The sequence below is a fragment of the Oryzias latipes genome, chromosome 3 (genome assembly GCF_053564925.1).
Source record: "Oryzias latipes strain Hd-rR chromosome 3, Olatipes_Hd-rR_3.1".
In the NCBI taxonomy this organism is placed as follows: Eukaryota; Metazoa; Chordata; class Actinopteri; order Beloniformes; family Adrianichthyidae; genus Oryzias; species Oryzias latipes.
In genome coordinates, this window is record NC_136239.1 from 41,837,446 (window position 1) to 41,909,534 (window position 72,089).

The following is a 72,089-nucleotide window of genomic DNA, read 5'->3' on the forward strand; positions in this document are numbered from 1 at the left end:
CGCCAGGGGTCACTGCTGGGGTCATCTAAATCCTGCACAGAGAAAGATCTGCAGGGAGGTGACCTTTTCCATCCAAAGGCCTTCCCTGTAGGCGGAGCTCCATGGCAACCGTCCTGCAGGTCCTGCTTGGATCCTACAACAGAGTGTTCTGCATCCGTCCAGAACCACAACGACGCTCACCAGGGGTTCTGGTCCTCCCTGAGTTCCATCTAACCTCAGATCCAAACTTTGATGTTTCTATTTGGTTCTGGAAGGAGACGAGTTTTTGACGAACTCCAGAACTTCTGACCAAACCGGGAAAAACGGCGTTAAAGCGAGGAGCGTCTGGTCTGTGAGGCGTTTACGTTCCGTTCTGGTCTGGGTCTGGTTCTGTGTCAGGTTCTGGGTCTGGGTCAGGTTCTGGTCAGGTTCTGGTCTGGCTCTGCAGGTTCTCAGAGCTGCAGGCGCTGATGCAGCATTTTCCAACGCTCACTCGTTCAAACCGTCTCCTAGACGTAGAAAGTCGTCTTTAAAGCAGGAAATAACCGTCTCTGATGGCGTTTCATACGTTTGTAAGCTTTTGTCTCAAAGCATGGAGGACATCTTCTCCTGGATTAGTGGTCAAGACGATGAAGACGACGCTTCTCTGGACGTGAACTCTGACAGACGAATGCTGCAACGCCAAAAACCAAACTTCCTGTCTTTGGGGAAACGCCGCCACAGCGGCTCGGACCAAAGAACGTCTGACCGGTTATTGTTGCCGTTTCTCCAATAGTTGCTCGTTTGCTGAAAATATTTGAAGATAGTTTTGATGGGAGGCATTGAGAGAAACCCTCAGGTCTGCATCAACCATTTGGACCAGAACCTTTTCAGCTGGATCACACTGATGGACACGTTGATGATTTACATGGATTTGTTCTTCATCACTGTCATTTTCTCCTCTTCAGGACTGCTGGAGAAGCAGCTGGTGTTGCACAAAGTGGACTTCCTCCCAACTTCCTGTGTGTGTGTGTGTGGGGGGGCTCCAGATACCTGCACTGTGGGAACCCAGACATCATTCAGGGGCGGGTCTGTGATGTCACAGATCATTGTGGCGGTGGGACGGTACTCATTACTTTAGTGAAACCTAAATTATGAGAGAAAAGCTTTTATTCTGAAAAGATTAGATTAAACCAAACAGGAGAAGTGTAAATTTGTGAATATATCAGAATAACTGATTAAATACTTCAACGCCTTTCCTTGGATGGGGCAGGTAAATGCATCTACACACCTGTGATCATCCGCCCAGAGGTCAGACGCTCTACCCCTGCTCCACGGCCCCCCATCACCGCCACAAACCAGTTCCTACCTAAGGACTGAGATCCTGCCAGAGGCTCCATGACGGACGTCTGCTGCGGCTGGATCAGACTTCACAGGCCGACCGTCCCTCCGTCCGCCAGCCGAGGAGGGAATGAAGAGCAGAGAACAAACGCCGGAGGTCAGATCCAGAAGGCCGTCTTCCTCCCGGCTGTGAAGGACGTCCAAACGCCACGCCGTACACGCTCAGTCCCAACGCCACGACCTTAACGAGACACCAGGAAGGCCTTCAGGACGGGGGGGGGGGGACTGTTTGATCTCTGGGTTGCAGGATCCAGGATCCTGATCTGCTCACAAAAAACGATTCAACGTATTTGACTAATGAACCACAAGCAGTGGGACCAGCAAGCTCTCTCACCTTTCTGGAGAAGCCATCGATTGGCCCAAAATGACAACATTGTACCTAAAGAGACGAAAAAGTACCGGTACGTCGTCCTGGACTTCAATTTCAGACAGAGCGCTCACCTGATGAACCTCTGCAGACCGTCTGTCCTAAACTCCAGACCCTTTGACCTGCCGGTCTTCAGAAACCAGCAGGTCTTTGGTCGCCCATTCCTCCCTCACCTCTGGCTTGTCTTCAGAAAAAACGTCATCAATGTTTCTCTGAAGGTCTGCCGGATTCTCTGCTGCGTCACCCCAAAGAGAGAAATCCAATTTATATTTCAAAACAAGAAAGAGCGTTTAGTCAACCAAACTTGATTTTAGATTGAAGGTTCAGTCATTTAGCAAAGAGAAAACTATCTGAACTCCAGGTAAATAACCAGAACAGTTGGACCATCATCCATCAAAGTTTCAGAGTTTTCCATCAAAGTCCACTTTCTGTTGGTTTGCTAACTCGATGATGTTTTTATCGTTTACGACAAAGAAAACTTCTTCTGATGTTTTTACGTTTAACAAACTAACATTCGTCAAAATAGAAACTCATCAAAACAATACGGTCAGCAACAGAGAAACAACAAGAATCCGCTGTGCTCCCCGGATTCAAACCCACAGCAGATGCCTGAATGTTGCTGCGCTGTGATTGGCTGATTAGAAAAGAGCAGCAGGGGAGGGGTGTGGTTAAGGAAGACGGCGAGCGCTTCAGCAAAAGCACAGAGAGAGAGAAAGTCATTTCTGTTGGAAGAGAAGAGCCAAACTGACGGAGAAAACCGTCAAAGACGAATCTGAAACTGTTTATTTTTTTGGCAAAGCTTTATTGACAACATCAGATACATTCAAGGTTTCCTGTTTCACTAAATTGTTCGTGTTGCTCTACGAGTCAAAGCAGATTCTCCAGAAACGGAGTCGGCATGAAGCAGTGCAGCACACAAGCACACACACACACACACACACACACACCAACACACACATGCACAGACACGCACACACACATGCACACAGACACACACACCAACACACACATGCACAGACACACATGCACAGACACGCACACTAACACACACGCACACACACCCCCACACACACATGCACAGACACGCACACACACATGCACACAAACACACAGACACCAACACACATGCACAGACACACACACACGCACACACACACACATGCACAGACACGCACACACACACACACACACACACGTGCACACACACATGCACAGACACACACACCAACACACATGCACAGACACACACACCAATACACATGCACAGACACACGCACACACATGCACAGACACACACACACGCACACACACGTGCACAAACACATGCACGCATGGACACACACACACATGCAAGCACACACACGCACAGACACATGCAAGCACACACACGCACAGACACACACACCAACACACATGCACAGACACACACACACACACACATGCACACAGACACACACACATGCACAGACACACACATGCACAGGCACACACACACACATGCACAGACACACACACCAACACACATGCACAGACACGCACACCAACACACATGCACAGACACACACGCACACACACACACACACATGCACAGACACACGCACACACGTGCACACACACAAGCATGCACAAACACATGCACAGACATACACACAGTAAAAGTGCCGACTCATGTCCGTTTGCTGAACTGTAACGGTTTCCTGTCAAACCAATCGTATTTTCTGTAGAAATGTCCATTTTGTGCGTGAAAACGAAGCGTGAGCGAGGAACGTCCATCCTTTGGTGCCTCTGTGCTCCACGGCGCCCCCTGTGGTCGTTACAGGATTTATGCAACACTATTTGTTGTGACTAAAGTTCTGTGAAGACTTTCATCTTTAAACACAAAGTGAAACCAAAACCTAGATGAAAAAACACGATTTTCTTTTCTTCTGTCCGGCTTTTCCAGAAAAAGGAAAGATGGAGGCCGGTGACCTTTGTGAAGGTCAAGTCAGAGGAACCTACGGATCCCATGACGAAGCTCTGAGCCGGTTAACATGTGAAGAGGCGTGAAAGGCGGCGGGAGCCTGGAGCGTGACGTAACCAAACCTCGGAGCTTTAAAAACCGCTCCAAACACAGAAACAATCAAAGCTCCTCTAAAAAAGTCCTTCTGACCCTCAGAGTTCCCGTCCAGCTGTGGGCAGAACCCGTGTGTGTGCCTGTGTAGCGGTTCTGTCTCAGTCCTGGTTCAGGTCCAGGTCAGACGGTTTCTCCAGGCTTGCTGCTGAGCTCCTGGATCTGGGCGGCGTCCACGCCGAGGCCGCTCCACAGAGTCCTCCTTACTGCAAAACACACAGGAGTTGGATCAGCCACACAAACGTTCTGCCGGTCCAGACCCTCCAGGACCCGGTTCTAAGGCAGGAGGGGGCAACAACCAGAACAGACTCAGAAACCTTCAACCTTCAATCATGAATCTGCAGCTTCTTGTCGTTGATGGTTTACATTCAGGTTGAACGTCTTCTTTCCTCTCAGTCCACCTCTGGACCCGGTTCTGACCCGAAGCTTGGAGTTCTGTCAGAGGTGAGGTTTGGGGTGGGGGCCTTCAGTGTGACCCCCACACAGCAGCAGATTCCCTCTGAGGTGAACACAGAGATGTGCGCCGCGCTGATAAGACATGTTTTGGACACCGTCCTGCTGTTGTGTCTCCACACAGACGCCGACGCGGCGCCGACTCGACCTTCAGCACCAAACTCCTCCCACAAATCCAGGAGGAGCAGGAGGCAGACGCTGAGCTGCTGCCTCCTCCGTCACCGAGAGGAGCAGTCACTCAGCTCCTCGCCTTTGACCTGCAGGCTGCCCGGTTGCCATGGAAACATCATCTGCATCACAGGCCGTGGCCGCCATGAGGCGGTCGATACCCGAGACACTGAGGTCTAACGGGACACTTTGAAACGCTCGGCCCAGAACCTCCAGAACACCACACCCCGTCTGCACTCACTGGACTTTCTGTTGAGGTTGGACCGCTTGCGGGTTCTGGGGTTGGACGTTCGCTGCGAAGGATTCTGGCTCACAGACTTGACCAGGCGGTTCATGATGTCATCAGTGGCGTCATCCTGAAAGTTGCTCCCATCGTCCCTGGCAGCAGACATCACAGACGGGCTACTCCTGCCGTAACCTGAGGACCAGAACCAGAACCTCCGTGAGAGGAAGAACATGGGCGGAGGCGGAGTGTAGGCCCCGCCCCCCCATGAGCGTCTGACAGTTTGAGTTTTGACTCAGAAAAAGCTGTGCGGGAGTAAATGTGTTCCACCAGGGGGCGCCGTTTGTGTTTCATTTGAATTTTGACAGAAATGACTCAAGGAATGAAAAATGTAATGATTGGAAAATGAGTTTGGAGCAAAGCATGAATGGAAACCACAGTTTTAGTATTAAATGTGAATAAAAACTGTTTTCATCTGAATGACGGCACCAAAAACCACGACTGTTGTGGATGTTGTAGATCTTGCTTTTAATTAGTTGAATGCTAAAAAATAAGTTGATGTTAATCTCAATAAATCCTTCAATCATTCTTTTTCCTGTTTCTCTTTCTTTATTCTAGTATCTTCCTCCATGTTTTGTCCCTTAACTCTTCCTACATTCTTTCATTTATTTCAATCATTCAACTATTCAAATGTTCAGCTCTTTCAGCTTTTTTCAGCTCTGACTTTCTGTCCTTCAAATCCTTGAACTTTTCCAGATATTCCAGGATTTTATCCTCCATTGAAATAAATGGGAATCCTTGGTGCAGAAGTTTGCTGGTTCGATACCCGACTCTGGCGTTTTTGGCAAACATATTTTTTTATTGTGCTGTTTTCACTGTATTTATGCTCAACTTTCATCTTTTCCATCTTTTTTTTGCGCCAGTTTTGACCCTTTCAGTTTCATTTTCATTCAGCAACATAACATTGACTCAGTATTTTCCTCTGGAAATGCAGCTCCTTCTAGTTAAAATGTTATTTTCTCATTTGTAAGATTGAATTGGAATTTTTCCCACTGAATCATTTAGTCATTTATTGCAGACTGAACCGTCAATAGAGTCCTGCAGACTCCTTTACTAATGTTGGTTTTAACGTGCTAGCATGACCGTTAGCATGGCACATCGGGATTCTTCTATCCCGTATTTGCGGCGTGTTTCTGAAATGGTCGGCAGGGCTGGACTCCCTCAGACGGCGGTCAGAACGGAGCGCCGTCGCCTGCCTCTTACTTTTGACGGCTCTGGAGCGCCTCAGGCCTCGGTGATCCGCCGACAGGCCGGGGGGGCTGCTGATCAGCAGGTTCTTCATGTTCTCGTGCTCCTCCTCCTGCTCGGCTTCTGCCTCTGCTGCCATGGAAACGGGGGAGGGGGTGTCCGCATCAGGCACAGCCGCCGAAAACTTCTCCATCTGAAAGACAGGAAATGTCCCTCAGAGAGGAGCGTCCCCAGCAGTTTCCCTCCGTCTGCGGTGGGAGTTCCCGCAGGAGGACGCGGTACCTCCGTGATCATCTTCCCTCGGGTCTTGCGCCGCTCCCGGACCGTGGTTCGTTTCCGTTTGAGGGTGAGCACTCGCTCCCGGCTGGTGCGGTACTCCAGAGCGAACTCGCTGATGATGCGGCAGAAAGCGGTCACCTTGATGTCCCTCACGGAGGAGGACGGCTGACCCAGGAACAGCAGGAAGGAGTGGAACCTGCGGCGGGACGGGGAATGAGTCCGGGTTCTGCTCAGAGGCAGGGGCGCGCGGCGTACCTGTTGATGACCCTCCTGTGGACCACCTTCAGGATGATGATCCTCTGAGTGCAGTCCTTCAGGAACTCTGTCATCTTGGTCTTCAGAGCCACTTTGGTTTCATGCTTGGCCACCACCTTCAGGTTGTCCCATGATGCTTTGCAGCGTCTTTCCAGCTGAACCAGGTTCTCCGACAGCAGCTCGAAGTCCACCTGGAAGGACGGATCAGAGGGTCAGGAGCAGCTTCCCGAGCCGGCGAGGCCTGAGGTGAGACGGATGAGGCGTACTTTGGCAGAGCGGCTGATGGCGGCGATCTCCGAGTAAACGTCAGAGGATTCTGGGTATTTATCCACCACCAGTTTGCAGGTGTGGTAGAGCAAAGACTGACGGTGGACGGTGTCTTTCACCTCTGCTACCTTCTCCAGGTAACTGAGTTCAAATCCTTTCACCTGCCAGCAGAGAACACAAACGTTAAACGAAGAAAAACGGATTCGTTTCAATCGACGGATCAATAAATGCATGAAGATGGAATCTAAACACATTTTAGTCGGATTTTTTAAATCTACCAAACACCTGAAAGAAACGGAAAACTGACGGATTCCAAAGTTTACGTTGATTCTTAGATAACCTGAAGGTCACGGCTGTAAGCGTGTTCCTGCCATCCGTCCACACGGATGTGTCTGAGACGAGTCATCCAGTCTAATCGATGCTCTGCAGCCAAAATCTGCTCTGAGGCATTTAATAACTTCACATTATTTGTGTGGCACCACTTTCAAATAAAGAAAATCACAAAGTTCTTCACAATAAAACACAGAATATATAAAAAATAAATATGGAAAAGCATCTAGAAAAGAAAACACTGATTCTGCAGATCTGAGGCTGAGAGGAAGGGAGATCCAGATGGATGGAGCCACTGCTGCACCGTTAGTCTGTAACAACCAGCAGACCTGGTCACATGACCTCAGGGACCTGCTGGGAGTGGACGGCTGCACTCCCAGCAAGTAGTGCAGCCTCCAGGTCCGGTTCTCCTGCTGTCAAACAGAAATGGTTTCCGTGGCCGGACTCACGCTGGTGCTGTTGAGGAAGTTTCCGATGGCGAGCAGCGTTGCCAGGATCCTCCTGAAGGTCCGATTGGACGCCAGCTGCTCCATGCCCAGCTTCAGGTCAAACAGCGGCTCTGCGATCTCCTGGGGGGGGGGGGGGGGGGGGGGGGGACACAGTCATAGTTTCATCAGTCTTCTGCTGCTGTTCTCTGGGCTCCAAACGCCGTCAGCGTTTCATTAGTGCCGCCCCCTGCAGTCCGTCTGCTGCATAAAACACGCTGAAGGCCAGAGCTGGACGGCGTTTAGCGCCAGGGGTCACTGCTGGGGTCATCTAAATCCTGCACAGAGAAAGATCTGCAGGGAGGTGACCTTTTCCATCCAAAGGCCTTCCCTGTAGGCGGAGCTCCATGGCAACCGTCCTGCAGGTCCTGCTTGGATCCTACAACAGAGTGTTCTGCATCCGTCCAGAAAAACGGCGTTAAAGCGAGGAGCGTCTGGTCTGTGATGCGTTTCTGTTCCGTTCTGGTCTGGGTCAGGTTCTGGGTCAGGTTCTGGGTCAGGTTCTGGGTCTGGGTCAGGTTCTGGGTCAGGTTCTGGGTCAGGTTCTGGTCAGGTCAGGTTCTGGGTCAGGTTCTGGGTCTGGTTCTGGGTCGTGGTCAGGTTCTGGGTCAGGTTCTGGGTCAGGTTCTGGGTCAGGTTCTGGGTGGCGTTCCTTCCCCCCACCATCTTTACCTTTTCCAGAGCTTCGTAGTTGAGTTTGAAGGACCAGAGCTGCAGGCGGGCTGTCAGGGCGCTGATGGAGGCCAGGCTCAGGAGGAACTGCTCCGCCGAGCCCAGAGGGACGTCTGGGTCGGCCAGCTGAGCTTCCTGGATCTTCTGCTTCTCCTCCTCTGTGGGGACCATGGTCAGGATCTTCTGCTCAGAGCACAGAGGATTTAGGAACAAGGACCAGAAACCCGTTCAGCAGAATCCTGTCGGACGGCGCCAAACCTCGATCCCCTCCTTGCTGATGGCGAACTCGTCAAAGCTCAGGATGGCGCTCTTGATGACATGGATGGCGGGCAGGACTGTCATCCCGATGTTGATGGCGTTGCTCCTCTTTGGGTCCAGAACCAGAATCACTGCCTTTTTGGTCTCCGGTCCTTTCTGCAGAGAAACGTCCCGTTAAAACCAGAACTCAGTGACCCCCCCCCCCCCCCCCCCCCTTCTGTTTCTGAACTTTAACCCAGAGAACGAAACGTCGCAGTTCTTCAAAAGACCACTGGAGGCCGGTTTTAAAAGAGCAATTTCCCATCAACCCCTATGTTATAAAGACAGGGTTGTGGGGGGGGGGGGGGGTTAAATCCGCTGATCTTGCCCATTAAGCTGTGGGGGGTCCACATATCTGAAGACCTCTCCTAGGAGCAGAATTCCCAGGAGAAGTTTAAAGGTCAGACGGCAACGGCCCCCCCACAGAGGATCATGGACTTCCTGTGTGGCGGCATCACCGGGACACCAAAACGACAGTCACTGGGCCTCCCTGGAGGAGGCGCCTTCATCAGGAAGGAGCAGGACTGACCTCTGCTGGACAAACCAACCGTTTCCGTGGAAACGAGAGCTGACTGACACCACCTACAAACACTGAGCGCATACAGCTGTACCTTCACTAAACCTGACCAAACCGGTCATTATTTGGAGGGGGAGGGGCCTAGTACCCTATATCAAGTCCCACAACCTTTGGGAGAAAATGTGGCCGCAGACGGAACCCCCAGACCTCCAGAGAACTTCAGAGACCTTCAGAGACCTCCAGACCTCCAGAGACCTTCATGGACCGGTTTCCATGACTGAGCTTCCAGACAAGCTCATGGAGGACGTCAGTCCAGAGACAGAGCGCGGCCTCTGGACCGCTGAGCACAGGTTCTCCATTTTTCAACCTTTAGCTAGAACGTCAGAACCTTTGGTGTGAAGCACCAACGTCTGGGTCAAACACAACCCCCCTGTAACTGTCAGTGGAGGCGGAGCCTAAATGAATCGTGATGTTAATCACTTTCAACAGAACCGGAAACCCGGACTGCAGGAGCGACGGCGGCTCATCGACCTCAGACTCACCGCTTCCTCACCCACCCCCATGGTTACCTTGGTAACACACAGTTCCTTGGCTTTGGACTCAAACAGCTGTTCAAGACGGGCGGTGTCCACCTCCACCTTATCCAGCGAGGCCCACACCGTCCCCCGGCCGAAGTGGCACTTCTGCGGCCGGTCCGCCTGCTTCAGCTCCCGCCAGAACAGCTTCACCGTCTTCTTCTTCTGCTGGGGGGCGGAGGACAGAGGGCGGGCTGCACCCAGAAGGGGTGGAGGAGGTGGGACTCTACCTCCAGGTGGGGGTGGAGGTGGTGGGGGAGGAGCGATTCCACCTCCAAGTGGGGGTGGAGGAGGTGGGGGAGGAGCCATGCTTCCTAGAAGAGGGGGTGGAGGAGGTGGGGGAGGAGCCATGCTTCCTAGAAGAGGGGGTGGAGGGGGCGGGCCGCCGGAGTGGGAGGAGTCAAAGGTGTCCATGTCCAGGACGTCGATGTCCTCCTCGTCCAGCAGGTCGGAGAAGTCCAGGTCTTTGATGCGCAGGTCGCTGGGCTGCAGCTGGTCCCAGGCGTCAACGGACGCTTTGGCCCCCAGCGGCGTCATCCGGGTCTTCTCCAGTCGTTTGGCGTGCGCGTCCATGTCGATGCTGCTCTGCTGCCGCAGGATTCGCTTCTGATGAGGCAGACGGGCAGAACGTTAGCACGCCGTCGGCCTCGTCTGCGGAGGACTCAAACCTGCGTCACCTGCTGTTCCTCCAGCCGCGCCGGGGCCACCTGGGCGGAGCCTCCTGAGCTTTCCAGCCTCTTTTTGATGGAGCTGCTGCCCTCATTTGGGGAAGCGGCCTCCACTGATTGCGCTCTCAAGTCCGACAGACGTGAAGACACGGTACCGCCTAGATTTTCCTCTGAAGACGGGAAAAAACACAGATATCTCACTCTGTCCCAAAATCAAGAAACCGAAACAGGAGTCTGACACTTTTCTCCTTAAATGTAAAAAGTATGAATTTGGACTCCAGGATTGTTCTGCTGCTGTGCAGAGATGCATCATGGGACGGAAAAATGTCAGCATCATCAGCAACCAAAAGGATATCTACAGCTTTTTGTGACAATGACAAAAGGAGCAGACCACAAGCCAGACATATTTGGAGCATCCAGAACTGACTTTGGATTCTTCTACACTCCTACTTACCCCCATACGCCTGTTTGATGATCAAACTAAAAGGTAAACAAACATCTCTAGGTGCATCTGTTTTTTTCATTTTATGGTGTTGATACAGATGATCCATTTCCTATTTTTTTCCCTTTAGTGGGCTTCATGTCTGTCAAAGTAGCTTCTCCATTGACAGAATCTAAAATAAAACCTGTTTTCAGGTCGTTTGTTGCTTCCAGCTGTCCCCCCCCCCCCCCCCGAAACCTGCGATACCTTCATGTAACCACAGTTTAAAGCCTTTGTCTGTGTCTGCTGGTGTTATAGGCGGACTGTCTCAGGATTCTAGCACCTCTCTCTATATTTTTATCTTTCTAAAGGCGCAGACATCCACGTACGTAACAGTTGTGTGTTTTTGTGTTTTTCTTCAGGAGGGGGGGGGGGGGTCATCTCCGAACAGAGGCGTGTATAAAAAGCATCAGTATTTGGATCGCACCAGCCTATCGGCCATCGTAGCTGTGCTGCTTTATAAACTTGCTGTGAGGCAAGAGAATCAACCATTTTCCTTATATCAAGATTGTAGAAGTTTGTTGGTAATAAAGACCATGTTTTGCTTTGTGTAGGGTTTCATTTGTAAAGTATTTTTAGGTCTGTGGACATTTGTGTACCTAAATATTTTATAATGTTGTGTACCCAGGTAAATTTGAATTTTCTAATGCCTTTTGGTGGATGGTTATTAAAAGAAATATTTAATTTATATCCTGAAAATGTGCCGAATTTTTTAAGTAAGATGAAAAGATTGGGGAGACAGACATGTTGGACAATGTAATGAGGTCATCGTCAGCATACAGTCCTACTCTTAATGTTGAGTCCTCCAAAGTGATGTGTGTAATGTCTTCCTGTTCTCTATTGTCCAGTGCTAAAGGTTTGATGAGACGACATCCCTGCTGACAACCTCGTCCTAGTTCTATTTAGAATGAATCCTGTTTGTTTATTCTGGGATAAGAAGTTCTAGTCATCTTGCTAAGATTGTCCCAATCAAGCTGTAGTCAATGTTTAAAATGGATACTGGTCTATAAGGTCCACATGTTGGGATCATTGAGATTACCGTTTCCTTGATGGAGATGTTTCTCCTCCTCCAAGGACACGATTATAGCACTTCCTGTGTTGTGGGTTTATTAGTTATCTTAGGTGTTTAGACAACACCCAAACTGGGTTTGAACTCACCAGACGTGGTGCTCTTCTCCTCTGTGCTACTGGGCTCCGACGCTGCCTGGCTCAGAGGCACTTCTGCAGGGTTTTTGGAGAAAAGCATGTCCAGGACAAACTTGTCTTGGTCAGACAGCATGCTGCACTGTCGCTGCACACCTGCCTCTGCAAACAGGTTAGCAAGAACAGACATTTGCAGGTTTGTTCTGATCAAAGACAGTTTGTCCTAAAAGATTTAAACTCTGTCTTAAAGAATTAAGAAAACACTCTACTTTTATTGTGCTGAAATCATTTTGGGAAAGGTTTTGTGCTAAAAAAGAATTCCTCTTTTTGTCCAGTCAGATGCTGCATTTGAGGTACGTTCATTGAACAGAACCACCACAGAGTTCAACTTTATGCAGATGACACTTTCCTGTTTGAGATGCCATAGAATCACATGATCACATAGAATCACATGATCACATAGAATCACATGATCACTGCTCTGTTTTTAAACACTGTGTGAGTTGCTCCTGACCTTCTGTTCTCGTACCTGAGGTTCGGTCCATCTCGCCTGGGTCGTCGTGGGACTCGGTTTCTCCATGTCTGTCTTTAATGGTGGATGCTTGATCTACAAACCAGCATAGAAACGAGATTGGTAATCAAACCTCCAAAGTCATCCCAACATGTCCAACCTGAATATTTACCGTGTGGCTCCTCAGACACCTGGACGTCACTTGACTCCGCCTCCGGCTCAACGATGGAAGGTGTGGCTTCGTTAGACAACAGCTGTTGGAATGTGCTTGGAGGCATAGGTTTTCCCCTTTTCAGTTTGTTTGTGTTTTTCAAGTTCGAGTCCAAGCCCATCAGGAAACCGCTTCTGTGGGGGAGGGGCAGTAGACCCAGAGGTCGACATATATTAGCTTTTAGGGTTTGATCAATAATAATCGGAGGGAACTTTTTTTGACAGCTGCAAAATATAAAAACACTTTAACAAAAGAGCATTTCCAAACCCTTTTGACTGTTTGATTTTTCCGTCACATCAAACAAAAGCATAAAAAGCATCAACTCCAAAAGACAAACGGCAGAAAACCCAAATTCAAACCAATTCAAATCACCTGAATCAATAAAGAAAGAGCAGATTGTGGATCTATTGTTATTCTTCACTCCAGATCTATTCCAGGCAGATTAAACACCAGCAGTTAGACAGCACCCAAAAGTCACTAACAAGACAAACAATTCAGGAGGGGGGAAACCCCACCAACCCCCACCACCAAAGAACCAGACATAAACCATTTCACACGTAGATCCGACACCAGCAGAACCCGATTTATGGCTTTAATACGAAAGATTCTGAGAACAAGAACTCCTGGATGTTCTGTTACCGTTTGAGCTTCATCAGGAATTGTATCAGTTTGACAGCGTCGGGGTCACGGGGTCGCAATATGGCGGCGTGAATGTGTTAAACAGAGGTCTCTGAGACCAGAAACACGACTTGAGGTTCCAGAAGCTTCTAAAAAGTGTGCTTGCTTTGGAGTCTCACCTTCATAAAGTCATCCACCAAAGCAAAGATGGAGGTTTTGCTGTTCTTGGCTGATAACTTTATTTATTTAAGAGGGAAACAAGTAAACAAACCGTTTACTTTGATTTCTGGAGCATTAACAAAATTTTAGGAAAGTTTCTGACAGGTAAGCTCAGGTGCTGATGAAGCGGCTTCCGTCTGAGCAGCCAGACCCGGTCTGCAGGACCCGGTCTGGACCACAGAAAACCAAAAGTCTGATTCCTCTTGAAGGTTACTTTCTCCAAAACTCCTTAGCAGCTTTTCTCTGCAGTTTTTCCTGAAACTACTCTGTTATCTCAGACAAATGAATGATTTCAGAGCTTTTTCATTCAGTTTTTACCAACGTTTGATTTCAGCCATCAGACCAGCTTTTCTGAGATCAAAGACCAACAGCAGAGGATGCTCAGTCTGTTTTTTCATTTACAGAACTGTAAGAATAATGCTCCTTTAAGAAACATTTATTCGTTTAAAAAAAAAGTAATGTATGAATTAAAAAAGTATCATTATTAACCCAGTAAGAAAAAATCCTGAGACAGTTTGAATCTTAAACCAGCAGTTTGGATTTCTCTTAAATCTTAAAGCAGCAGATGTGGTTAAAATACTCAAATAACCTTTATGAAGATACTTTTTACCGTTTTAAGTTCGTTTTTTTAAATGTTTCTTATATTTTATTGTTTATTTTAATTATTCAGTTACTTTATATTTTATTGGTTAATGTTATAAATTGTCTTTTTTTGTCTACGCATGTGAGTGTAAGAAACTAAATTACGATTAATTGTATGTCGAACACGTGAAGAATAGACAATAAAGTTGACTTTGACTTTAGACTAACCAGTCGACCCTGGACTGTGGCGACAGAAAGCAGATGAGGTCATTGACTAAATTCAAACGACTTTGTTTTCTGACGTAAACACGGCTCTGGACAGTTTCCTTTGTTTTACACATTTAAAACAGCCTTTTGGCCTTTTGGGGGGTGGGGCTTATCGTTCTTATGGTTAGTTCTGGTGGGTCCAAACAGGCCGGTCCCCACAAGAACCTAAAGAAACGTAGACAGACACACACACCAACTGTGAGGGCCCCCCCCCCCCCGGGGCCCAAAGTCCTTCCTGCAGCTTCCAGCATGCAGTGAGGCTGCTGCAGTACTTACGGGTAGTTCTTCAGAACCGGCTTGTCCGAAATGACATTACTGTTGTCCAGGCTGCAAACACACAACACACGTCTGACTGGGTGGGACATGCACACACAGCATGACATCACACCAGCAGGACCCCACCTGCATGACCCCCACCTTACAGGACCCCCACCTGCAGGCATCTTATCAGACGCCCTAAGACACAGGCAGCCGCCAAAAATCTTACCTGCAGCTCAGAGGCAGAGCCAAGTCAGGTGACATGGCAGAGCACCACCATTTACACAAAGACACACAACAAACTACACACCAGAGAGAGCAGTTGTGTTTGAAAAGAGTGTCCCAGCTGCTCCAGAACCCCCCCACGAACACACCGGGAAAAAGAGGCGCGTACTCACCAAAAGATGTCATCAGCCTCCAGGCTGAAGGAGGAAGAAGAAGTGGAAGTTTGGAAGGAGAGAGAAGAGGAAGAAGGGTTAGATTTACGGAGTGATGGGAAAGAGACCCTAAGGTTTACTGCAGAGAGCGAGCCAGCAGCGACTTTAAGACGAAAATTTGTTTCTATGAAGTCTGAACATCCGCCAAAGATCCAAAGAATATTCAGGCATGAATCATGGAATGATCCAGAAATAAAGACCAGGAGATCAATCAGTGAAACAAAATAAAACTGAAACCGTTTGATTGAAATTGATATATCGATTTCAGGGAAATGTTTTTAAAAATAAATAAATTAACGTCTCAAGGCGATAAAGATCAAAGTTTATTTCACAAGAAATGAAAATGATGATGGAAAAACATTTGAGAGAAGAGGAAAAGAATCCGGAAATTAGTTGATATTTAAGAAGTTTAATGTTTGGTTGTCGTGGCAACAAGATAAATCTGTTAAAGAAAACAGAACCGGTTCATAAAAGAATCTTGAGAAACTCTGAAGATTAAAGGAGATAAATCCTGAAAATGACTGAGAAATAAACCTGAGAGTAAAGGCTTAAAAAATATTTAACGTTAAGATTTTTCTACTCGTACAGATTTTAAGCAAATTTCCAAAAATGAAACAAAAGATTTCAATAGAAAGAAGAGAAATCCAAACGCAAATAATTAAGAAATCTAACTTGTGTTATTTTAAGATGAAGCAAAGATTTAGAAAGTTTTTGGACTAAAAACAAAATCAAACAAGTCTAGAAACAGATAGGATGAAGAGTTAAGATGATGTAAATAAAATAAAACGTTTAAAGTTCAGATGGAAACTAATCTGGTTTAAGGTTTTATCGTGGTGATCATCACTGAGATTTTCCAAATAACATCAAAGTAGTCCTGAAGCTGCAACGAACAAACAGATGATTTAAAGTAAACTTTACCGGAGAACTGATGAAAAGAAAGAAAGAAAGAAGCAAAACGATGTTTGAATCGATGAAAGTGAAGTTCTACTGATGATGTCAAAAGAAAGAGTCCAGAGGAGGAACGATCAGGAGTCAATCTGAGTTTCCTATTCAAAAGAATTAAGATTAAAGTACATAAATAATGAAAAATTCTGGAACACATTTCTAGATTACAGGGGAAAGAGAATTTGAAAGGGTAATTTTTCTACATGGTTTATCAATCCTTAAATGTTCACAAACAACATCGTAACGCTTCCCTCCTGTTGTGCTTTTGGTCAGCTCAGTCTTTGGTTGTAAACATTTCTACTCAAGTCGGTCTACAAAGTAAAAAAACGTCACACACTTGTGGACAAAAACTCAGTTTCTGCAGTGTTTCTCTCAAAAATTCGGGAATTTGGGTCAAAAGTAAAAGTCATGAGTGACGACTGAACGCCATCATGAACACAGACAGCAGGGTGGCGCTTCAGATCCCAACAGTCATCAAACTGGAATCGGACATTAATGTCAAATCGTCATAAGAAATACTCATCACAAACCTTTAAGAACAGCTGTAAATTAAAAAGCCTTCACAAATGATCCTAAAAGATGTTTGATTTAAACATCCTTTTAATGCAAAATTAAGTTTATGAGCTTTTAAGTGTTTTATAATGTTTATTCCCCTCTATAAACTACCCCAAAGGGGTTTTTGATCCGGTCGCGCATATCTGAGTATTCCTCTAAAAACCTGCTCTCTGAGTACCAGCCCCTACCAATCCATGGAAACGAGCGGGTTCTCACATTGTGATGTCACAAAGTGAGGAACAGCCCCCTTCAGGAAGAGTCTGTCCTGCCAGCTCCGCCCCCAGGCTAACACACACACACTTTCTCCACAGAGCTAGCACTGATTAGCTAAACTCTTTCCTTTTCTATGCACAATATGCACATCCATCTTTGCAAAAGTTCAAATGTTCGTTTTTGTGGGAGAAACGGTGACACGCTGCTGAGGCCGACTCCAGGATGACATCATGAAATGGGTGGCACCCACAAGAAATGAAAGGTGGAGCCTCAGAGATCGAGTTGTCTTACTTCAGATTATGAAATTGAGCTGTAAAAATAATAACTTATTTTACAAAAACATTGTTCTTTAGTGTGCCAAAGTTAATATATTGTCATACATATCAGTGTAGTTTACTCTGAAAGGCCTAGAATAGCATCATATAGGCCATTTAAACAGAAGTAATAAGAAAAAAAATCCAAAAGTGACTAAATTAAAAAGCAGGGGAGCCTTAAATTTTTTTTATAATAATTTATAAAATTTGTAGACTTTTGACAGGACACCAGTTTAATGACTCCAAGATGTCTCTGAGACCTGAGGAACTGTCACTGCGATCATCACGCTACCAAACAACTTCACTTACTTTGAAGGGCTTTTGGCCTCCGTCCTGGTTTGATCGCTGTTCGGCTGAGACGGAGTCTTTTCCAGGAGTGTGAGGTCAGGGGAGGTCGAGCTAAAGTACACACATATACACACAAGACAGAGGAATGACTGAACAGTCAAGAATGAAGTCACACACAGGCTGTGGAGTCCAGTCTGGCCGTTCTGCTGCTTCATGACCAGAAGCTGCACCAAGTGTTCTCGTTTAAATGACATTATGGGGACCAAAGCCTAGCAGGACACCATGGTGTGGGAACCTTGTGGAAAAATGCAGACAAAAGAATCGTTTGTGATCACAATCTAATGTCAGGGGGAGTTCACGAATAGGCTGAAAATTAGTTTGCATGTTAGACATAAAGTTGAAATAGTAAACAACTTAAGAAGCCAAGAGGTCAAGGAAAGTTCCTGTTAATACTTTTAGATAAGTGTATGTACATTTGTGTAACAGTTTTATGTATTTTTTATTATAACACAACAACCTTTAAAGTTTAGATGCACATTTCAATAAGCCTCTAAATATGAAGTTATGTAGTTAAATTAAATATTTATCCTTTTAAAGGATAACCTGGCTGTCTTAACATCCAGATAGGAGGTGACTGTAGCTGTGCGGAGCTGGGCAGCCAGTAGAGGGCAGTAACATGCCTGTCAGCGGGTCACTTCCAATGCTACAGACCTGAGGTTTGTGGAAGGCTCCTCAGAGACGGAGCTGGATTTGGAGAACAGTCTTGACTTCCTCTTCAACCCCAGAATAGACATGTGATGACGAAGAAAAGAGTGACTCCTGGTGGTGAACATGCACCACAGCAGGGGCAGAAACATAGAAAAGGAGGGGAACACCGCTGGTTAAATTCAGGGACAGTTAGCCGCCACCAAGATACAGAGACAGAATAATCAGAGACTGATCTGGGACCAGAAGATTTGTTTTTTCTTGCCATGTATTTATACATCAAAGCCAATTCTCAGAGGTTGCTCTAGTTGTCACCATTTTGGTCTCATTATTTTTGTTTGGCAGTCTTTGTAAAAAAAGAACTTACGAGGACTTCTTCCCCTGCTCTGAAGTGACACTGCCGTTGGTCTGGGGGGGCAGGGGTGAGCTGGTCCTGGATCCACATGGACTAGAGGGGTAGTTGCCAGGGTCAGAGGTCAGCGGTGATAAGGCCCGGTTTTCAGGCCCCAACGTTAAGCTGGGTGAGGAGACTGTGACGGATGAAGGGGTGGGTGGGGACAGGGGAGTGAAGGGGCTAACTGGGGACAGCAGGTCTGGCGTGTTCTGACTGCAGCGGCGGCTCCTGCGGCCCTCCTGATCACCGGTGGCGGCCTTCCTCTTCTTTTTTTGTAGAAGGGACGAGGTGTCTTCGACATCGCCGTCTTCATGTCGCAGAGCAGTCTGCACCCACACAAACAGACAATAATGCCAGGCACTAAAACTTGACAGGTTACCATGGTAACTGCCCCTGATTAAACATTGTGATGCATTTTAAGGGTCTGTCAGTGTAAAAAGCTGCTTTTAATTCACTCTAGTGGCACTTTGATGTGCTGATCAGTTTTAGTTTTAATGTGAACCATTTTCTTTGTTATGAACAAGTTATTGATTAACAAAACACCTTAAGTTGGTCAGAAGCGAAAAACATTCTGAAGTACCAAAATAAAATCACAAGTCTAAAAAAAAGTGTAAATATTAAACACTGTACATTAGCACCATCAACAGATCTTTATAGGTCCCTTTGGTAATGTTGTGTTTGTGATAGAAATTATTATAATTGCTTATATACCAACATATTGGTAACTTTAAGTTATGATAATATAATATTTTGATAGAAATCTTTTTAAAAAGTTTGGTGAAAAACTCAAACCTTACCGACAGAAAACTCCTTTACCTTCTGACTCACAAACATTTATTTCTATACATTCCCACAACACCTTTAGACTGTAACACTTGATTAACATGGACAAGGCTTTGGATGCGTCGGTTGCCATGGTTACCTCATATGTGGTGAACTGTGCGCGCAGGTCCGGCTCTGTTCCCAGTCTGTTCAGGTGTTTCTGGATGACTGTCTCCATCCCCAGCTGCTCCAGGCAGTCCGTCACGTCATAGAAGGAGTCCTGGTCTGGGAGCACGGCCAGGGCCTGAAACAAACAACTCATTTGTTGATATTGTTTATGACAATATCATAACAGTATCATTGTGTTTGATTGTCTAGACTGGATTACTGCAGGGCTCCAGACTGCGAGCAATTGGTTGCATTTTGCGACCAAAATTTGAGAGTTTGCGACTGAATTTTACATTCAGTCGCACATGCGCGACCAGTAAATTTGCTTCCCCCACCCTTCGTATTTTTTATACATTAAACGTGGAAGGGGCACGTCAATGATCAATGAAATAATTAATGAGACGCAAGCGCACACGGACGCAGGCAGACACACACACTCGCGCACATACTCATGAAACGCGAGCACGTACACTCTCGCGTGATGCCTGTGTGCGAGGCGGCCACTGCGTGTGAGAAGAATAGGGACAGCCACTGTGAGTGGCTAAAATGCGTGTAGGGGGAGGGGCCTAGAGATAATCGAGTGCGCGTAAACATCTGTGGGAAGGAAACGGAGAGACAAATATCAAAACCTGATATGTGCGTCTGAGCTATGAGCTAGCGAACTATTGATTCGTTCTTCCCACCTGCGGCTAGTGTACCAGTGCCAGAGTGTACAGCAGGGGTCTCAAACTCGCGGCCCGCAGGCTATTTGCGGCCCCCAAGATGATATTTTGCGGTCCCCGCCTTAATATGAAGGTTTAATGTTACTGCAGCCCGCCAGTTTTAATGAATGACACTTTTTCATTGTCGTGCGCGAAGCTGACCAACCAATCACAGTGGGGTAAATGACTCTTGGGGGCGGGACAATGACAGGGTTTGAAAGCAGGAAACCTGACAGCTCCCTCCCCGGACCACATTAAGGAGTTCCTTACTTTCCTTTAGAACGTATCTATTCGCTCGTAATTTTCTAAATACATGCAGTCCGTGCTGAACTTTTCTCTGGGCCGCACAGAACCGGAGTAAGGTTTAGGTTTTGGTTACGGTTACGGCGGCGCATCAAACGGTTATGCACGGCTGTTACGGCAGCACACCGCTCCCGCGGGAGTCGGGTCAGCTGAGGAGAATAAATGTCCCACACCTACATGCGTGACAGCTAACGGGGCTTGAACTTTAAACACGTGCAAGCAAAAACAACATTAGTTTTAGACACACTGAAAATACGTGGGGAAAATGCAACGATCGACATGTTTGAGATGAACCAGCGGCTCGCCTAGATCGTTGGGGAGACCGGGGGGGGGGGCTGTGAGATGAAAGCGAATCTGCAGCAAGACTGAAAGAGAACAGGAAATTGGAATTGTCCTTAACATTCAATTTAGTTTTAATATTCTTCTCCCCCTTAGTATGATCTGTGTTATTATATATTTTATGATTATTTTAATGTTTTGTGATGTATGTAGCCTTTTTTAATGAATTGGTATTTTAAATTATTTTAATTAATCACTCCACTACAAAAACCATCAGGACACATGTCCCATAATGCATTGTTTTGTAGTCTCTAGTTTCCAGCTGTGTCCGGGTAGGTTTGCCCCTTGCTCCCACCCCTTTCTCGATTGACAGTTGATGTTGGAGCAAAAACAAAAATATATGTCACACACCAGGTGATCTGCGCAGCGTTGAGTTCACCTGGGTGATCTCACGCTTATTGTGCATCTTGGCTGCACCTATTTGGTGTCACAAAGATAAATTTGTACTGTCATGACAGCGATGCTTTTGTTTTGTTGCATCTTCAAAAGTGCAGAATAAAATGTGACACTGAATTTGAAACAGCACATTGTAATTTCTGCATCTATTATTAAAGCACTTATTAGTAATACAGTGGAAATTAGTAGATTTGGTTAGAATGTTGATTTACGGTATGCGCCCCTAAATTTTCTGGTTGCGCCCCTAAAATTTTCAGTTAGGGGCCACTGTGCTCCTAGTGAAAAAAGTTAGTCTGGAGCCCTGTACTGTAACTCCTTGTTAGCAGCGTGTCCTAAGAGTTCCTTAAGAAGTCTCCAGCTTGTTCAGAACGCAGCAGCTAGATTGTTAGCAGGAACTAGCAGAAGAGATCACATCACTCCTGTGTTGGTTTCACTTCACTGGATCCCAGTTGATTCTAGAATCAAGTTCAAGATCCTCCTGTTAACCTATAAGGCCTTACATGGAATGGCCCCGTCCTATATTTAGGACCTCATAGTCCCTTACCATCCAATCAGAACACTTCACTCACTAAATGCAGGACTGCTTGTGGTTCCTAGAATCAGTAAAAGTACGGTTGGAGGTAGAGCGTTTAGCCACCAAGCCCCTGTCTTATGGAATAAACTCCCAGCTCATGTAAGAGAGGCCGACTCAGTTTCTACATTCAAAGTTAGACTGAAAACATTCCTCTTTGGACAGGCTTATTGTCAGACTAGTTAGTATTCAGAGATTATTTAACTTAATGTTAATGTGTTGAAATATAAATTAATAACATTTTCTTTTAAAAGGCTGCTAGAAGTTGAAGCTGGGGTAACTATGGTGCTCTGGGGTTCTGTCCTCTTTTCTCATCTACTTCTACCCTTCCTCTCCTCTATTCTTGATCATTATTCTTCATTTAGTTCTCTATGCCTCTGTTTGGTGCAGTGCGATTCATGTTTTGTCCCTCTTTCCCTCTCCCCTCCTGGGAGTGCTTCTAGATTCCAGTTGGCTCATCCGTGCTCTTGTTCCTGACCGAGTACCTCGTCTCTGCTCCTGCTCCTACACCTGGCTGTGGTTCCTGTCTCCGGCTCGACTCACGCCTTTGACTGTCCCCCCAACCACAGCTGGATGAAGCTCGTCTGCTGGACTTTTATATATGTAGTTGTAGATTTAGATAAGTTAATTCTTCTCTAAGAATTCTGGTAAATCGCCTGTCCGTCCTGGGGGAGGATCCCTCCTTCATGTGGGCACCCCTGAGGTTTGCTCTCTATGTATTCATGATCCTTTTGAGTTCATGTTTAACTTTTTCAATTACCGATATGAAGCCCATTGAGACGACTGTTATGAATTTGGGCTATACAAATAAAATTGAATTGAATTGAATTTGTTGATATTGTTGTTATTGTTTATGCCTTTGTACATCTTAAAGATTAAATTTGTGGCTTAGCATGTGAGCTATATCTCTTCCTGTCTGACACCCACCATTCTGGAAGTATAAGTATAAACATTTAGAGCACAAACTATTAATAAACATCATCATATTTTCACAATTTATTCTGTATCACATCTGGACCTAATATCAGGTAAACATACTTAGTTTTTGCTAACATATCTGTTGGATATCATCCACACAGAATTCATTACCATAAGATATTTTATACACTGTATCATTGTGTTTGCATAATGTTGGCTTAGGAGGGGACTGCTGTGGTTTTGGTCAGTGGTCCACATACATACAACAAAAACAAGCCCTTAATGATTCTGACCCAGAGAGAAGCCGCTTAGCACCACCTGTTGGAGTTACGTTAATCGAGCAAACGATCAATAAGAGTTACGACAGTTTAAGGAGTGCGAGTGATTTTGCAGTTTAAAAGAAGAACTTCTTCATTAAAGCTTACCTTGTTAATGAGGGTCATGGTCAACATAAGCAGCTCTGCGTCGGCTCCAGTTTTGTCGTGGAGGATATCCATGAGAAAACTCCAAGGCTTTGCTTCTATAACACAGACACACACAGATGCGTGGGCAGTCCAGGCTGATGCACTGTGATGCTAAAAGTTGTTCTTTACAGATCGTACCTCTCTGTCTGTCGACTTTATTGATGGCCTGGATGAGCAGAGAGCTGTTGGACTCTGAATACTCCACAAACACGATGAGAAGTTTCAAAGCCGTCTTCACCACCAGGCGTGACTGAGGAGACACACACCGTCATGCTGCTTCTGCAGTGTTTATCTAACCTGCAAAGCTGTTTAGATCCAGTTGAATGAGTGGATCAGACAGGAATGCTTTCACCGCCTCCATATTTGGTTTCTTCTTGAGGTGCTCCCTAGAGTCAGAGGTGTTTGTTTTACACTCCTGCTCCACCTACTGCTAATTACCTGGATCAGGTGAGTTCCACCAACAATCAACTGCAAGAGCAAAGGTGGTCACTGAGCAGCCCTGCCTAAGACTTCAGTCAAATCTACTCTGCACACTTTTCCTTCAGAAAACTATAAACCAGTTAAATAACAAGGTACTTTGTAAAATGATACATTTATGTAATAATACTACTTTGTACAAGAACAAATGTAAAGTTGTTCATACAATTTTTGTGATAAATTCCTGCCTTTGGTCATACATCCCATCATAACTGACATTTGGATCTACAGATCTTTTTACATAAATAAAGTTGTCCTCATACAAACTTTGCACCTCAACTCCTTTTTTCCTGCAGTTTTAACGGCTCACATGTAGTTTCCGTGCCATGACATATGGATGTAACATTTCCATATTTAGACTTTAACATTCGATTAAGTTCATATTTTCAGTTTAAACATATGGAGTATCTTGCAGTTAACCCTTTAATGCCTCAGCTGATGCCGACACCACAGAATAACACAAGTTCTTCAAACTAGCGTCGCTCTTCCACTTCTTCAAAGAACGTCAACACCGCAGCTTTAGCTCCAGCATGGAGGGAGTTTTAGGATGCTAAAGCTCCAGAGTTAAAGGGTTCATTTGGATAAAACTTTATGTTCGGGGGAGACATAATGAAAAATATCGCAGAGTTGTAGACAGAGGAGGTCTATGATTGGCTGGTATTGTTGGCCTGGAGGCCCAGTGATTGGTTACAAACATGATTGCTTTGTTTGCTCTGCAGCATTTGACGGACTCTCATGCATATACAAATACTTTTTCAGACTGTGAGGAGGGACAGAATGGACTTTAGAATGGAAGTTTGACAAATAAGCTGGTATTGAATCCGTACCATTAGGATAAATGTATGAACTGAAATCTCATGGGTTCAGCGTTTTACTGCAGTGATACGCAGTCAAGAGTACTTCAGTTCATCCAGCTAAAGTACTCACCAGACTTCCTGTCAGCGTGTAGAGCCACTGCACCGTCTCGTTGTGGCTGATCACTCCATGCATGCCGTCCACAAACAGCATGATCTGGCTGAGGGCTGAAAGAAACCGTTTTCTCTGTTTCAGTGACATAAATGGTGGAACGTCACAAAAACCTCCTAAGTTCCAAACTAAAGCATCCATTCATCAGGGATTCGAACTCACAATGACTTAAATTCAAGCTGCTGTTAAATTCAGTTTTCTGATGTTTTTCATGATGGCCAATGTGGTGCAAGTTACTTCTAAACTGTAATAGAGTACAGAATACTGTTATGTTACATGGCTGTTCCCATAGTTATTATAGATAGAAGTAATTTCTTACTTCTCTATACTACTGTCACACTTTGTGCTACTTGACCCCTACATTACATTGAAGCTATTTTCACTGTAACGTCTGCAGAAGTCGACCCAAACAGTCTAAAGTAACAAAGTACTGCTGAGTATTTCACTGAAAATAAGAGACATGATTACTAACAGAGAGGTTTGTGAAGCAAAGGAAAACGACTGGAGGACCAGCCTGAAGTGATGGAAGACCTACTCTAAAGAAGCAGAGACTAACTGGAGGCCTGTGTTTAAACGGAACCCGGTTTGCACGCCGCTGGCGTCCACTTTCAATGTTAGGTCAACGTACAGATGCCAACGGAGGTCTGCGGCGCCATTCTCTAGCAGCAGTAGCATTCTGATGTGGTGCGGCGAAAATTCTAAGTCTGACTTCAAATAGCTGAACTTTGTTGAATTCCCATCACATCAACCAATCAGGAACTCAGATCTGACGGGATGTGTTGATGACACGTCCTGATCCTGATCTTTGTGATGTTATTCTCATTTGCATGTAGACAATGATAAAAAAAATCCCTCCACTGGCATTTTTATTTTTCCCTCCTCAGACTAATGCGGGACAGCAAGTCATCAGACTGGGTCACAGAGAGGCGGAGGAACCGCTGAAGGCGCCGTCATCCAGACGCCGCTCCTGCAGTAGATGATGAGGCTCTCCGTACCGGGAGAGTCTCTGAATGATGTCATAGCCAGGACACGGAGACGTGATCACCAACGCTTTTGTAGAGCTCTTCAGAATGAACAAACCGGATCTCTAAACGTCGTCCAGGGCTTCAATGCAGCGATGAGGCTAAAAGCTTTTGACGGTAGCTCCTCCCACACGCAGCGAGAGTGGCAGGTTATGTTCACGTTTGGAAAAAGAGTCTAGCAGCGAATTTGACGTGCGATTCATGTTCGGTGTGAACGTAGCCAAAGAATGAGTAAAAGTGCATAATTAAAGCATTAAAACGTTCAACTTTCGTGTTTTTGTACTTTTCAGCTCTTCGTGGTTTCGCCGTTTGGAACACTTACCTTCCTTTCATAATTACTGAACGTGGAAAGAGTAAATTATTAGCAATACCATCTTTTGCTATTGCAGTAGATATTTTTGTTCTCTCCTCGTTATTAAGGAGTCTACTCTGTTTCCTAAATATTTCCTTCACATTTGCCACCGCTTTACAAGCTTCTGATGTTCCGTCTTTAAGTTCAAGCATTTCTCAGGCTGGAGTTCACCTTCCCTTCAACCATGACGTCACAGCAGGTACAGATGACCTTTGACCTTTGCTGGTTGTTTGTTTAGTAACACAGGTCTGATTCAGCTTTCAGACCCTGAAATTGTTTTCTTGGATGTTCACCTCTCAGGATGTAGTTCTGGTAGTTGTGGTCGGCTTCTGCTCCGACTTTGATGAAGCAAGTCAGGCCTTCAGAGGCGACGAACTCAGGAACCAGGTCTTTGTCATCCTGCAGAGACCAGAGGAACACGGATGAAACTGTGTCTCCCCGTTTAAACTGAAGCTGAAGAGAAAACGAAATTTCAATTTCTATGTATGTGTAAACATTGTAGATTTTGACAATAAAGTTACTTTGACTGACTACTTTGACAGAGGAACATCCTGAAACTGGACCCTCATCGTCTTAGACGACAACACAAAACAATAAAACACCACAACAACAATGCCACCAACAAACAACAACACAGATCAACATGACAAGAATGAAGAACACAGAGCAAAGACAAAGCAAACTCTGACAGGACTGGTTCTGACTGGACTTTAGGTTCATGAGAGTTCTGGATCAGCTGATGAGGTGAGACACAGATCCTCTTTTCTGCAGTGATCTGTATTGACTTGACCTCCGTTTGGTTTGTCCAGCAGAAGGTCATGACAGTCAGAGTTAATGATTTTTTTCTGTGGGCTTTTCTTCCACAGTTTACGTTTTTTTTAACTTCATTGTACAACAACAAATAAAGATTATTCTATTCAAAGTCTGGATTTTCAACGTTCACAGAAAGTACAAAGAAATCCACCTTAGCAGATGATGAGTAACCATGGCAACCATCCAAACAAGCAGACCTAATCTCGCTCTATGTGCTTCTGTTCTTCATCGTCTGTCCACTAAAGGTGTGAAAGACACCCCCCACCCCCCACCCGAGCAGAGTTACCTGGAAGAGCTGTTTGAGGGAGAACAGAGCCCTTCGCAGGTCCGGACCGTGGGAGTTGTAGAGTTTCTCTGAAACAGAAGAAGAACAGGAAGCTTGAGCTGCAACTCAGACTCCGCATGCCTCAGACCAGGTGATGACATCACACATTCTCCAGGAAGAGCCGCTTTGCTTCTGACGCAGTCAGACGCCTTCAGAGCGAAAGGAGAGCCTCGATCACGAAAACCCAGACGGACTCTTTGATGTTCCAAGCTCTGCATGAGCGCCCGCTCTCAGGTATCCCACCTGGGGGGCGAGGAGGAGGAGTCAAAGGACAGTATTCTCTGAAAGGCAGCAGCTTCTGTGGATCGGATGCTCTTCCCTGAACTTCCAATGAGTCTGGAGGGAATACATCTGATGCTGGTTTACTTTTTTTTCTATTAACATTTAATATCAATTGAATACCGTAATTTCTGGATTATAAACCGTAGCTTTCAACCCTGGGCTTATTCAATGATGCGGATAATTTATGCATTTTTTTCTAACAGCCGCTAGGTGCGCTAGAGCAGAAAAGGTAAGCGTGAGACAGGGGGAATGCAAGATTAACGTAAATCCCCCCTTTAAAAATGAATAGCACGGACAGATACTCAGGAAATTCAAAATGAAATACAAATGGTTCTGGCTGTCAGTCACCTGTGCTGTCACTCATATAACTGACTGCAATGGAAAACTATCACTGAACCATACACCTTTTGACAGTCTCAGAGAGGAGGAGGCAAATTGAGAAGCTGAATGTGTAATCACATTTCCAGCAACAAGCCCCTTTATTTTGCCACACCCACAAGCAGCCAAACAGCATGGACGTCACTTCTGCTCTTAGACCCCTCAGTCATGGTGCAACAAAAAGAAACACCCATACTCAGCCCTACTTTGGCCGTATCCCACAATCCCTTGCTGCCATTAGACCCAACGTGCACGTGACCGCCACTACAATATGACGCAGCTTTCAAGTTCAAAGCAATCGTTAAAAGCAGAGTGAAAAAATCCACCATCACCAACGGGTTTGGAAAAGCCAGTCTGCTGCTGACGGAGACGACAGCACAAGTTCAGGAGAGAATTTACCTCAGAGGGACACTGAAGACAACGAATGAGAGACTGAGAGAGAGTGGAGAAGAATATCTGACACTATTCCAATCCCACACTGAGGAGGAAGACTTCCATGTTTCAGTGCACAGGAGGAAGATGAAGAAAACTCTCAGTGACTTTTACGTTCATGTTTTCTAAACCAGCCCTGTTAGTGCTGAGTTACGGTGTTTCACTGTAGTGGAAGAAAACTTCCAGCACAGCGCAGAGGCAGGCGCTCCATAAGTTACTGCTGGACACCACTGTACCATCTTTCTTTGTAAATATATCATGTGTTGAACTTTTCCTGCATTACTTTTTTCTTTCTTTCCTCTCCGCTGAAGGCAGATCTTCCTTTGTTGTTCAATTTCCCGTTCAGACCCCCAGAGCGGGTTAATAAAGAATCATTCATCTTCTTCTTGGGGAAACCTTCTTTTATTACAGTTCTCTTTCACTCTGTATAACAAACAGAAACACACACCCAAACACACTTTTGCTGCTCTCACTCGCTGCACGCTCTCCCTCCTCCTCCTTAAGGCCCGTTCACACTGGGACGAATTTCGCCGGCGATTTTCGCCGACGTTTAACACCTCGTGACTAAACAAAGGGCACCAATGTGAGTGTGCACACCGACGCGGAAAAACGCCACGCGTCAAAGCGTCAAAAAAAAAAACGCCTCGGGTTCGTTTTTTTTTTTCCACGCGTTGCGTCCAAATCTATTCGACCAATGAGAATGGCGCTTTTGCACACGTGTCTGGAGCTTCTGAAGTTACAGTAAAACACAACTTGGGGGCGCTCAAACACAAAACTGCCTTGCTGAGCACACATACCAGCGAAGAAGATAGACGCCAAGTAACGTCTACACTGCCGCGAAGAAATAATGACGGACATTCTAAAATATCCCCGAACCAAGCACCAGTTGGAGCTACTGATGCTTGAAATATTCATGTTTTCTTTGATGGATTCTGACAATCGCGTAAATACTTGCTCTCTTCTTCTGAGTGAAAAGCGACTTTAAGAAGCGTAAAGTTGCGCAGCGCCACCTTGTGTACAGGAGTATTTCTGTTTACATTAAGCGCCATCTAATGTCAGGGAATGAAATTGCATGTTCGCTCGGCTCATCGTCAGCGAAAATCGCCTGGGTGTGAACACAAAAAACGTGGCGAAAAATGCTGGCGAATAACGCCTGGCGAATATTCGTCCCGGTGTGTACGGGCCTTTACACGCGCGCACGGTTTTGGCACATACACATCCTCAATCTACAACACAGTGTGGCGACCCAGGGGTTAGCCCCGCCTTCAGCCCCAAGACTCATGGGAAGTGGGGAATCGTGGGTGTAAAGTTTCTCACCATGACTGAGGGGGATGTTAGCAGAAGTGACATCCATGCTGTTTGGCTGTTTGTGAGTGTGTTCAAATAATTAGATATAATACTGGAAAGTAGAAAATGCTGCGTTTGCTTCTCCCTCTCCATCTCTGAGACTGATGGAGACATGCAGAACATTACAACATGTTCAAACGTGGGCACATCTGGCTAATATACAGGTGCGGCTTGTGTGAGTATAACATAGTTTACCCTTTAAAGATGTAAAGGGTGCGGCTTGTAATCAGGTGTGCTCTATAGCCTGAATTTATGGTAAATAATTACATATTTACTCCCTGACTTTTACTCTTTTAATGCTGTCATTTAAAAAAGGCTGCAGTGAAAAACTTCAGCACGCGACTGCAGCGTGACAGAATACGTCTGTAAAGACGGCGGTCTCATGGGAAGCTGGTGGGGTTGAATGTTTGACGTTCTGGTGAGTTTTCATCATCAGAACGCCTCACTGCTGCAGCGACTGTAAAACAAAACCTTTATGATGCCGTCTGTGAGAAGGCCAAAGGCTTCGTGTTGCTCTGCCAGCATTCCTACAGACTAAAACAACCAAAATAGAAACCCGTTGAAACCAGTTGGACCCGTCTGTCCTCCAGAACTTCAGCGGGGTTTTGACCTTGCAGCTTCGTCCAGCTGACACCTGCTCCGCTCACATTCAAAAAAGCCAAAGAAGCAGCAGGGCGGTAAAAATTAAACATGTTTTTGCTTCTTCCTGGGATTAAAGGAGCTAAAAATACCTTTATCTCAACTCTGAGCCCCCAGATAAACAATAAGGCTGCGGGTCCATCCGGTGGGGGGGGGGCGCACAGACGCTTCCACAGAAGAGTGAGACGGTTTTTGAGAGAGACGCAGCAAAACACCCAAGAAAACAGCTCAAGGGGTTTACATTAGACCAGAATCCTAGGATTAATTAAAACTAACTAGTTTTGTTAAATTATTATTTTAATTTAGCTGAAAACAAGAAGAAACCATAAAAAAAGGAAAAAGATCCAAATTGCTTCACGGTTTTAAATCTGTCTGGACCCAAAAAAAGAAAAATGTTATGAAACCATAAAAATGTTGCTTTAAATGATTTACTTTAATGAGGAAAAAGTTAAACATCTGAAAACTGGTTTAACAATGATAAGAAGTTCTTTCTAAAGAAGCCTAAAAACGCTTCAAAAGATGAAACAAGGAAGAGTTTTTCAAAAACAGAAGTGATGCTGAACAGAAAAATGCTGATCAATAAACAGTGGATTGACCTCCTGACCTGCCAGAGCCTGAACCAAAGCTCAGCGGCGGCAGAAGCGGGAACTCGGGTCACGGTTATCATCATTCCTGCCGACAAACGGCTGAATGTGAGGAAACGTCTTTGTTGTTCTGACTGAAACAGGCCTGAATGAGAGAAAATAGCCAAACTCTTCCCAAATGATCCAGATAATCACCGTCCATTAACAAGAGGACACAGGAAATGACTCTTTCAAACAGGAAGAGGCGGGAGTCCAACCTTTTTCCCCTCAAATAAACGCAGGTTAAGAACCTGACATCCGTCTGCTGAACGCTTCAGTAAAACAGAAAACTGTCTGGGTTTGAATTTAGCGTTTAATTTGCTTTTTTAACGGATTGAATGATTCCAGGTGATGGAAAAGGTGCAGATGAATGTCTCCTAACAAAGTCCTTCCTTCCAATCAATCCTGGTTGTTTGTTGTGTTTCAGACTCTGATTACCTCAGAAAGCAGCAGCTCTGCAGTTTCATGCCTGCGCAGACATGCAGACGGATCTGCAGACAGCATCTGTTATGAAAATCTGTCCACCTTAAGAATTTCCCCTTTAACCCTAACCGTAACAAGCAGAATGGCGTCTGGCGAGCTCCCGGCATGGAAACGTGTTGTCTGTGAAATTCCACAAAAATAGGTGACAGAGCGACAACATCAAAAAGGAAGACGCCGTGACGGATGGAAGGATGATTCCTGTTTAGTTTTCATAGACAGGAAGTGAGTCGCTAAAGTCGGAAGGGTGTTTCCTGTCATTATGGCTGCAGCTGAAAGCTCTGCAGAAAAACTCCATGAAGATCTTTGATCAGAGAAACTGCAGCTGAAAGTTTAAAAATCTGAGTTTCAATAGATTGAAGTTCCTTCTGTTCAGAAATGCAGCCTTTTAACCGTCACTGATCGACTTTCACGGATGAAACGACCTTCCTGTCCACCATTCTGCACATTCTGAGCTTCACGTCTCCCTACAGATGCTTCAGTCTTTCTGCTGTCTGTCCTTTGAACTCACCCCCCACCCCCATGAATCTGCTGATCCTCCATTTGAATCGACTTTTCCTCCCCCCTGCCCCCTTCTGCTTTGTCAGTATGCTGACAAACTTCCATGTATTTGTTGGTCACCAACAATGTTTGGCCAGTTTGGACTTTTGGGACGAAAACGACTAAACCATAACTGTACTCCCTTTCAAAAACCAAACCCAAACCCGTCCCACCAACAAGAGAGGCCAAATCTATGAAAGAATGTTATCAGTAGAGAATCAGAACTAAAGACCAGGGGCCTCATTTCTAAAACTTTGCGTAGGATTTGCGTCAGAAGTGGCGTACGGATGAAACATAGGACGTGCGTACGCACAGAAATATTCGGATTTATAAAACCGTGCGCACGCACATCCTACGCATCTTTCCCTTAATAAATCACAACCGATTCTAAATGCAGCGCAGCTTTTGAGGCTTAAGGACACGCCCATAGTTGCCCATAAATAGTCCGTGAAACGCCCACAAATGAATATTCATTGATTGCGAAACCATGGCAACACTGAGAGGAAATCAAAAAAACGTAACTTCACTCAATGTGAAGTAGAAGTTATCGTTGGCGAGGTGGAAAAGAGGAGAAAAGTGTTGTTTGGAGGGCACAGTGTGGGCATTACTAATGCCAAAAAGGCACGTGAGCGGCAAACGGTGGCAGACGCCGTAAATGCTGTAGCCTCACAACCTCGGACCGTGGCTCGTCCTCGTTTGCCAGCAAGTCTTCTTGCTGTCTAAATATGCGTTCACTCCGAATTCTTCCATTTGCCACATCTTCTAAGAGCGCAAGATCAGCCATTGTGCATCATTACGCATTGTGATGGGGCATTTTATTTCCATCCATTTAATTACATCTGACAAGCTGCAGATGTCGGTAATAATCCACGTGGAAATGTGAAATTGATCAGCAAATGTAATTTCTTGTTGCTTTCTGAATGGTTGAGACATACGCCATACATTGTTTTATCAAAAATAAAACAAACTAAAGGCATATGCATGAATACCATAATTCTGTAGCTTATGAAGACATGTTTTACTATGAAAACAACTTTCCCCAGTGGACAATTAGTACGTCTGTCCGTCCGCACGCCGGCACCTATATCTGCTCCGCCAGACGGACACATTGACTAGAATATCAGTTTTGTACATTATTTCGTTCTGTTAACTATATTATTTATGAGGATGAATTGCACTACATGCCAATATTGCAGAACATATTTCACTTTTCTTTCTGCAAATAAGTGTTCATTTGAATTTCTGTTGTAATTTTCGTTTGATTTTTTTGTTTGTTTCACTGCTGATCGATCAAACGGGTGTTTGTGTAGCTGTTAATTGTCAGACTTGCTTTGTGAAGTCTTCATGTTATTTCTGAGAGGCAGTATTGTCATTTTCACTTTCACGTGTTTCTTCCATCTGCCGACGGCGTCGCCGTTTCTCATTTCACCCGTTTTTGTGCGTACGCCTGGGTCAGAGCTTGCGTGAAGGACCGCACATTTTCCCTTCAAGTTTGCTTTTTATAAATCTCAACTATTGTGTAGAGAGTGGCGTACGCCTTCTTTTGTGCGTACGCAACGTTTATAAATGAGGCCCCTGGCCTTTGACTCCTGAGTCTAGAACGTTTAGATGCTGTGATCAGAAGTGATCCCCGCGCCGCCTCATGATCATAAGCCGTTCCAGGTGAATCACTTTGTGAAACTTAAAAATCCTTTTTGTCCTGAAACGTATTTCAGCTGAATTTTACAAAATCTGGAGCCAAAACATAAAAATGAAAAATAAAAAAAGGTCAATCAGTACAAACATATATATTAATATATACATGTATTTAATTAAGTCTGATCTTATAGCTTGGAGAATGTAGAGCAGCTATACTAAACATTTTGGCTGTTTATCACCCCCCCCCCCCCTCACACCAGTGCTCTAATGTTCTGCTCACAGTGAAGAACCTCTACACTCATTACATGAAAAAACGTCACATGGTGTCTTTGGACCGTCAGCTTCATGGAGGAAACTATTTGGAACGAATGTGTGACCTCACAGCTCCTGCTGAGGGGCCACCGTGACCTGCAGGGGGGGTCTGGGGGGGTAGGGGGTAGACCAGGACCCGTTCTTCATGAAGGATCTGCAGAGGAACGGAGCAGATCCAGCAAATGTTCTGCACCGAGAAAGCCCTCTAAGGGGGGGGCAGAAACTTCTGTTTCCCAGGGGGGGTGGCGATTAAACTGGAGATGGGCTCACAGCGGTTCCAGAATGGACTGTCAGAACCTCCCAGAGCCAAACAGCTGACTCAGAGGAACCGCAGGCAGAAACCACCAGCAGAATTACAGCTCAGGCAGAAACTTTCCAAACTCCACAGCAGATTTTCCATAAAACAGGCAGAGCTTCAGCCTCTGCAGCTTCAGGGAGAACTCGGCCAGAAAGAAGCTGAAACTAAAAAACAGGTTTTTAACGAAGCGGAAACGTCAGCTGATGAACGCCACAGAACCGCTGCTGCACAGGCTGCCATTCAGCCCCAACAGGAAGTCTGGTTCAGAAAAAGTCCTTTCACTCCTGTGAGTGAAAGGACTGAACTGTTGTGTGAACCTCCTGTGAGACACGCCCCGCCCAGGTGACGTGTCTCACAGGAGTCTTACAGATACAGCAGTTAACCTTTTTCTATTTTTAATTGCGGGGGGCGGTATTCCAGGTTTGCACACAGCGGCAGTCCCCCCCACCCCCCCTTCCTGCTGTTGCTTAAACAAGTCGATGACGCAACAACACAAAACCTGCCACCCGTGTCCTGACCCGCACACAGCCACACGCAGGAGCGGCCCGGCCGGCTCCAATTACCCCCCCGGGCAACCAATAACTGTCCCTGCTGATCCTGCCTCAGAACTGTGTCGACAGACCGGTTGCTGGTTCAGAGCCTCCTCACACATCCAGACCTGCAGGAGCATTTCTGCTCCATTGAACTCTATTTAGACAAGAGTTCAGCGCACGCACACACATGCACACACACACACACACACACACGCACACACACACACGCACTCACACGCACTCACACGCACACGCATGCACGCACACACACACACTGACACGCACACGCATGCACACACACGCACGCACTCACACGCACACGCATGCACACACTGACATGCATGCACGCACACACACACTGACACGCACAAGCATGCACACACACACGCATGCACACACACATGCACACACTGACACGCACACGCATGCACACACACACGCACGCACACACATGCACACACACGCACACACACACATGCACGCACACACGCACTCACACACACACGCACACACATGCACGCACACACGCACGCACACACACACGCATGCACACACACACGCACACACACACACATGCACACACGCATGCACACACACACGCACACACACACACATGCACACACGCATGCACACACACACCCATGCACACACACACGCACACACACACACATGCACACACGCATGCACACACATAATTACCCAGGATGCAGTGGACGCGCACGGAGAGCTGGGTCCTCAGGATCAGAAGCGGCTTCTTCCCATTCCTGTGGAAACAGCAGACGTCACAGAACATCAGACGCTCCGGTTCCTCAGAAAATGTGTTTGGAAAGAACGACGGCATGGAGGCGCGGAAAGAATGAGGAGGACAGAGGAGGAGGAGGCCGCAGACTGGAGGAAGATGCTGACGTCCTCCAGTTCTACGTTTACAGAGGAGAAAAAGAAAACGCTCTCACGCCACGTCGTCGTAGAAGCTCTCCAGCTCGTCCCGCTGCTCGCCCAGAGACAAGTCCAGGTCCAGGTAGTGTCCGCCAGGACTCACCTGGAGGGTGCAGTCCTCCAGCTGTCGGAGGAAGAGGAGAAAGGAGGTCAGCTGAAGAACGTCACAGGAGAACCTCCCATCAACAGCCATGACCTGCTGCCACGCAGGGGCAGAAGGGTGGGGTAGTATTGTTTCAGGTGGAAGACACACACATGCATGTGCACACGCACACATACGCAATCTGTAAAAGTTCTCAAGAACTCCATCAGTCTGAGGTTCTGGGTTCTGGTTCATCTCCAGGATGAAGATGACTGCAGGAGTGAGCTCTTCCTCTTCATCAAAGGGAGTTGTATTGGGATGAATGGGGGCGGAGCTTCAGGAGTTCTCAGGGAACTGGACTTTGGACTGAGGAGGACCGGATCCAGTGGCTGAACTGAAACCGGCTCCTTCACATTCCTCTGAGGACAACCAGAACCGCCTCCGAACCCGAGCTGAAGAGGAGGCTTCCCAGGCTCGCCGTGACGTCATCAGCTGTCGTCCTGGAGCAAAGCTCACGCCGTCTCCTCCGCTGAACACAGCCCCTCCCCCACCGTAAGCAGTGCTGTTTCAGGCTGAGCGTGTATTTCCGTCCGTCTGAGTCACCGCGCTGACTCTGGCTCATGGAGCTGAACCACATCGGGCCGGGCGCCGGGACCTGCAGGGCCGCATTCTCCTCAGCTGACGAGCGCCGGCGCTCAGTTCCTCCTTCAGTTCCCCAGATGATCCGCCCCTTCAGATCCGAGCTAAGACCATCCTGAGCAGAGGCGGGAAGTACTCGAGTACTTTCCAGAATGCAGTCACAGCATCGTACTTTGACATAAATCCAGTACTTTTATACTCAGATGAGTACTTTCCCCTGCAGGCAGAGTAAAGCTACTTTATAGCACAGCTCGGGTACATTTTTAGACCTGCCTCTGATCCTGTCAGGGGTTGTTGGAGCAAATCCCGGATGTCAAAGGATCAAAGGTCCCAGGACGTGTCACCCGGCCATCACAGGTCGCATCACTTCCTGTCCCTCATGGCGTCCAGGGGTCCGGGTCCTCCCAGCGTTTGACTGTTTGGTTCTGGACGGCGTTTCAGCTTCCTGTTAGAATCCTGATGCGTCTTTGCTGATTTACCATTTATGGAAATCCATCACCAAACAGAGACGAGATCTCTCTGCCGTCAGCAATCATGCAGAGGCAGGAGGATCTGCTGAGTCATGTTTGCAGAAAACAAGCCGCTTCACTAAACTCAAGTCCTGCTGGGACAGGAATCAAACACCCAACTGGAAGATGTCCAGAAGACGCCATGACCCCACAGCCTAAACGCTGAGGTCAGATGGAGCCGCTCGTCCTCTGCCGTGTTCCGTCCTCCTGAACAGAGAGACTCCTGCAAAAGAGCAGGACGGCCTCCAGCGGGGGAACCCCAAACCTTTCCGACCTTTGCCTCCGTCAGCAGCATCTCTCTTTAGAGGCCGTGTCCCACAGCCGCTACGCACGTTAGGCAAACCGCACGGATGAAAATACGTCAACGATGAGGAGACGTGAGAAAAGCTGTGACATTTTCACAGATGGATCAGGAATGAACATCGTAAAAACCACGGAACAAATACGAAAAAACCACACAAAGAACACGTGAACCACCGTAGAACACGACCCGTGTGATTATTGTCCCGTTTATATGCAATTCATCAGTGATTCATGCGTCCGTCACCTCATTTTAAGTCCCCGTGCTTTTGGACCATCAAAGCACCTGACACGGTTCTACCAAACCAGACCCACCGTCAGACGGTTCTGCACTGATCAAAACCATCAACCAGCCGACCTCACAGGAGGTCAGAGGTCATAAACACGTCCTGCTGCTCGACACCAGCCAGAAGGACCTGCTGAGCCGCTATCTGCTCGCCCTGGTGCCTGTTACGTCCGTCCGTCTGCTCGTCCAGGCTTATCTGCTGTTTACAGGCCCCGCCCACTTCCTCCGCCATCAGGCAGCAAACCAGCAGGCGGGGGGAGGGGGGCTCCATGCAGCAGAGAATGGATGGAATGTCTCCGTGGATATCTTCTCTGTAGATCTACCCGGCGTTTGCTGCAGCCCTGTGGTGTGATGGTAACAATTAGGGAGTCTGAAAGGTTGGAAAGAAGTGGAACCGGCACTTTGAGAACCTCAGAGGATGCTTCAGATTCCACTGACGCTCAGACGGCGGACTGTGGAGCCGCTGAGCAGGAAGGCTGACGGGACCATCACCAGGAGAACCACGGAGAAACCAGGAGAACCACAGAGAAACCAGGAGAACCACGGAGAAACCAGGAGAACCACGGAGAAACCAGGAGAACCACGGAGAAACCAGGAGAACCACAGAGAAACCAGGAGAACCACAGAGAAACCAGGAGAACCACAGAGAAACCAGGAGAACCACGGAGAAACCAGGAGAACCAGAGAGAAACCAGGAGAACCACGGAGAAACCAGGAGAACCACAGAGAAACCAGGAGAACCAGAGAGAAACCAGGAGAACCAGAGAGAAACCAGGAGAACCACGGAAAAACCAGGAGAACCACAGAGAAACCAGGAGAACCACGGAGAAACCAGGAGAACCACGGACAAACCAGGAGAACCACGGACAAACCAGGAGAACCACGGACAAACCAGGAGAACCACAGAGAAACCAGGAGAACCACAGAGAAAACCAGGAGAACCACGGAGAAACCAGGAGAACCACGGACAAACCAGGAGAACCACAGAGAAACCAGGAGAACCACAGAGAAAACCAGGAGAACCACAGAGAAACCAGGAAAACCACGGACAAACCAGGAGAACCACGGAGAAACCAGGAGAACCACGGAGAAACCAGGAGAACCACAGAGAAACCAGGAGAACCAGAGAGAAACCAGGAGAACCACAGAGAAACCAGGAGAACCACGGAGAAACCAGGAGAACCAGAGAGAAACCAGGAGAACCACGGAGAAACCAGGAGAACCACAGAGAAACCAGGAGAACCAGAGAGAAACCAGGAGAACCACGGAAAAACCAGGAGAACCACAGAGAAACCAGGAGAACCACAGAGAAACCAGGAGAACCACAGAGAAACCAGGAGAACCATGGACAAACCAGGAGAACCACAGAGAAACCAGGAGAACCAGAGAGAAACCAGGAGAACCAGAGAGAAACCAGGAGAACCACGGACAAACCAGGAGAACCACGGAGAAACCAGGAGAACCACAGAGAAACCAGGAGAACCACAGAGAAACCAGGAGAACCACAGAGAAACCAGGAGAACCACGGAGAAACCAGGAGAACCAGAGAGAAACCAGGAGAACCACGGAGAAACCAGGAGAACCACAGAGAAACCAGGAGAACCAGAGAGAAACCAGGAGAACCACGGAAAAACCAGGAGAACCACAGAGAAACCAGGAGAACCACAGAGAAACCAGGAGAACCACAGAGAAACCAGGAGAACCACGGACAAACCAGGAGAACCAGGGAGAAACCAGGAGAACCACGGAGAAACCAGGAGAACCACAGAGAAACCAGGAGAACCACGGACAAACCAGGAGAACCAGGGAGAAACCAGGAGAACCACAGAGAAACCAGGAGAACCAGAGAGAAACCAGGAGAACCACGGAGAAACCAGGAGAACCACAGAGAAACCAGGAGAACCACAGAGAAACCAGGAGAACCAGAGAGAAACCAGGAGAACCACGGAGAAACCAGGAGAACCACGGAGAAACCAGGAGAACCACAGAGAAACCAGGAGAACCACAAAGAAACCAGGAGAACCACGGACAAACCAGGAGAACCACGGAGAAACCAGGAGAACCACAGAGAAACCAGGAGAACCACAGAGAAACCAGGAGAACCACAGAGAAACCAGGAGAACCACGGAGAAACCAGGAGAACCACGGAGAAACCAGGAGAACCACAGAGAAACCAGGAGAACCACAGAGAAACCAGGAGAACCACGGAGAAACCAGGAGAACCACAGAGAAACCAGGAGAACCACAGAGAAACCAGGAGAACCACAGAGAAACCAGGAGAACCACAGAGAAACCAGGAGAACCACGGAGAAACCAGGAGAACCACGGACAAACCAGGAGAACCACGGAGAAACCAGGAGAACCACGGACAAACCAGGAGAACCAGAGAGAAACCAGGAGAACCACGGAGAAACCAGGAGAACCACAGAGAAACCAGGAGAACCACAGAGAAACCAGGAGAACCACGGAGAAACCAGGAGAACCACGGACAAACCAGGAGAACCACGGACAAACCAGGAGAACCACGGACAAACCAGGAGAACCACAGAGAAACCAGGAGAACCACGGACAAACCAGGAGAACCACAGAGAAACCAGGAGAACCACGGAGAAACCAGGAGAACCACGGAGAAACCAGGAGAACCACGGAGAAACCAGGAGAACCACAGAGAAACCAGGAGAACCACAGAGAAACCAGGAGAACCAGGAGACAGGAAAACAGAGGACCAGGACAGCTGATGACCCGTCAGGATGAAGCCGCCTTCCACACGGGAGATATTCTGGATATCCGGTTCTGAAGAACCACGTTCTGGATGCCCACAGTTCTGCTGGATCATTCGGACTGAGCCCGTTCTGAGACGGTTCTGCTGCAGAGGATCCTGAAGGTCGCTGTTTTATGTTACATGTATGCTCTCATCATTGCATCATCAACAAACATTTTATCTTTGGCTATCCTCTAGATCCGCCAAACTCTTAGGGGGAGGAGCTAAAGGACAAAGGTTTCCATCTCTAGGGGGAGGAGCTAAAGGACAAAGGTTTCCATCTCTAGGGGGAGGAGCTAAAGGACAAAGGTTTCCATCTCTTAGGGAACGCTGTCGGAACAACAGGAACGTTCTCCAAACCGCTGAGGCTTCGTCTCCTGATGGAGCTGACAAAAGGACAGGAGTGGGCGTGGTCTCCTAAAACAGGGTCAGAGGTCATGGCCACGTTCACATCTGACTGTCGGTTTAGGAGCCGCAGAAACTGCTGAATGTCTTCATCATCATCATCATCATCATCCAACAATCAGGAATGATCTAACAACATTTACTGGCAGAGGCGTGACGCAGCCGTCTGCGGACCTTGGCCTGCGCAGACGGCTTGTTGCGTAAGAAGTGACTCACAGCCGAGTGATTCTGGGAGGGTGGCGTTGCTGCGTTCACTTCCTGTCAGGAAAACCCGACTCCCTGCAACGAGCGGTTCTCCAGACGGGAAACGTTCTGAAACACAAAGACCCTCAGAACCGACGGACGGTTCTGAGGATCAGATGCCGGTCTTTAGAGACTTCTGATGTGCTCTTGAGCAGAAGTTCTGCAGGTTTGTGACAGAGTTCAACTTTAAGAACATCTGGCTGTGGGGCAGAGGAACAGGGGTCAGTTGGAGGTTCGATTCCTTGTCTGCCCATACGTGCATCTCCAGCTGCCATGCGGCCGCCGTGGCTGCGTGAATGTAAGGCCGGCCCCTTTCCTCCAAACAATCCAAGACGTCTCTGGCGGCCAGAGGAACCGAAGGAAGGTCCGCTCGCGGGGTGAAGGTCCGTCCCCAAACCTCACCGGTTCTTTCATTAAAAAAGGTTTTGCTCTTTTCTGCATCCATGAAAATCCAAACGTTCCGTTGCCATGACGCCAGAGCTCCGTCTGGTTCTGAAGAGCGTCCGTCATAACGGATCACAGCCAGAGTCGCAGCGTCTCGCCAAAAACTTCAGTTCGTTGGGTCGGTCCGGCGGGCCAGGCGGGTTCTCCACGGACCGTGTGGCACCTGGAGATGCTGAAGGACTCGGAACCAGACTGCAACCAACGTTCTGCTCTCCTGGATCGGAACCATTTCAAGCAGGAGCCGTCACTCCGATCCTCAGACTGATCCAAAAACAGAGACTCCACACAGAGGCTACAGGGGGTCAAAGGTCACGTCCATCAGGGGATTTTTCTGTGTCCTCATGTCGGATTTTAGTGGCTGAACATTAAAGTCCAGGTGGGACAAGAACGCCGACGCCGGTTTGATTCCTGATATTTACATTCCGTATCTAACACTCAATAAAGATTAAGCCGATCAAGCCCCTCCCCCCAACCATTGTTTACAAACAAAGAGCAGGTTTGTTGTCTGTCAGTGAGCCTGTTTACACACCAAACAATCATTAACAGGAACGTACCATTTCCTTTCATGACGGGGGGGAAAAAAACTCACGTCTTCTCACTTTCTTGGTTTAGCCGAGTCATTTTGTAGTTTTCGTAGTCGCCGAAACGTAGAATAGGGAGGGGTGGCACCAGCATGCCGTATCCAAGGCAACCGCCATTTCCTGCTCCCGCACTAGCTGAGCTAACGTTAAGACCCCCTGTGCCGCCATGTTTATGCCGCCATCTTCGCCTTGAACGGGAAATTACAAAGTAACAGGAAGTTTAAAGTTCTGTGTGAAATTTCCACACTAACGCGTTCAAGTTTACTTTAGGCACTGATGCATTCTGGGTAATGTGGCCGTACGCTCAAAGCAGAATTACATCAGAGAGAAAAGTTCTCATCAACCCAACATGGACCGTCCCGACACTGTCCTTCAACGAGGCTTCACCGGAACGCTCGTCTGCAGAACCCTGGAGATCAAGGAACATCGGCTTCGTGCTCACGGCACCGAGAACCACCGGGACCACCAGGATCACCAGAACCACCGGGACCACCAGGACCACCAGTACCACCAGGAGTTCTGCTGCACCTGAAGCAGCTCCAGCTTCATGCTGACGAGCGGTACCAGAAGCAGCAGAAGAACCGAGGAGAACCGACACTTCAGTGAATCAAGATGTTAACGCAACGAAGGCCAAACCGAGGAGATGAAGATCCGAGATCAGGATCATCACACCAAAGTCCAAACACGGAAAACCGGTTCCAGAAACTGAAGGAGAAGATCTGCAGGACTACGGTCCACAGAAACATCTGAAGAACATCTGTCCTCTAGATCCTTCATGAAGGAAGAACCAGCAGCTAGAACCCAACTACAGATGTTGGACTACAGACACGCAAACGTCTGATTCTGACACATTCAGAGTAAACGGATCCGAGAACCGCTGATCGGTTTTGCTGTTCCTCCACAGAACGGCGCCGGACCAAAAGCCTGAACCTCCAACAGAAAGACCTTCATGAGAACCTCTTTGATGAATCGCAGCTCAATGCTCTCCTTCAAGTCTGTGGCTGCAAAGAATTGTGGGTAGGAAGGATTTCTGGGAGGACATCCGGGTTGTCCGTCTGAGGACTGTAAGTTGGACGGACAAACGTCTTGGACTCAGCAGACCAGGACCCCTCTGGTCCAGGAGTGCAGGTGGAACCAAACCCAGGAGAAGGTTTCAGAGAGTTTGAAGGTGCTAAAGCTGCCTTGCTCAGCTGCACAGACCTGGGAGAACCTGGAGCTGCAGACGAGGCTCTGCGCTCCTGGTTCTGGAGAAAGCCAGAAGCCTTATTTCACTTAGAACTGGTTCTGTTCAAACGTCAAAACTAAAGTTTGAACAGACACAGAAGAAGTTCTCCAGAGGAGCCTCCTGAAGGACCAAACGAACCCGGTTCCGACCCACCCTATGCGGCGCCTGCAGCAGCTTGTGGATCCCCGGGATCTGCTCGCTCAGAGGCAGGTTCTCCTCCAGGTCCACGGTCGGAGGTCTGCGCGGTTCGGGATAGTTCGTACAGACAAACGGGTCCGAGTCCTCCAGGAACTGGACCCGGCACGTGACGGAGGACATGGCGGAGGAAGCCGCGAGCCGCTGACAGAGAGAGCGGCGGCGCGTGCGTCCTGCACGGAGGAGACTTAAGAATGACAGGCGCGTCCCGGACGACCAGCTGAAGCGGAGCGCGCGCCCACACTTCCGCTGCAGCCTGTCAAAATAAAAGCCGAGTCCGCTTTTAGGGAAAAAAAAGAAGCTTTTCTGAACAACTGAGCATTTCTGGAGGCTAACGCTTTCCTGTTAGGGTTCAACTTAATAGTTGTGTCAAGTTTAGTTTATTTTTTGTTATGTAAAAATGAGTTTTTCTATTCTATTTTAGTGTTAATATAGAATCAAAGGTTTTTTACAACCATTTTAAAACAAATTTGTTGTCATTTATGTACAGGCGCCCTCCTTTCTCACAAATGAAGCGTTAGTGCGTCCTAAAAGAACATTTCTTCTCCTTTTCTTTGTTGTTTACGGAATATTAACGTCCATATTAATGCTGTAAATTATAGCATATTTTATTTTTCGTTGTTTCCCCTTTATCAAAGAGAAGTTAAAACTCAGATGAATGCTTTTATTGTGAAGGGCTGTGGGCTTCCCGGACCAAATGCTAGATGATTAGGAGCGGAGTCTTTGACCTGAGCAGGATGACGTCATAGTTCTTACAGTCTCGAGGTCAGTGCGTTCTGAGGACGGGTCAGCTTCTGGACACGACTGGTTATTTATGAAAGTACTGAATTCAATGCTAAATACAATCTGGTTGTGACTCATGAAGATTACGCCATCGTGTTTGATGCTGTTTCCAAAAATATATGTCAAATGTTTAACCCTTGTGCTATCTTAGATGACCCCCCCCCCCCCCCCCCCCACATTGAGGTGTTCTCCCTACCATGACAAAGGTGGATAAAGGTGGAAAGATTTCATGTAATCCATGGACACCAGTGAAGATCACAAATCATTGAAGAAAAAAGGTTCAGAGCTCTGTATAGTGGGTCTAGATGACCCAACTCCCAATGTTAAAGTGCCTAGGATAGAACAAGGGTTAAGAATCCCTCCATTTTGTCTCAAAAACAGACAAAAAAGGGATTTTCACCTTTTTTTCTCTGACTTTATGAGTATATCAAAGTAGAAAACACATCATCAAGGAGATCATCAGAACCAAAAACCAAAGTTATCTTTCCAAACAGCTTCAGTTCCAGTGTAGAATAGAAAGAACAGGAACACGGTTAGCAAAAGAAAGCTTCATGATAAGAAATAAAATGAGTTCAAACAAATAAAAAGATTCTAAGGGATATTCACCTCTCAGTTCACAACACGTCACTCGTTTTTCAATAGCGCCCTCTGGTGGTAGAACAGAGGATGAAGAACATTTATGATCAACAAAATGCTCCTGCATCTAAACAAGGCATTACAGTTTTTCTCCATTGGTTTGGCTCATTTCTTGAAACAGGAAATACATTCTGAAAATTCTAAGATCATTTGGCAAAACAGTCTTACAGTTTAGCACAACACTATTGTTCACTTGCAAAATCTAATATATCTCCCAAAACTGTTCACTCGTGCTTCAAAACTAAATTCTTTTCCCATGTAAAGAGTCAGTGCCACCAAAATGGCAACGATCCTTCTCAATAGCTTTGGCTCATTTCTTGCAGCAGACTGACGTTCTCAACACTCTTAGTGCTTTTGTCAAAATAATGTGGATGGTTCAGCACAACACCATGGTTCACCTGCAAAAGCTCATATCTCTCCCAAAACAATTCACTCATGTGTCAAAACTAAATTTCCTTCTCATTTAAACAGTCAGTGCCCCCAAAATATTTTGTCCCTTTGGCATAGTGTAAGCACTGCAAGTCAGAATGATTAGATGTTTGGTCACTATAGCAGAGGACCATTGAAATATCACTCATGTCCACCTTTCAGTCTTAGCTCAGTCCTTTATTGACAATGGTAACTGTGCTGTTTTGTATAACTAACACAATACAATTATGTATAAAACTGAAAAAAGAAACAGGATTTTAGGGTGAGAGTAGCCTCTTGGGTTTAACAGCACACATTGCACTCATACTGCCAAAGTAATTGTAACCATTATCATTCACACACATAAAGTAGCTTTCATACATCAGAGTAAAAAGAAAACGTATACAGCATAATATCTTTACAATATAAACACAAACAAAAAACAATGACAATGATATGCAGCCTACAGTGCTGTAAATAATGCTTGAGTTTCACATCTAACAGTGCTGTCTGTCTGGCCACAGATTCTCGTCCACATCACAGCGTTTATTCTCCCTGGCGATGCAACGAGGGCAGAAACGGCGTGCATGTCTCAACCACCCCCTACACTTATCTGCTGTAACATCCTCACACGCAGCATCCATTGCATGGAGCAGGGACCTCTGATCTTGAGCCCGATGCTCAGACACTCTCCACCTCCAAGCGGAGAAAAACTCCTCAATGGGATTGAAAAAAGGAGAGTAAGGTGGTAGGAACACTACGACCATCCTTGGATGAGTAGTGAACCAGGCACTGATGAGCGGGCCACGGTGGAAATTCACATTGTCCCATACAATAACATATAGTGGTAGGTGAGGCCCTAAGAGACCTCTCTCAGTTTCAGGGATCAAATCCAAATGAAAGAAGATGAGGAGCTTCTGTGTATTGTATGGGCCAAGACTGGTGATGTGAGTGGCAACACCATTCTCAGATATGGCAGCACACATAGTTCTATTGCCCCCTCGCTGGCCTGGGACATCCTCCTTTGTAGTCAAGTTCTAGTTTCACCTGACTGTCAATTGCTGTAATAAATGGATCAAATGTTCCAAGGGATTCATATATCGTATTCATGGTATTATGTTCTTGACTGATTTTGACAATTGAACAGACTATTGTGCATGTGATGACTTACACAATGAAATGATGCTGACTCATTTTGGAGCAAACAACCGTTAGATTGAGAATCAACAGTCAGTTTTGATCAGGGGTCGGCAACCCATGGCTCCAGAGCCACATGTGGCTCTTTCATCCTTCTGTTGTGGCTCCCTGTGACTTTGGAAAATAATGAGTATTTTATAATAATCAAATTTGATTTTAGTTTGTTCATTTTTCATGGCATTTCAAAGGCGCTGATGGCTCCGCACGAAGCGCGAGCCACGTAAAAAACAGCTTCGTAATGAGCTCGTATTTATCGGGCGAGACCTGCAGAGCTGATAGCAGGAGGAGACACGCGGGGCGGCTTCAATAAACACTCCCATCTTCTGCCGGGAACTTGACGTGCCGCGGGGCAGAGACCAACTCTCTGATGATAGACAGAGTGCGCGCCAGCATTGCCAGACAGAGTCACAGTTTTCCAGGCGAAAAGTCATCTGAAAACCGCCAAACCCAGCCAAAGACCGCCCAACACAGCTTTTGTTGATGTTTTTTTTGTACTGGACTGATTTAGCAAAATAAAAGATTTTTCTAAATAAAAGACAGTTCAGACTAATAATAAAATGTGTACAATATTGAATATTTCTTCAGCGGGCCGCCTTCTTCCATTCATTTGCTTAACCCGCTCTATCCCTGCTATAACCTGCGTCCGGCTCTTTCATCCTTGTGCTGCGCTGGAGCGACCCGACTATCGTATCATCCTGCTATGACCGTATTTTGCGCTCTCTGTGTAGGACACACTGAAGCAAGAGCTGAAAGACAAACAGAATAAATGTTCTCCAATCTTCTCCTCTTTCCCTCCACTTTTGAGACTGAATAGAACCGTCTCCACTAGAAATCCTCTGCAGCGTTTTCAGTAAAATAAAACATTTCACACAATTTACTAAATTCTACCAAAATGAGAAAGAAACACCTGAGCACAACATTAATGAACAAAAAACAAACAAACAAACAAATAAACAAACAATGAACAAACAAACAAATAAACAAACAAGTGAACAAATAAACAAATGAACAAATAAACAAACAATGAACAAATAAACAAATTAACAAACAAACAAGCAAATGAACGAACAAACAAATAAACAAATAAATGAACAAATGAAACAAACAAATGAACAAATAAACAAATAAACAAACAAATGAACAAATAAACAAATGAACAAACAAACAAATGAACAAAAAAATAAATGAAACAACAAATAAATGAACAAATAAACAAAAAATGAACAAATAAACAAATGAATAAACAAACAAATAAACAAACAAGTGAACAAATAAATGAACAAATAAACATACAAATAAACAAATAAACAAATGAATAAACAAATAAATGAACAAATGAAACAAACAAATGAACAAATAAACAAATGAACAAATAAACAAACAATGAACAAACAAATGAACAAATGAAACAAACAAATGAACAAATAAACAAATGAACAAATAAACAAACAAATGAACAAATAAACAAATGAACAAACAAACAAATGAACAAAAAAATAAATGAAACAACAAATAAATGAACAAATAAACAAAAAATGAACAAATAAACAAATGAATAAACAGGCAAATGAACAAACAAACAAATGAACAAACAAACAAACAAATGAACAAACAAACAAATGAACAAACAAACAAAACAAATGAAAAACAAACACATGAACAAACACACAAATGAACAAACACACAAATGAACAAATAAAAGGACAAATGAACGAATAAACAAATAAAGAGGCAAATTAACAAATAAACAAACAAATGAACAAACAAACAAATGAATAAATAAAAAAATGAATAAACAAACAAATGAACAAATAAACAAATGAACAAATAAACAAATGAACAAATAAACAAACAAACAAATGAACGAATAAACAAATGAACAAATAAACAAATGAACAAATTAACAAATGAACAAATAAACAAATGAACAAATAAACAAATGAATAAACAAACAAACAAACAAATAAACAAATGAACAAATAAACAAATGAATAAACAAACAAATGAATAAACAAACAAATGAAAAAACAAACAAATGAAAAAAAACAAATGAACAAATAAACAAACAAATGAAAAAAAAAACAAATGAACAAACAAACAAATGATCATATAAACAAATGAATAAACAAACAAATGAACAAACAAACAAATGAACAAATAAACAAATGAACATATAAACAATTGAATAAACAAACAAATGAACAAACAAACAAATGTACAAATAAAAGATTAACAAATAAACAAACAAATGAACAAACAAACAAATGAACAAATAAACACACAAATGAACAAATAAACAAACGCACAAATTAACAAATGAACAAACAAACAAACACATGAATGAATAAATAAATGAATTAATTAATAAACAAGTAAACAAATGAAAAATTGAATGAATGAACATTTCACTCAGCGATTTGTACATTTCTCCACACATTTCTCCACATGAACGAACAAATAAATGAACAAATAAACAAAAGAACAAATAAACAAACAAATGAACAAATAAACAAATGAATAAACAAACAAATGAAAAAACAAACAAATGAACAAATAAACAAACAAATGAACAAATAAACAAATGAACAAACAAACAAATGAACGAACGAACAAATGAATCAACAAACAAACAAATGAACAAATAAACAAATGAATAAACAAACAAATGAACAAATAAACAAATGAACAAACAAACAAATGAACAAATAAACAAATGAACAAATAAACAAATGAACAAATTAACAAATGAACAAATAAACAAATGAACAAATAAACAAATGAATAAACAAACAAACAAACAAATAAACAAATGAACAAATAAACAAATGAATAAACAAACAAATGAATAAACAAACAAATGAACAAACACACAAATGAACAAATAAACAAATGAATAAACGAACAAATGAACAAACAAACAAATGAACAAATAAACAAATGAACAAACAAACAAATGAACAAATAAACAAATGAACAAATAAACAAATAAACAAACGAATAAACAAACAAATGAAAAAAATAAATAAATGAACAAATAAACAAATCAACAAATAAACAAATCAACAAATAAACAAACAAATGAACAAATAAACAAATGAATAAACAAACAAATGAACAAACAAACAAATGAACAAATAAACAAACGAACAAACAAACAAATGAACAAATAAACCAATGAACATATAAACAAATGAATAAACAAACAAATGAAAAAACAAACAAATGAACAAATAAACAAATGAACAAATAAACAAATGAATAAACAAACAAATGAACAAACAAACAAATGAACAAATAAACAAATGAACAAATAAACAAATGAATAAACAAACAAATGAACAAATAAACAAATGAACAAACAAACAAATGAACAAATAAACAAACAAATGAACAATAAACAAATGAATAAACAAACAAATGAACAAATGAACAAATAAACAAATGAATAAACAAACAAATGAACAAATGAATTCTTCCACTTTCGGCTTCTCCCATCAGGGGTCGCCACAGCGAACAAGTCGCATGGTAAATTTGGCAATGTTTTACGCCGGATGCCCTTCCTGACGCAACCTTCTCAAACCGGGCTTGGAACCGGCAGAGGTAGAGAAGGGAACAGGGAGCAGCCCGGAGTCGAACCCTGGTTTCACGGACGGAAGGCGCCGCAAACCAGCACGAGCTAAACTGGCTCCCAAATAAACAAATGAATAAACAAACAAATGAACAAATAAACAAATGAACAAACAAACAAATGAACAAATAAACAAACAAATGAACGATAAACAAATGAATAAACAAACAAATGAACAAACAAACAAATGAACAAATAAACAAATGAACATATAAACAAATGAACAAACAAACAAATGAACAAATAAACAAATGAACAAACAAACAAGCAAATGAACGAACAAACAAATAAACAAACAAATGAACAAATAAATGAACAAATGAAACAAACAAATGAACAAATAAACAAATGAACAAATAAACAAACAAATGAACAAATAAACAAATGAACAAACAAATGAACAAAAAAATAAATGAAACAACAAATAAATGAACAAATAAACAAAAAATGAACAAATAAACAAATGAATAAACAAACAAATAAACAAACAAGTGAACAAATAAATGAACAAATAAACAAACAAATAAACAAATAAACAAATGAATAAACAAATAAATGAACAAATGAAACAAACAAATGAACAAATAAACAAATGAACAAATAAACAAACAATGAACAAACAAACAAATTAACAAACAAACAAGCAAATGAACGAACAAACAAATAAACAAACAAATGAACAAATAAACAAATGAACAAATAAACAAACAAATGAACAAATAAACAAATGAACAAACAAACAAATGAACAAAAAAATAAATGAAACAACAAATAAATGAACAAATAAACAAAAAATGAACAAATAAACAAATGAATAAACAGGCAAATGAACAAACAAACAAATGAACAAACAAACAAACAAATGAACAAACAAACAAATGAACAAACAAACAAACAAATGAAAAACAAACACATGAACAAACACACAAATGAACAAACACACAAATGAACAAATAAAAGGACAAATGAACGAATAAACAAATAAAGAGGCAAATTAACAAATAAATAAACAAATGAACAAACAAACAAATGAACAAATAAAAAAATTAATAAACAAACAAATGAACAAATAAACAAATGAACAAATAAACAAATGAACAAATAAACAAACAAACAAATGAACGAATAAACAAATGAACAAATAAACAAATGAACAAATTAACAAATGAACAAATAACCAAATGAACAAATAAACAAATGAACAAATAAACAAACAAATGAACAAATAAACAAATGAACAAACAAACAAATGAACAAAAAAATAAATGAAACAACAAATAAATGAACAAATAAACAAAAAATGAACAAATAAACAAATGAATAAACAGGCAAATGAACAAACAAGCAAATGAACGAACAAACAAATAAACAAATAAATGAACAAATGAAACAAACAAATGAACAAATAAACAAATAAACAAACAAATGAACAAATAAACAAATGAACAAACAAACAAATGAACAAAAAATTAAATGAAACAACAAATAAATGAACAAATAAACAAAAAATGAACAAATAAACAAATGAATAAACAAACAAATAAACAAACAAGTGAACAAATAAATGAACAAATAAACAAACAAATAAACAAATAAACAAATGAATAAACAAATAAATGAACAAATGAAACAAACAAATGAACAAATAAACAAATGAACAAATAAACAAACAATGAACAAACAAACAAATTAACAAACAAACAAGCAAATGAACGAACAAACAAATAAACAAACAAATGAACAAATAAATGAACAAATGAAACAAACAAATGAACAAATAAACAAATGAACAAACAAACAAATGAACAAAAAAATAAATGAAACAACAAATAAATGAACAAATAAACAAAAAATGAACAAATAAACAAATGAATAAACAGGCAAATGAACAAACAAACAAATGAACAAACAAACAAACAAATGAACAAACAAACAAATGAACAAACAAACAAAACAAATGAAAAACAAACACATGAACAAACACACAAATGAACAAACACACAAATGAACAAATAAAAGGACAAATGAACGAATAAACAAATAAAGAGGCAAATTAACAAATAAACAAACAAATGAACAAACAAACAAATGAATAAATAAAAAAATGAATAAACAAACAAATGAACAAATAAAAGGACAAATGAACGAATAAACAAATAAAGAGGCAAATTAACAAATAAATAAACAAATGAACAAACAAACAAATGAACAAATAAAAAAATTAATAAACAAACAAATGAACAAATAAACAAATGAACAAATAAACAAATGAACAAATAAACAAACAAACAAATGAACGAATAAACAAATGAACAAATAAACAAATGAACAAATTAACAAATGAACAAATAAACAAATGAACAAATAAACAAATGAATAAACAAACAAACAAACAAATAAACAAATGAACAAATAAACAAATGAATAAACAAACAAATGAATAAACAAACAAATGAACAAACACACAAATGAACAAATAAACAAATGAATAAACGAACAAATGAACAAACAAACAAATGAACAAATAAACAAATGAACAAACAAACAAATGAACAAATAAACAAATGAACAAATAAACAAATAAACAAACGAATAAACAAACAAATGAAAAAAACAAATAAATGAACAAATAAACAAATCAACAAATCAACAAATAAACAAATCAACAAATCAACAAATAAACAAATGAACAAATAAACAAATGAATAAACAAACAAATGAACAAACAAACAAATGAACAAATAAACAAACGAGCAAACAAACAAATGAACAAATAAACAAATGAACATATAAACAAATGAATAAACAAACAAATGAAAAAACAAACAAATGAACAAATAAACAAATGAACAAATAAACAAATGAATAAACAAACAAATGAACAAACAAACAAATGAACAAATAAACAAATGAACAAATAAACAAATGAATAAACAAACAAATGAACAAATAAACAAATGAACAAACAAACAAATGAACAAATAAACAAACAAATGAACAATAAACAAATGAATAAACAAACAAATGAACAAACAAACAAATGAACAAATAAACAAATGAACATATAAACAAATGAACAAACAAACAAATGAACAAAAAAACAAACAAATGAACAAATAAACAAATGAATAAACAAACAAATGAACAAATAAACAAACAAATGAATAAACAAACAAATGAACAAACAAACAAATGAACAAATAAACAAATGAACATATAAACAAATGAATAAACAAACAAATGAACAAACAAACAAATGAACAAACAAACAAATGTACAAATACAAAATGAACAAATAAAAAAACAAATGAACAAACAAACAAATGAACAAATAAACACACAAATGAACAAATAAACAAACAAATGAACAAACAAACAAATGAACAAACAAACAAATTAACAAACGAACAAATTAACAAACGAACAAACAAACAAACACATGAATGAATAAATAAATGAATTAATTAATTAATAAACAAGTAAACAAATGAAAAATTGAATGAATGAACATTTCACTCAGCGATTTGTACATTTCTCCACACGTTTCCACACCTGAGACACAGGTAAGGGCTGTGAGGTCACTTCCTGGTCGTTTCAAAGCCCCGATGGCCGATGACTGGACTGATGAATGAACTGGAGAACCACATGCGCCAGGCGTGGAGGCACACCTGGCCTACTTTGAAAATGCTTCACTCAGGTGTGCTTCACGAGGCAGCAGGTGAGTTCACCTGTCTTCAACAAAAATGAAAGCAGGTAGAAGACAAAGAAGAAGAAGCCGGGTGAGAATGAGAGGACATGGAGGAGGTAGAGGAGGAGGCGCACATATATGAAGAAGGAGACAGAGGAAAAGAGGACATAAAGTTGAAAGAACCTGAACAAAGAAGACGGGGATTCAATTCAATTCAATTCAATTCAATTTTATTTGTATAGCCCAAAATCACAACAACAGTCGTCTCGATGGGCTTCGAAGTAAAACATGAAATCAAAAGGATCACGAATACAAAGAGTTCAATAGAAAAATACTAAAATGAACTAACAAACTGACTAAGCTATACTGGCATCCCTGCCCTTAGACCCCCCTTCGCGGTAAGGAAAAACTCCTAAAAAACCGGATTCCGGAAAAAACGAAGAAACCTCAGGGGTGCCCACATGAAGGAGGGATCCTCCCCCAGGACGGACAGGCGATTTACCAGAAATCTTAGAGAAGAATTAACTTATCTAAATCTACAACTACATATATAAAAGTCCAGCAGACGAGCTTCATCCAGCCGTGGTTATCGGGACAGTCAAAGGCGCGAGTCGAGCCGGAGACAGGAACCACAGCCAGGTGTAGGAGCAGGAGCAGAGACGAGGTACTCGGTCAGGAACTGGAGCACGGATGAGCCAACTGGAGTCTGGAAGCACTCCCACTCCCCAGGAGGGGAGAGGAAAAGAGGGACAATACATGAATCGCACTGCACCAAACAGAGGCATGGAGAACTAAATGATAAATTATGATCAAGAATAGAGGAGAGGAAGGGTAGAAGTAAAAAAGGAAAGAGGACAGAACCCCAGTGCACCATAGTTACCCCAGCTTCAACTTCTAGCAGCCTTTTAAAAGAAATAGTTATTATTAAGTTTAATTTAAACAAACTAACATTAAGTTAAATAATCTCTGAATACTAACTAGTCTGACAATAAGCCTGTCCAAAGAGGAATGTTTTCAGTCTAACTTTGAATGTAGAAACTGAGTCGGCCTCTCTTACATGAGCTGGGAGTTTATTCCATAAAACAGGGGCTTGGTGGCTAAACGCTCTACCTCCAACCGTACTTTTACTAATTCTAGGAACCACAAGCAGTCCTGCATTTAGTGAGTGAAGTGTTCTGATTGGTTGGTAAGGGACTATGAGGTCCTTAATATAGGACGGGGCCATTCCATGTAAGGCCTTCTAGGTTAACAGGAGGATCTTGAACTTGATTCTAGAATCAACTGGGAGCCAATGGAGCGAAACTAACACAGGAGTGATGTGATCTCTTCTGCTGGTTCCAGCTAACAATCTAGCAGCTGCGTTCTGAACAAGCTGGAGACTTCTTAAGGAACTCTTAGGACACGCTGCTAACAAGGAGTTACAGTAATCCAGCCTCGACGTAACAAATGCATGGATGAGTTTTTCAGCATCACTCTTAGAAAGTATATTTCTGATCTTAGCAATATTCCGCAGGTGAAAAAAGGCAGTTCTACATGCCTGAGATATGTGAGCCTTAAATGATAAATCCTGGTCAAGTAAAACCCCAAATGTGACCTAAAACATCCGAGCAACATTTCCATCTGTACACAGACTTCAATGGTTTCATTGTTGGTGGATGACTTTAGCCGATTCTGCTCAGAAATCCTCCGGGTATAAAATAGTACATAAGAACTAAAAATTTTCAGTTGGTGTGTGTCATCTATGCTGCGCGGTGCTTGGTGACTGTCTGACGGATCTATTTGTGAACTTTCTCTGTGGATTTAAAAAACTCAGGAGGAAAATTTGTCACATTTTCTGTTTCAGCTCGATTATTTCCTCCAGCAGGGGGCAGCGTCTCTCCATCGCTGCACTGAAGACTGGCTGCAGGATTTCATAAGAAAAGTGATGAAACTGAATGAAACACACACACATTTTCACACACAAACGCACACATACAAAGTCAAAGACACACACCTGCGCACAGGCAGACACATGCAATAGAAACATACATGCACACAAACACAATTTAAAAAACACAGACACCCACGCATGCAATAGTCACACACATGCACACAGATACACACAGAAAGACACACATGCACGCACACACATAAACTCAAAACCCCACAAAGTCAAAGACACACAACAGCGCACAGGCAAACACATGCACACATGCACACACATGCACACACAAACACATATGCACACAAACACAATTTAAAAAACACATATAGACACACATGCGTGCAGTAGACACACACAGACACACATGCACGCACACACATGTTCAGACACACACGTGCACTCAAACACGCATTAACACACGTGCACAGGACTCTGGCCTCTGCTAACAGCGGCTCATCGCTTTCCTGGTGACTCAGAGGCCACGCCCACTCAGCTGTGCTCATCTTCTTTTCTTGAGCTGTGAGGTCAGAAGGTCGGAAAGAGGAAGGAGAGCTGAGAACGTGAAAAGAAGAAACCACTCCCAGACTCTCCTGATCTTTGACCTCAAGGTGGAGACATGTGATCCATCCCCCAACACCCCAACCTGAACTTGGTTTTGGCTCCGCAGCCCTGTTATGAGCCCCTGTTGCCATGGCGACTGTCTCCCAACTTCTGCAGAGCAGCTGCTTCTTGTTTCGTTTCATGTGAGCTCGTGCTCTCCACCCAGCCGGTGAGCGAACTCTCTGTGTGCAGAGTTTGGATCTTTTCTTAGGACCTCCTTCCTTCTTTATGAACGATCTGCTGGAAAGAGGGAGGGAGGGAGTGACCTTTGACCCTCCAGCAGCCGAGCTTTGGTGTTCCCTCGAAAGGAGATCCAGAAAACAGGAAGCAACAAACAAGACAAAGAACAAGGAAAGTTTCATCTTACAGGTGATAAGATCCACCCTTCCACTTTCGGCTTCTCCCATCAGGGGTCGCCACAGCGAACGAGTCGCATGGTAGATTTTGGCAATGTTTTACGCCGGATGCCCTTCCTGACGCAACCTTCTCAAACCGGGCTTGGAACCGGCAGAGGTAGAGAAGGGAACAGGGAGCAGCCCGGAGTCGAACCCTGGTTTCACGGACGGAAGGCGCCGCAAACCAGCACGAGCTAAACCGGCTCCCAGGTGATAAGATCCACCCATCTTCACAAAAACAAGAACTGGAACACCTCATGACCCGCCAAAGTTTTTCTCACTAAGGGAGGAGACTCCACCCCTTTCTAACATCTCCAGAAGGTTTTCCCAATTTAAAGTGAATGAGACACTTTAAAGTAACTGTAAAGGTTTCATAGCAGGTTGAGGAATCCAACCCCCCCACTGCTGCTCATCTGGTGTTCCTCAGGGTTCTGTTCAGAACCTTCTTTTGTTGCTGGTCTGTAGCCCCGTTTGTGCTGCATCATTCAGGTTCTCTCATCAATTCTATGCTGATGACACTCTGTTCTTCCTGTCTTTTCCATCAGACAGAGTCGTCGTCAGTCCTGCAGAATCACATGTTCTGTAAGTTAGGGGTCATTATTGAAAAATACTTCAACTGTACAGAGAGCATCTCCTCCACTTCCCAGCATGCAACTCTGTCCTCTACAACACCAGTAAGATCAGACCCGATCTTTTAGCTTTCTCCTTCAGGAGAATAATCACTGGACTGGATTCTGAAGAACAAAAATTGAACCCCGAAGAGGGTCGGACACAGGAAGTACCGTTTGCCCCGCCCTCCTCTCAACAATGTTCCTGAAACTGCAGCTGGGCGGGTCAAACTAAAGTTTGACCGTTTCGTTTGTTGGATTCACCTAGTTGTCAACCTGTCAATCAGAAAACCACACCCCCAAGAAGACAGGAAACTGGTGGACCTTCCAGAGTTTTCTGGAATAATCAAAAATCCACAAACACCACAAAGCTTCAGAAATCAGAACCTGCCTCCAGAGGTTTCTGGAGGAACTGCAACAACTGGAGCTTTCCGGTTTCCATGAAGTTCAGGAACAGAAGGCGGGGGCTCCGCTCAGACACTCGTCACCTCTCCCCTTCATTCCTGAGATCATCCACCCGCCTGCAGAATCAAGCCCTGCACATGGTCCTGTCTGCCTCTCCGTCAGCCAACAGGGTCACATGTCCTGACCTCTGCACTCACTTCCTGTGGTTCACTCAGTCATTCATACTGTCTTCATCGTACAGTCTTCATCATGATAAAGTGGCTCCTCCTCTGCTGGATCCAACACTTTGCTGGTTCTGCTCCTCAAGTCCTCCTGGTTCTGGGTGATGTCTAGAAGATCCTTTTCTCTGAGGACCATTTCCTGAAGCTCTTCTGTCTGCTGGTTCATATCCACCTGAGACGAGAACCTGCATGTTCTCCTCATGTTCCTCGCCTGTAAATCAAACACAAGCTTCTGCTAAAACTAAGCAAATTCATGAAAAAAAACTTTTTTGCTGATGGGACCCGCCAAAATAAAAGCTCCAGCTCTGTAGAACGCTGATGTTCATGGTTGGAGTGTTGCATTCATGGACTGTTTGGTTTATGACCCCATCTCCTGATGTTTGCCCAGCGGCTGGGGTTCGGTGACAGCTTCACTGTTGTTCTTGGCATCAGACGCTGAACTCTGGAGGGTCTTCGTCCTTTGGACCAGACACTTCACAAAGAGACAACTGGACCAGACCGGACTCTGGAGAACCACCACAATGACAAGAAAGAGGGCCTCATGAGTTCCTGAGAAGACGATAACAGTCGCAGCTCAGTGATGTCATGACGTCATTTCTGTTGGAAACAAACGGCGTTCTGGTTCTTCAGGAGTTTTTATCTTTACAGTGTTTTTAAAAATGAAAACAAAAATCATTTAATTAAACCGTTTAAGAATAAGGAGTGATAGTCAACTTTATTTTTGAAACTCATCGCTGTGCACTTTATATATTTTCAGACAAACATGAAGATTTTCACACTTTTCTCTCTTTAAACTCAAAGTTCAAACCTTCACAGAAAAATACGCCCAGTTCTATAGAATCAAAACGAAGATCTGATCTCGATCAAAGATTTATGTTGGTACGGCATGGAGGAGATTGATTGACAAAAGTGAACAGCCAATCAGGAGGCAGAACTCTAAAAAAAATTAAATGCATGCGTTTGTGATAAATGTGTTTATGTTACACATAAATACGTACAGGAAGCATGTTTGAACCACGCAGATCATCTGCAGCATCATGATGTGGTATCCCGTTACCATGGAAACCACAGCAGAGCGGGCAGCGCGATGGTGTGCGGCTGCGGGTTTCACCTGGTCCGGTCCAGCCGGTCACGGAACCGTTGCAGAAACAGTCTCGGATCTTCTAGATGGAGCTCCAGGTCCTCCTGAGGGGTCGCATGAAGAGAACCACGGCCGGCATGAGTGACAGCAGCCTGCAGGTTTGTCCTCTGCTTTGCATTTGGCTTGGTTAACCCCCCCCCCCCCCCCTCCCCCAGCATCCTTCCTGCTGAGGCAGCAGCCCGAGCCAGATCACCCCACGAACACGACCCACCGGCTCGCCAGCTGTTTCACAACCGCCGCATCCACAGGGAAGACCAAAACACACAGGGATCAGATAAACAGGCCGGGCTGGACTTGTGCAAGCTCCGTGGGGCTGTGTGGGGAGGACACGATGAGTGATGGACAGACACCCCCTCCTCTGAATACAGAGGCCCCCAGGGCTGCAGGGGGACAGCATAGCCTGAAACTGCAGTGAACTCTGAAGGCGTCATCTTCACTGAGGAGCTCCATCATTTGTTTTTGTTTACTCAGCTGTTTTTAATCCAGACTAAAGTAACCCTTGTGCTACCCTATGACCCCCCCCCCCTCACATTGAGGTGTTCTCCCTACCATGACAAAGGTGGATAAAGGTGGAAAGATTTCATGTAATCCATGGACACCAGTGAAGATCACTAATCATTGAAGAAAAAAGGTTCAGAGCACTGTCTAGTGGGTCTAGATGACCCAGGTTAAAGTGCCTAGGACAGCACAAGGGTTAATCAACTCACCTGTTCACTGTCCTATTTCAGTCCAGGTGTGTAAGTTGTTCATTCTCTTCCTTTACTGCAATCGCTGCGTTCGTCGCCCCACCCTCCTCGCCGGCTCCCACCTGTGAGCTCCGTTAGGGGTAGTTATTACCCAAAGGTTTATGGAGATCTTGTTTTATGTAATTGAACGGAGCTTTATGCCAAACTAAAAGAATGTGAAAAGATGCATGAGTTGTCTGACTGAAATGCTTTTAGTGCGACACAACAGATCAGGGGTCACCAACCTTTTTGAGACTGAGGGTATTTCATGGGCACTAAGTGGCATGAAGGGCGGCACAGGACCTGTTTGCAAACACAATTTGAGGACATCCTTTTGTGTGCACTATTTTTGTTTGCTCATTTTACACAAAAACATGCATGAATTTTCTAGACTCGTATTACAGGAGGGGTCAAACTCAGTTGCATAGGGGGCCTAAATCCAAAAACACACTTTAGGTTTTGGGCCGAACAAGAAAAACATTTATTGAACACTAAAGGCCCGTACACACCGGGACGAATATTCGCCAGGCGTTATTCGCCAGCGTTTTTTGTGTTCACACCCAGGCGATTTTCGCTGACGATGAGCCGAGCGAACATGCAATTTCATTCCCTGACATTAGATGGCGCTTAATGTAAAACAGAAATACTCCTGTACACAAGGTGGCGCTGCTCAACTTTACGATTCTTAAAGTCGCTTTTCCCTCAGAAGAAGAGAGCAAGTATTTACGCGCTTGTCAGAATCAAACAAAGAAAACATGAATATTTCCAGCACCAGTAGCTCCAACTGGTACTTGGTTCGGGGATATTTTAGAATGTCCGTCATTATTTCTTTGCATCAGTGTAGACGCTACTTGGCGTCTATCTTCTTCGCTGGTATGTGTGCTCAGCAAGGCAGTTTTGTGTTTGAGCGCCCCCAAGTTGTGTTTTACTGTAACTTCAGAAGCTCCAGACACGTGTGCAAAAGCGCCGTTCTCATTGGTCGAATAGATTTGGACGCGTCAAAAAAAAAAACGAACCCGAGTCGTTTTTTTTTTTTGACGCTTTAACGCGTGGCGTTTTTTCGCGTCGGTGTGCACACTCTCATTGGTGCCCTTTGTTTAGTCACGAGGCGTTAAACGTCGGCGAAAATCGCGCGCGAAATTCGTCCCGGTGTGAACGGGCCTTTACAGCTAAACTTTTAAAACTTTAATTTAAATTCACTTTAGCTTTTTAAAAATAAATATGAATAAAACAAGACAGGAATATTAATCCAGAATAATCAATATATTCTGTCAAAATGATGCAAATATGAACAAACAAAGCCAGGAAATATTAATAATTAGAAATAATTAGAAATAATAAATCAAATTATTCTGTTTTCTTTGCTCTTTTGTCATTTTTTTGGAGCTGAACTCCTGACATAATTTTTAGCAATAAGCTAATTTCTGCTTGGTGTGTGATGTCCTGTGTGTGTCTCTGGTCCTGTGTGTGTCTCTGGTCCTGTGTGTGTCTTTGTGAAACACATCAGAGGGATTTAATTATTTAAAAACCTGTTATTGTGAAAATCATGTTTAGGTCACATAAAACATTAAAAACTAAATTACAGAACTCATCAGTGGGATTACTCCAAAAATATTTGTCATTTTCCTAATTTTGTGCAACACCAACAGTAAAAATCCTCCAAAATCCTCAATACTTTTATAAACAAATCATCTATTGTTTATATATATGGTCTGAAAAGTGCAGCTGTTTTCCAGCCTGCATTACCTGCTGTTCCATACTCTGCCATACATTTGACGATAACCAAATTAAAATGCCACAATTACTAATAGCAAGCCCTGAATCACCAGCCTCTAGTATCCAGGCAAGAACCGTTGCGCCGAGTCTTAATTCACTATCCTCTTACTAAGTAGCGGACACACTTCACATGTACGAATCTGCTACCCCATGCAAAGCACAACCCCGGTTTGTTGAGAACGACACTCACATAAGTTAGTGGACAATCATATCTGTCTGTTTATTTTGAACACACCCACCACCAGCCAAACAGCAGTAACCCTTGTTCTATCCTAGGCACTTTACCATTGGGAGTTGGGTCATCTAGACCCACTAGACAGTGCTCTGAACCTTTTTTCTTCAATGATTTGTGATCTTCACTGGTGTCCATGGATTACATGAAATCTCTCCACCTTTATCCACCTTTGTCATGGTAGGGAGAACACGTCAATGGAAGGGGAGGTCATCCAAGATATCACAAGAGTTACTCTGACTTCTGCTCACAGCTCCCTCACTTATGGTGAGCGATTTAACACACCCGAGATTCCCCACTTCCCATGAGTCTTAAAAGCTGAAGGCGGGGCTAACCCCCAGATCGCCACAATATATTGATTTGCTATATGAGCTGTGCTCTTTTTGGAACATTCCCTTCGGGCGCCACAAGGAGTGCTCGGGGGCGCATGGGAGCCTGCGGGCATAGGGTTAGTGACCCCTGTTATGGATGTTATTTAGCTTTTGTTCCATCCACCCATCCATCCACCCATCCATCCACCCATCCATCCACCCATCCAGCAACCCTACTGAGGAAGCTCATTTCAGCCGCTTGTATTCGGGACCTCATTCTTTCAGTCATGACCCAGGTGAGTATTGGAACGAAGATTGAAAAGATTGAAAAAGGTGTGTGTGTAGTTTGAAGGGTCTGCCATGTTGTTTTTTTGTGTGAGTTGTGTCTGGCAGAGAAGTTTCTGCTCACATACTCTGGTATTTTTCCATTCTCACCACAATTGTGAACCTTTGACCAGGAATGTTCTGCCTGCAGGTACAGATCAACAGTTGTGACAGGCAGCAGGTATTTACAAACATCTAAATTTAGAAACAGGTGAGGTGAAGGTTTTGTTATTCTGTGACGCACCGAGTTATTTTTAAAACTGATTTATGACTAAAAAAAGAATGATTGAAATATTTCTCTGGAGATAAGGGTGTTGTCATCATCAGAGGAAACAGCCTCAGGCTCACCTGGAAGGTGAGTGAAAACATGATGGGCTCACCTGCTTCACCTGCGCTGTGAGGTCTTCATCAGGAGCTGAAGATGTTCAGCCAGCGCTTCACTGAAGCCTTTCTGCTGAATGAAAGAAGATCTGCATCTTCAGGAGTCACAGTCCAGCCTGGAAAACACCTCAGTTTAGTTCTTTGTTCACCTCTAGATAACAAGATATGCTGAACTTGTTTTTTCTAAAAAATAAATCAAATGTAAAAAAGGACACAAACTATACATTCATTTGTAAATTTAGTTTAACTTGACTTTGTAAATTGTCTTTTTTAAATATTATTATTACTATTATTAATAATAATGTGCACAAACTAAAAGACCTTCAGAAATATAAGAAATAAAACCAAAAACATCCAAAAGAGGAAAGATTTGGCAAAAATGAAAGAATAAAATAATAAACCAGGTTTAAAGTTTGCCCTTGACTGGATGTAGTTGATTTAGTTGGATTCCGTTGTTGGATCCCGTTGGATTCATTCGCTCTGAGAGAACGTCTCAGTAATCTCTGACAAAAACAAAAATGACTTTTTCTACGTGAATCAAAGTTTTAAAAAAAGTAACTTTAGCTAAAGAGGCCTGAAGAGGATCAGTGCACAAAAAAAAGTCCAAATGCAGAATTTTGAGGTGAACAACTTGATGAAGGTGACGTTCTAGAGGTGATGAAGAACGACTGAAGAGAAGAACTTTAAGTCAGTTCATGAGATTCTCTTCCGTTCGTTTCTGTCTGACAGCTTTCTGTCATGTTTAAGGTTGGAGGGGTTTGTTTTCGGATGTTGTGTTTGGTTTTTTGTGCGTCAGTGTGGTTGTGTTTATGAAAAATGAATTATGAACAGAAACCCTAAAACTTTTGGACGTCAGGAAGCAAAGCCAACGGAAAAAAACAAGACTTCTAAACTTTAGACGCTGGTCTTCTCATGTTTCCACTCAACAACACAGATTTCTCAGAAAGGAGACCTGAGAGAACCGAACGGGCAGGTTCATCTGGACGGATGACGCAGCAGTTTTCACTGAGCTCAAAAGACGAAGAACGCTGCAGGAACCTCTGCAGAGAACATCCGCTCTTCATCCTCAAAAAGCTTTTAGAGCGATTAAGAGCAGGCGATCCGGGTCAGTACCTGTCGTCATGTCGGGTCCAAAACCGGAAAGTTAGCTGAAGAACCAGAGGAGGAACATCAGGCAGAACAGTGGAACCGTCAGTTTCCTTCTCTGGAAGGACAGAAGGATGGAAAAAAAATTACAGAGCATCAGAGCTGTTGCATGATGGGAAAATCATGTTTGCTCCAAAAACAGCAACAAAAGAGGGAACATCTGCCAGTCAGTATTAAGCATGTGGAAGAGAACGCCGCATTCACCTGATGGGAGCGGGGGTCTCACCTGATGGGAGCGAGGGCCTCACCTGATGAGAACGGGGGCCTCACCTAATGGGAGCGGGGGCCTCACCTGATGGGAGCGGGGGCCTCACCTAATGAGAACGGGGGCCTCACCTGATGAGAACGGGGGCCTCACCTAATGGGAGCGGGGGCCTCACCTGATGGGAGCGAGGGCCTCACCTGATGAGAACGGGGGCCTCACCTAATGGGAGCGGGGGCCTCACCTAATGGGAGCGAGGGCCTCACCTGATGTGAACGGGGGCCTCACCTAATGGGAGCGGGGGCCTCACCTGATGGGAGCGGGGGCCTCACCTAATGGGAGCGGGGGCCTCACCTGATGAGAACGGGGGCCTCACCTAATGGGAGCGGGGGCCTCACCTGATGAGAACGGGGGTCTCACCTAATGGGAGCGGGGGCCTCACCTGATGGGAGCGAGGGCCTCACCTGATGAGAACGGGGGCCTCACCTAATGGGAGCGGGGGTCTCACCTGATGGGAGCGGGGGCCTCACCTGATGAGAACGGGGGCCTCACCTAATGGGAGCGGGGGTCTCACCTGATGGGAGCGGGGGCCTCACCTGATGAGAACGGGGGCCTCACCTAATGGGAGCGGGGGTCTCACTTGATGGGAGCGGGGGCCTCACCTGATGAGAACGGGGGCCTCACCTAACGGGAGCGGGGGCCTCACCTAATGGGAGCGGGGGCCTCACCTGATGAGAACGGGGGCCTCACCTAATGGGAGCGGGGGCCTCACCTGATGAGAATGGGGGCCTCACCTAATGGGAGTGGGGGTACTCACCTGACGGGAGCGGGTCGGGGCTTCCTCTGACAGGAGTGGGGGCTCCACCTGAACGCTGGAAGATGTGATCCAGAACGTTCACACAGAACCGGATGGAGGGAAATCCCCACCTGCTGGAAAGGCTGCAGTTTACCATCAAGGACAAGGGTTGAACGTTCGGATGAACTGAAAGTCGCTCAGACGTTCTGGACTGACAATGTGTGTTATTCTTCAATTAGTTTTGCTGTTTGGTGGATATTTTTGGTTAATAGTTGTTAATAATCTAATCTGGATTAAGATCATTTCTGTCAAACTGTTTTTTTATTACAGGAAAAGAAGAATATAAAGAAAACTGTTAGAATTTACTAAAGTCTAGCAGCAACATCTGTAGTTTTTCTGTCACACGTGAGCATGAAGCCTCAGTCCAGCCGTCCTCACAGGTGGACCCGGGCCATCTGCGGGTGAACGATGGTCACACCTGTACGGGGCAACCAGGTGACCTGCAGGAATCTGAAGGTGGGAGACGCTCAGTGGAAATGTTCATGTTTTCTACATTCATGCTGTAGCGACGGGTCTACGGGTCTACAACACGGGAGGGGGGAGATGCAGGCGTGTCATACAGGTTTTTATCTTTTCAACCCCCCCAATCCTGCAGACTGAACAAGGAGACTCTAGTTCTGTTCACGTGATACGTGCACGCTTCTCGCTGCAGACTGACTGATGGAAACGAGACAATCAGAGTGTAGTTTGTGTGGACGTCCTACAAGCGTCTTACCAGCACTAGCGGATCACGTGCACACCCCGTGCACGGTTAGTAAGGTTTCAGTGATCTCACCTTACCAACAAAAAGAGGGTGGAGTAAAGACTCGCTACGACAGCATCACCTGTACGTCATAAGGATGTCCAACTCCCATTATTCCTACACGATACACTTACCACGCGCACGATAATGGTACGTTCCATTTTCACCAGCGCGGGTCAACCCTGCTTTCCTTCAGGTTAATCAACCGGGTGCTTAGATGTGGTGTTTGAACACCGGCTGGTGGAACCAGACTCACCTGTTTCTGAGGGAAATGGTTTCTCCTCCTCCTGCTTTGGTTTGATTAGTGAACGTACAGCGAGTACTGTAAGTACAGCGAGTACAGTGAGTACTGTCAGTACAGTGAGTACTGTCAGTACAGTGAGTTCAGTGAGTACAGTGAGTACTGTTAGTATATTGAGTACAGTGAGTACTGTCAGTACAGCGAGTTCAGTGAGTACAGTAAGACGGTCGTTGTCATGCTGCGCGTGCTGAACCCTGCTGGGATTTGAACCCTCCCCTCGACCCCATCAGCACACGTTGCTCAGAGTCTCGGCAGCAGGCCGCTCTGAGGGGGCCGCTCTCTTCGCTGCCATCTCTTCCCCACACTCCCAGCCAATCAGAGAGCGCAGCCTCTGGGTGAGGGGTGGCCATTGCCTTGGTTGGCCCGGTCGTCCCGCTGCTGTTGCTCAAGCGGCCCTCCTCTTCCTCCTCCTCCTCCCCCTCACGCTCCGCGCTGCGTTTCCGCATCTCCCCAGAGGAGCGCTTTCAAAAGCAGCTGATGCAAAGAGCGGCCCCCGTGCAGCTAATGAGCAGATGGAGATCCGGTTTCTGATGGAGCTGATGGGACGGAGGCCGACAGAGCAACAGATCCAACGCCGCTTTCTCAACAACATCTGTGCTTCAACCGTCTGCTGACAGGAAGCTTCAGCACCAAATCCTGCGAGCAGTGATGACGGCCCCCACCGCTGCCAAAGCCCCCGTTTGGCAGGATTCACGGTTCTCCTCCACTTCAAAGGGCTCCTCTCCAAAACAGTGACGGTCAAACCCCTGTTCCACATCTACGGTGGTGTAGTGGTTAGCACTCTCACCTCACAGTGACCAGGTCCTGGTTCAAATCCCAGCTAGATTCATGAGTGGGTTCCCTCTGGATCAGCGGCTCTATGCGTCTCTAAATTGTCTAATTGTGACTGCAGAGTTCTGCAACAGACAGTTCAAGGGGAACCCCGCCTGGGATAGGCTCCAGCAACCCTGAAAGGAAGGAAGGAAGGAAGGAAGGATGGAGACTTTTTCAATTTATTCCCTTCTGGGATGGGTTTGGTAGCAGGACCATGGACATGTGCATGGGGAATCAGGGTTTGATTCCCAGGGGGTGCCATGAGCTTCATCCAGTCTGGGTTCTTTAGCCACACCCTTCATGCTTTGGCCCCCCTTGTGGGTTTGTGGGTCCCCAGCCCAGATCAAATACAGTCCTTCTTGACACAACCCTGACGCAAACTCTGTCAAACCACCTGTGAGGATCATTGAAACCGGATCCTCACAGGTGGATCAGCTGATTGGCTGTGGCGACACCTGAAGGGATCTGCTGAAAGGTGAACAACCCGCTCTGATGAAAAGTGTGTTTCTGTTTTTTTAACATCATGTAGCATTTCCATCCTGATGGAGGACATTTAGAAATAAAAATCCAGATTGAGCGAGTCCTGGTAGTCACCTGGTGACCTCACCTGGTTCCAGTCTTCTTCACGTGGGCTTCATTCTGGAAGTTTCCAGAGCACAAACAGGGGTGTGTTTGAATTTTCAGACAGAGCAGACCTGACGGCCGGAGTCACTGTGGATGGTTCCACTCCCCCACTGACATCTGCTCGTCGGTCTGATGATTGACGAGCCTCAGGAGTCGTGGCGTGCCGGCAATTCCCCCGACAGCTTCAGATTTACTGTCTCCCCATAACAAGTTAAACTCAGTCACATGTAACATGTTATGTTTAATTGGTGCGATCCGTCTCCCTGACTGACATGTGGTGAGTGTTCCCCATTATCTGCTGCTAACTGAGGACGACCAGCCCGCGTCAGAACACCAGGTCCTGGTTTCAGCTGAATGCGAGTCCGCTGATGAACCTGCCGACGCGTGACGGCCTCCTGAAGGACGCGCCGGCGCGCACGGAGGCCTCTGCTGCAGCCACGGCACCGTCTTAGTGGTGACAGAGGTCACACGGCGTCATGCGTGGAGACACTGCCAGGCGGAGCTGACACTCCGCAGATGTCGGCTCGCGTTTCCAGAGCAGCAGCAGCAGCCGCGATGAAGGGAGGCAGGATTGAGCAACGCCGCAGCCCGGACGCTCAGGCCACAGCCAGACGCTTTCGCAACAGCAGCAGAGCTGACGGCTGTTCGAGAGCCGCAGGTTCAACCTCAGAGCACCAAAAGGCTGACGGTCCAAGAACAGTTCTGATCAGACGACATCGCTGCGAAAAGCAAAAACGGAACCTGGAGAGCTTTCTTCAAGTTCCAACCAGAGAGATGTGCACATGTTCTTTTTATTTATGGAAATTATGCAAAGGATAAAAATGGAGTAAAGGTTTCCAGAACAGAAGGAAAGTAGGGAGACGGTGGAAACATTTCTTCTTCCCAGAGACATTGATCTACACGGATCATTCATGCTGAACCTGCAGGGTCTGAACCTGCAGGGTCAGAACCTGCAGGGTCTGAGCTGAGCTGCCATCCCAGGCAGGAACCTTTCTCTAAAATGCAGTGAACTTCCTGCAGACAAAAACTCAGATTTATGGGAGTTTTGCGTCTCCAGCAGATAAAGTGTTGTTGGGAAATCTGGGTCAGGCTGTGAAGACGAAGATCGATCCCATTAAGTGAATTTATCCGTAAGCAGGAACCGTCAGCAGCCCAGAAACCTTAAAGGGTCAGATGAGCCGCTGGCTGTGAGGCTGGAAGGACAGGTGAGCTCCTGCAGGTAAACACAGCCCACCATCAGAGAGCCAATCACAGCAGAGAGCAGAGTCTGACTCTCCATGTCCACTTGGACGTCCTCCATCAGGCAGTCGAGGTCACTGCCGTCTCAGCAGAGCCCCGCCGCTCAGAGCAGGCGGGGGGGCAGGATGACACGTGAACTGCACGCTTCTGCTGTTGCTCAAAGGTCCCTGGGTGATCGTTTACCTCCCCATCCCGCAAAGATAGACACACTGATCTGAGCTGTACAGAGGTTAGACACACAACCACACAACTACACACTCACACACAAATGCGCGCGCACACACACACACAGCCCTCATTCAAACTCTGAATGAACCCGAGTTCACTGTTCTGCTGCAGAACCTCGTCTGTTCAGGAATCTTCAACTCAAAGTGAGTCTCCGACCTGAGCAAGAGACCTGGTTTCCATAGAAACTCATTTACAGAGTCGAACCTTCAACCTCAAAGATATTTGCAAGCCTCTCTCGCAGCTTTTGTTTTAAAACACCAACGTTACTCACATTGTTTGCTGTTGTACTTTTGTAAACTCTGGATTTCTCTGCAGTTTCCAGAAAGTAAAATACAGAGTTCCCCCGCTTATCTTCAGTTTCATTCATTCACAGGTTTTCTTTCAGTTAGTGACTCCTCATGTTCATCACAAAAACGGAGACAGCTCAAGACGCTTGTGTCCGAAGGAGGTGCTGTGGTGGAGGAGCAGAGTAGAGATGAAGAGCACGCCGGCCCGTCGGCTGCTGAAGAATATTTAAAGAGTATTTAACAGCTGGCTCCAGCAGTTCCTGAATCGCTATAACTGAAGTCTGTGCCCCTGAGCGGAGAAAAGGCATCAGGTGACTCAGAAACGGCGGGAAAATCTCCTGAATTGCTGAGGAAGATAATCGCAGAGAAATAATTCAGCAACGCTCAAAACACGCTGCAGGGCCTCTGACACTAAACTGATGAGGGAGGAAGCTCCTGGGTTTAAGGCACTGAGAGACAGAGAGACTCCTGATGTTATTAACAGGACAGACAGGCCATGTACCAGAACTCTTAGAGAAGAATTAACTTATCTAACGCTTCAACTACATGTTTGAATAGTCCAGCAGACGAGCTTCATCCAGATGGAGTTGGGGGAACGGCAGGGGGCTCCAGACGAGCCAGAGGCAGGATCTACAGCACCAGGCTGTTGCTCTGAAAAAAAAAAACTCTTTATGTTGAGCAACATTCCAATGTTCTTTAATAAATGTTTCTCAAAGCATCAGAAATGTTTCAGAAGAGTTTTAGTGGAGTGAGGATTGGTGACGGACCTTCTTCAGGGGTGGTTCTCCGTATTTGCAGGTGTCTCTGGTCCCTAACCCCCCCGAATATGAGGGGAATACCATAAATTACAACTAAAAAGAACAAGAAGACCAGATGAGGATCCCTCACCTGACAGAAACAGCTGATGTGATCTTTACACAAGGCCGACTGATCTCTACCAAAGTGTTTGACCCCGTTTCTTTGGCTGCCGTGAACCCTCCAATCCAAGCTCAGACATAAGTCAACTTTGCCAAAACTGGTCTGTAGAAGCTTAAAACAATCAGAACAGGTTTGTTAGCCTCTTATCAGATCAGAAGCCCCTGACGAAGAATAAAACCCAGGACCGAATTATGTCGCCCGGATTGGTGTCACCAGGGCCCCAATCTGGAGCCAAGCCTGGGGTTGGGGCTCGCAGGCGAGCGCCTGGTGACCAGGCCTTTCCCACGGACCAGCCCGAAGGAGCTCAGAGACCCAAACCCCGGTCATGGAACTCGGCTAACTCGATATAGAACGTCACCTCTATGGGAGGGAAGGAGCCTGAGATTGTGCGAGACGTTGAGAGATACCGTCTACATATAGTCGGGCTCGCCTCCACCCATAGCCTGGGCTTTGAAACTCAGTCCTTAGAGAGGGGTTGGACTCTCTACCTCTCTGGAGTTGCTCATGGTGAGAGGCGGAGGGCTGGTGTGGGCTTACTCTTGAGCCCCCATCTCAGCCGCCAAGTGTTGGAGTTCACCCCGGTAGACGAAAGGGTCATGTCCCTCTGCCTTCGGGGATTTGGCACATGGCCCGAACAGCAGTTTGGAGTACCCGGCCTTCTTGGCGTCTCTCGAAGGGGTACTAGAAAGTGCCCCAACTGGGGACACCATTGTCCTCCTGGGAAACGTCAATGCCCACGTGGGCAATGACAGTGGCACCTGGAGGGGCATGATTGGTAGGAATGGCCTCCGTGATCTGAACCCAAGCAGTGTTTTGTTATTGGACTTCTGTGCTTGTCATAGTTTGTCCATAACAAACACCATGTTCGAGCCCAAGGGTGTCCATCAATACACGTGGCATCAGGACACCCTAGGCAGGAGGTCAATGATCGACTTTGTAGTTGTTTCAGGCAACCTTCGGCCTTGTGTCTTGGACACTCGTGTAAAAAGAGGGGCAGAGCTGTCCACCGATCACTATCTGGTGGTGAGTTGGATTCGCTGGCGGGGAAGGAGGCCAGAAAGACTTCAGAGACCTAAACATACTGCGAGAGTCTGCTGGGAACATCTGACTGAGCCCTCCGTTAGGGAAGCCTTAAACTCCCACATCCGGGAGAACTTCAGACAGGTACCGAGGGAGGTTGGGGACATTGAATCCGAGTGGACCATGTTTTCCACTTCCATTGTCTCTGCTGCTGCTCGGAGCTGTGGCTGCAAGGTCTCTGGTGCCGGTCGCGGCGGTAACCCCCGAACCCGGTGGTGGACACCGGAAGTAAGGGATGCCGTCTAGCTGAAGAAAGAGTCCTACCAGGCCTGGCTGGCCTGTGGGATTCCAGAGGCAGCTGACAGGTAGCTGCAATCTAAACAAGCTGCGGCCCAGATTATTGCGGAGGCAAAAACCCGATCCTAGGAGGAGTTCAGTGAGGCAATGGAGAATGACTATTGGTTGGCCTCGAAGAAATTCTGGCAAACCATCCGGCGCCTCAGGAGGGGAAAGCAGTTCTCTACAGGCACCGTTTTAAGTGCAGGTGGGGAGCTGTTGACTTCGACTGGGGACATTGTCGGTGGTGGAAGGAATATTTCAAGGATCTCCTCAATCCCACTGACACGCCTTCTTTTGAGGAAGCAGACAATGAGGACTTTGGGGTGAGGCTGTCTACCACCCAAGCTGAAGTCACTAAGGTAGTCAATGAGCTCCTCGGTGGCAAGGCTCTGGGAGTGGATGAAGTCCGCCCCGAGTACCTCAAGTTTCTGGATGCTGTGGGAGTGTCTTGGCTGACACGTCTCTGCAGCATCGCGTGTCAATCGGGAACTGTAGCACTGGATTGGCAGACAGGGGGTTGGTTCCCCTTTTTAGGAAGGGGGACCGGAGGGTGTGTTCCAACTACAGGGGAATCACACTCCTCAGCCTCCCTGGGAAAGTCTATACCAGGGTACTGGAGAGGAGAGTTCATCCAATAGTCGAACCTTAGATCCAGGAAAAACAGTGCTGTTTCCGTCACGGTCGTGGAACAGTGGACCAGCTCTACACCATCTTTAGGGTGCTGGAGGGTTCGTGGGAGTTCGCTCATCCAGTCCACATGTGTGTTGTGGATTTGAAGAAGGTGTTCGACCGCGTCCCCCATGGTGTCCTTTGGGGGGTGCTCTGGGAGTATGGCGTCCGGGGAGCCTTACTGAGTGCTGTCCGGTCTCTGTGTGACCAGAGCAAGAGCTTG

General features: G+C 45.1%; 1 protein-coding gene and 1 long non-coding RNA gene across 11 annotated transcripts; one reads left to right on the plus strand and one right to left on the minus strand.

Annotated features, from left to right (window-relative positions):
* Nucleotides 1-2,507: 2,507 nt before the first annotated feature.
* fhod1 (formin homology 2 domain containing 1) lies at nucleotides 2,508-43,339 on the minus strand. Of its 10 annotated transcripts, none has more exons than XM_078944769.1 (28): nucleotides 43,058-43,339; nucleotides 35,447-35,553; nucleotides 35,193-35,257; nucleotides 26,953-27,020; nucleotides 26,147-26,252; nucleotides 24,441-24,535; nucleotides 23,175-23,286; nucleotides 22,998-23,092; nucleotides 19,337-19,480; nucleotides 18,388-18,740; nucleotides 18,027-18,134; nucleotides 17,337-17,426; nucleotides 14,962-14,985; nucleotides 14,582-14,632; nucleotides 12,581-12,753; nucleotides 12,427-12,504; nucleotides 11,913-12,059; nucleotides 10,283-10,443; nucleotides 9,600-10,211; nucleotides 8,475-8,630; nucleotides 8,217-8,399; nucleotides 7,509-7,628; nucleotides 6,729-6,890; nucleotides 6,463-6,653; nucleotides 6,211-6,403; nucleotides 5,944-6,121; nucleotides 4,699-4,875; nucleotides 2,508-4,042 (listed from the first exon to the last, which is right to left on the minus strand). In XM_078944769.1, exons 1-28 carry the CDS (start codon nucleotides 43,220-43,222, stop codon nucleotides 3,960-3,962), a joined length of 4,197 nt encoding a protein of 1,398 aa, XP_078800895.1. In that variant the 5' UTR covers nucleotides 43,223-43,339; the 3' UTR covers nucleotides 2,508-3,959. The 10 variants fall into 10 exon arrangements, with proteins under 10 accessions (XP_078800895.1, XP_023809554.1, XP_078800901.1 ...); XM_023953786.2 differs by having other exon boundaries at nucleotides 12,412-12,504; XM_078944775.1 differs by lacking the exon at nucleotides 43,058-43,339 and adding an exon at nucleotides 35,709-35,922 and having other exon boundaries at nucleotides 12,412-12,504.
* Nucleotides 43,340-55,282: 11,943 nt separating this feature from the next.
* On the plus strand, nucleotides 55,283-57,921 carry LOC144991224 (uncharacterized). Its single transcript, XR_013655206.1, has 2 exons — nucleotides 55,283-56,332; nucleotides 56,569-57,921. It is a non-coding gene; the product is annotated as an uncharacterized LOC144991224 (long non-coding RNA).
* The last annotated feature ends 14,168 nt before the right edge of the window (nucleotides 57,922-72,089 follow it).

Coding starts and splice junctions, on each gene's coding strand:
- fhod1 (XM_023953786.2), bottom strand. CDS start 43,222: ATGTCCTCCGTCACGTGCCGGGTCCAGTTCCTGGAGGACTCGGACCCG. Junction 27,021..35,192: donor GCGCGTCCACTGCATCCTGG/GTAATTATGTGT, acceptor CTTCTGTTTCAG/AGAAACTCTACAACTCCCAC. Junction 14,986..17,336: donor GAGGCCAAAAGCCCTTCAAA/GTAAGTGAAGTT, acceptor TTCCTCCTTCAG/CCTGGAGGCTGATGACATCT.